Here is a 72,089-nt window from a genome sequence, read left to right as displayed (position 1 = left end):
GCACAAGCGGAGCATTTCATACCCCGAACCAAAAGGGGGAGAGTACACTAACACGGGGAGAAACCCCAAGAATTATTGCAGGTACCACAGGAGGAACGGTCATGAAACAGATGCATGCTGGGAGCTGGCTAGGGAGATTGAAAGGCTTATCGAGAGAGGAAAACTGGACAGGTTCGTCCAGAATGACAAGAAGGGAGATGGCGATAAACCTAGAGATGAGCCGAAGAAGAAGGCTAAAGGGGTCATTAATGTCATCGCTGGCGGACCAGGATACCAGCCTACAGTAAAAAAGGTAAAAACCATCGCTCTAGATAGAGCATCACTCAACCGCCCCTTTGCTGATGTTGGTCCAGCCATCCCCCACATGCAGACGCTCTCGTCATCACTATGATGGTGGAAGGGTGGGAGATGAAGAGAGTGATGATAGACACTGGCAGTTCTTGTAATGTCATTACTAGGGGAGTAACCGGTCACACAATCCAGACAAAGGGCCAAGTAACACTAGAATGCGAGTTAACAGATGAAGATCAGGTATGGATGGGAGATCTGGAGTTCTCCATCATGGACGGTCAATTGGCGTACAACATCATCTTAGGGCGGCCTTTCATCTCAGAAATGGCAGCTCTCATATTGATACGCCATTTGACGATGTACATCCCTACTGCCAGGGGAGGAGTAATGATCAAAGGGAACCAGAAGGTTGCTTAGGAGACGTACTCTGCATCCTTATCGATTCGCCCCCAGTCTAAAGATGACGAAGAAGATGAACTCATCACGACAGCCCTGGGAGATATAGAAATGTTCCTCATTGCTGATGGTAAGCAGGTACGGATCGCCAAAAGGCTAAAAGTTGAGATTAAGGAGGATGTTACGAAAGTTCTCCGTGAATCAGAAGACGTGTTCGTATGGAAAGATGAGATCTTCACAGGGGTTAGTCCAAATGTGATCACTCACAAGCTCAATATCGCCGAAGATACGGTCCTAGTGGCTCAGAAGAGAAGGAATCATGGGCCAGAAAGATAGAAAGTGATAGAATAAGAGATATCCAAACTGAAAAAGGCGGACGCCATCGAGGAAGTTATTTACACGCAATGGCTGGCGAATGTGGTCCTAGTTAAAAAGGCAGGCGGATCATACCTCATGTGTATTGATTTCACAGACTTTAATTAGGCTTGTCCCAAAGACAACTACCCTTTGCCTTGCATTGACATCCTAGTTGACGGAACCGCATGACATGTAGTATATTCCTTCACAGATGTGAAGTCGAGTTATCACCAGATCATCATGGAACCATCAGACAGGATCAAAACTTCCTTTGTAACCCACCAGGCAACTTACTGCTTCAAGGTCATGCCTTTTGGGCTAAAGAACGCTGGAGCTACTTACCAGCGGATGACGAACAAAATATTCGAAGGAAGAAAGGGTGACAACTTCTCAGTTTATGTGGATGACATGATCATTAAAAGCACCACCATGAAGAAGCATGCAAAGGACATAAGGGAAGTCTTAGGAGTCCTTCGTCATCACAACATCAAGCTAAATCCTGAGAAGTGTACTTTTGGGGCAACTTATGGAAAATTCCTGGGATAAATGATCAACCAGAAAGGAGTAGGACCCAATCCAGATAAAATCAAAGCAGTACTGGGTATGAAGGCGCCACAAAATGTCAGAGAGGTGCAACGCCTTAATGGGCGGATCATAGCACTTGGTCGATTCATCTCATGCTCCCCTCGTAGATGCCAACCTTTTTATGAAGTGATAAAAAAACAGAAAGCATTCGAGTGGAATGAGGATTGCAAGCAGGCCTTCAAATGGATCAAACGCTTCCTTTCAGAACCGCCCCTAATGAGCAGACCATTGGAAGGTGACAACCTGTACATGTATGTTTCTGTTACTGACAAGGCAGTTTGTACAGTCATGATAAGGGAAGAAGATGGCCAACAATATCCGATCTACTATGTAAGCAAAGTCCTAAAAGATGCTGAAACCCGGTATTTAAGATTGGATAAGATGGCTTTGGCTGTTGTCACCACTTCGATTCACCTAAGACCTTATTTTCAAGCACACACAGTCATCGTTCGCACCAACATACCCATGAGGAAAGTTTTACAAAAGCCAGAAACTTCAGGGAGGCTGATGGAGTGGGCGATCTGCCTGGGCGAGTTTGATGTTCGTTATGAAGGCAGATCCGCCTTGAAAAGCCAAGTCTTGGTAGACTTTGTAAGTGAATTCACCGAAGAGGGCATAAACTTTCCCAAACCAAAAGTGGAGGAATGGACGATGTACACGAATGGCGCTTCTTCAACGGAAGGCGCAAGAATAGGCATAGTAATCAAAGGACCTAACTACATCAAGTTACATTATGCTGTGAAGTTAGAGTTCCCTGCAACGAATAATGCCACAGAATATGAAGCCTTGATATTGGGGCTACGCCTACTGAAGGAGATCATGCCATAACGAGTTGTGATCTACAACGACTCTAAGCTAATGGTCAATCAGGTGATCAAAAACTTTAATGTAAAAGATGAAACTCTGGTCAAATATGTAGAGGAGGTCAAAAGCTATTAACCCATCTGGAAATCAAAGAAACCAAGTGGGAGCTAGTTCACGTATTGAGAGGATCAAACACGGAAGTGAATCACTTAGCTAAGCTGGCGTCAAGCAAAGATCAATGGGCGGACCTGAAGTGCCCATTAGAGGTAAAAGTCAGACCGGAATTTGCCCCTGAAACCATAGCTCTTCTTTCGCCTAACGTGGGAGATTGGAGATCGCCGATCCAGCAGTATCTCACAAATGAGACTTTGCCTCAAGACAAAGAAGAAACCAGACGGACGGTAAGAAAAGCGGCATACTTCTCTATAATAAATGACCAGCTGTACAGAAAATCTTTTGGGCACCTGTTGTCTCCCAAATGGACTCTAGCAAGTGCACTAGATACAAGTAATAAAGTGATAAGTCAAGTATCGTATCCACAGGGATTGAGGACCAAAGTTTACAAAAAATACGTTGCAGAACAGGGTGTTCGTAGTGTGTGACTCTTTTATATTGATAGATGTTGAAAAATGGCAAGACTTGTGACTACACAAATGAATTCACGTATAAAAATGACTACTTAATAACAATAAACAGGTGGAACAGGCTAAGCACAGCGGAATAAGTTACTGTAAGCTTCTAAACAACCTAATAAGTCATAAATGGTGGAACTGAAGTCAAGGTTTCTGCTTTAACTCTCACTTAAGTCAACTCTCGTGTGTTCTTAAGATTCTAAGACTTACTAAAACCAATAGCATCATAAAGGTTTGTTCTTTCTTGCATTAAGATTGAAGCAGCATTTCAAATGAAAACCCTTGATAAAACCACCTAACATTTCTGCTTCGGGGTTAGATGTTTGATTGGGAGTTCGGTGAAGATGAAAGCAGTGTCCTAACATTCATCTAACACAGGCATAAATGCATAATCCTAACATTCATCTAACACAGGCATAAATGCATAAGCACTGAAATATAAAACCTCATCAAACACTTCATACATAAACACCATCCATTCATTGATGGACTTAGAAAGCTTACATTACCGGCCCCGACTGGCCGCGCCTATTCAAAAGGATTACTCACTCATACTGGCGAGTGAGCAATTAGCTAGTACAAAGCTTTGAAACTCCATCTATGGAGCTTTCTTTCTTTCAGTTAAAGTCTATGCTTTTCTTTCCCAAAAGATCTGATTCCCTATCTTTCCTTACTACCTCTATTTACAGGAAAGGCCAGGGTCAAAAAGGTACCAGAAAAGTATCCGATCAAAATATATTACAAAACAAAGTCAATTGTTCAGAAATCTAAAATTGCTAAAAGTAGTGAAGATCATTTTGACCCTTGAACACTCAAGGGCCGAGCTTTCCTTTCATCATGTTGCTTTACGCCGGCACTTATCCGCCTCTCTGTCTGCAGCTACTGCCGTACCTACGTCCCGTCTAGTCGTTGTCCATCATCAGAAGTTCCGGCGTTTGACCGCTGGATCAAAGAATGGATCAATCCCCTATTTGTCACACCCGACCCTAATCGGCATAGAGTATGAACGGAATATAGGATAACGAACTTCGAACAGTCTGAAACCCGAACCGATATTCTAAAATATAAGAATTTATTCGGACTCCCTAAAATTTATTTAATTATTTGGCTTGGACTCGATAATTCTATCGAGCTTCCTACGTATCCCGAACATCTTTTAATCTTTTAAATCGGGAATCAAAGCCACGTAGTTCTACCTATTGTAGGTAGTTCTCTTAACTTATGAACTCATTTTAACTTATTGACACGTTGATTGATTCGCTAATACCTTAATTGTATATTTCACTTTATTACTATATAATTTAATATATATAAATCACTTTATCAAAACGAATCAAATCGAATAACGTTTTATCAAAACGAATCAAATCGAACAACGTTTTATCAAAACGAATCAAATGGAATAAACCGCTTTAACAAACCAACTCGTAATCAAATAAATCGCTTACAAACCAACTCGTAATCAAACAAACGTAAAACATTATAATTCAAATCATCAAACATTATCAAAACATAATACAAAATTTGCATGTGTGTGCATCCTCGAATTCCACCCGTGTAGCTTATCATAACATCAATCATATCAATAATTGAGATATCTTATTCATATCTCGCCTTGCCTAACATTAGGACTACCAGCCGTGCACTCTGGCCATACCGCCCTTAGGTATGGTCTTACAACTTACAACTCCTACCCCGGGCAATCCTAGATGGACAAAACCATTTTATCTTTCTTTCAAAGTATCACACATAAAATCATATTTGGATGTCAATCCAAAATAATAACCACAATCGTAACAACGTTCTCAATCCAAAAATAATTCGTATAAAATCATCAAATTCGTTATCTCGACCGAATTTCCAAAATACCACGATAATAAATAATTATTCTTCAAATAATCAAAATAAAAAATATATAAATATTTTAAACAAGATATCTTAAACAATTTAATAAAACGTATTCAAAACTACTTAAATCATTTAAAACTGAGACTTATTTTTATCCGGAATAGTTACATATAATACTAAACGGTATCGTTAGTTCCGACCGAAGGTTCAGTTAAACTCGTTACGGATCATAAGTCTACTTGTACTAATTTTATATTCAAACTCTCGTACTAATTTTATATTCGACTTTATACCGAATCTACTTGGCAAATATCAGTATTAGTCCTTCCATTTTTAAAGTATTTTAATTATAACTATTAAAGTTTCATAAAATATTCTATTGATAGAATTTAAAATAATCGAAATACTCTTATTGAATTATTTTCGGTCACTGAGATGGTAATTTGGAACCGACGTTGTTGATTTAGACCAGTTATACCTTTAGACTCGTGACACTGTTAAAAGATTAGAAATACCAAAATTTCACTTGAACAAATCTAAAGGACGACTAGTCTAAAATTTATATTTTTTATTAGTAATTAATAGACGCTAACTGATTAATCGTAAATCTATTAAAATTCGACGACAATAGCGGAATCAAACTTACTCACAATCATACCTTTAACATTTTAAAAATAATTTGAATCTAAAATATTGTTACCGAAATGTCGTCGTCAAAATGTCGTTTCCGGTTTCCGTTGTCAGTCGCCGAAATATCATAAGCGTCGTAAAAAATAAAACTTCATTCCATCTTTTCATAATTTTGCTTATATGAAACTCAATTTTATCAACTAGTTTTAATGAAAACATATATATATATAATTTAAAGAAATCAATTTCTTTAAAAAGAACAAAATTCATTTATGTAAGAAAACCATTTCTTTAAAAATTTATTTCTTTTATAAAACATGAAACATTATAAAATGGAAATCAACTTAAGAACAACCTTCACAAGTTACCAACACTACTAAAGAAAAATACCAATATCTATATAATGAGTAATATATATAAGTGTCTTTCCCTCTTTTCTCTTTTATTCTTAAATTAAAATTAAACTTAGGTGTCATTTATATAAACAACAAGTGGTTAATTAATCAACAAGTGTTGTACTTTCAACAAGTGGTGTTTTACATTTTGAACAAGTGTTCTTAAAAACCCCAAATAATGCCACATGTCTCCTATTTTTATGTTTATTATTATTATTTATTATTCTTATTATTTATAATAAGTTAATATAAATTAATTGTATGGCACACTTCTTTGATTTGATAATTGAAAAATATTGATTTTGGTCCTCTTAACTTATAACGTTTTATAAAATTTACCCAAAACTTTTAATTTACACCTAAAAATATTAAATTGAATCTTACAATATATTTAAATTCATAAATAATTAATGCTATCTATTTCGAAAAATAAAATTTTAGACACGGATGTTACACTATCGGTATGTGCGAACAGGCTGCTTCCAGTCTGTTCGGCTTAAACTTTCCTTATCTGCATAAAAACACCCATAAGACCTTCCTTTTTGCAATAAAACACAACAAACACCCTTAATTCATTATAATTAATACGTTAAAATGTAGTCCATTTCATGCCTAACAGCACCCCTGGTTGAAATGTGTTACGATGGAAGAAGGACAAGAGATCCTTAAGGAATTACATGAAGGTGCTTGTGGAGCCCATGAAGCATCCGCCTCCATTCTGAAAAAGTCCAGGTTATCCGGATTTTATAGGCCTACGGCGGAACTCGATGCACAGAAGCTGGTAGAGACGTGTCATAATTGCCAAATCCATGTAAACGAGTCCCACACGGCTAAGCACCTGCAAAAGCCCATTATCGAAGGACGACCTTTTGCCATCTGGGGAATCGAAATTGTCGGTCCTTTTACCAAGAGACAAAGAAAATATGTGGTAGTAGCTGTGGACCACTTTACGAAGTGGGTAAAGACCGAAGCTGTCTCCTCCATAAACGCAGAGCGGATGGTCGAGTTTGTTAGGGACAATATCGTCGGAAGATTCGGGGTCCCCCACACGATTATCACTGACAATGGGATGCAGTTTAATTATGGAGAGTTCAGAACATTCTGCGAAAGTCAAGGCATTCATAACAGGTTCGCCTCTGTTTACTACCTCTAATCCAACGGGATGACTGAAGTCACAAATCGAACGATCGTTAAAGGCATAAAAAAGAGACTAGGGGAGCATAACAAAAAGTGGGCGGATCAGCTAATGAATGTCCTATGGGCATACAGAACCACTCCTCGAATAACAACAGGTGAATCACCGTTCGCCCTCTCCTATGGCGTAGAGGTTGTGATCCCCATTGAAATTCAGGTCCCTAGCGACAGAGTCTTATTCTATTGTGAGGACAAGAATGACCAAAGGCTGAAGGAAAGTCTCGACCAACTGGAAGCAAAAAGAGAGAAAGCGTATGTACGAATGGCCGCCTACAAACAGAGGATCACGGCATATCATGACAGGTATGCCAAGCTCATGGATTTGAACCCATGAGATCTAGTGCTCCGGAAGGCAGACAAAATTCAATCCACGGAGGGCAAAGGAAAGTTGGGAATCACATGGACGGGGCCATATAAGATAGTCACGAAAATTGGACCCTCCACTTTTAAGATCCAGGATACGGAGGGGAACACATTGCCACGAACGTGGAATATTCAGAACCTCCGCAAATATTTCGCCAGAGAATAAAATGTAACCAAGGTCTTGAGTACTCTTTTTCCTTTAGTAAGGTTTTATCCCATGTGGTTTTTCTTATTAAAGGTTTTAATGAGGCTCACACATAAGACCATTTTGCTGTAATAAGGTGAATCACCATCTAAGAAAGAGAAAATTTTCATCTTGCAAATTCTATCTTAAGTATTTTCTTGCAGCAATATAAATATTCCATATTCAAAAAGGGGGAGGCAACAAACGCATTCCCATGGTAGAATAATGCCATCATGGCATAACTACCTTCTCCTCAAAGATAGGAGACCAATAATCTCAGCGGCGGATCAATTTACCTCAAAGATAGGAAATAATTGATCACCGTCAGAGATAGAGTTAAAACATTTCTCAGACGTGAGAACTTTACACTCTCAAATACTCTTACCAAAGAAGAGTCTCAAGACCTGGCGGCGGATCAATTCACCTCAAAGATAGAAAGCAAATTGATCGCCTAAGGCAGCTTAACTTCCTCAAAAGGAACAAAAGCTTCAAAGCCTTCAAAAAGGCTCACAAGGTACGGCTGGCCACCTGCCTTGAACCAACAAAATAAGTCCTAAAACCTAGAAATTTACTTGCTGAAAGATATAAAGCATAAAGTAAAGTCAATGGTTGGAAAATGATTAATCAAAAATAACAATTGTACTTAGTTACATTCACGAAAAGACTAAACATTTACATGGGCATCCTCCTTAGCGTCTTTCTCTAAAGATGCGCTCTCTAGAGGAACCTGATTCTCCGCAACGATAGTCCCCGCCTGAGGAGCTGTACAATCAACCACTGAATCATTGGCCTTGTCACTCTGCTTCACCGTGATCATCCGATTCAAGGTCGACAACAGGCTTGCTCTCCTCACCTGACCCATTCAGCTCCTTTCGAATTTGATCACGGATGAAATCCTTAACGTTCGATATCCTGTCATACCTGATGCAATCCTCAACCTCAGGGACCACGTATTCAGGATCCACAAAATCAATTTCGGGGTAGGTAAGCTTCACATAGGCCATGATCCGCTCGTCGTAGTAATAAGCGCGGTTACCCGCCATAATCTCTGAGTTTGACAGGGCAGCTTTGTGGTTCTTAGCATCCTCCTCCATCTTCTTCTTCAGATCGCGGATCTCCGCGTCCTTGCTTTCATTAAGGGCAATGGCGGAAGCAGCATTTGCACTGGCAACGACAACTTCTTTCTCCAGCCTTTTTATGGTGGCTTTATCCGCCACCCCTTGAAGTAGATCCGCCTCCATAGCACGCATGTGCGTATACGCCTGGCAAAGCAAATGACGATTTAAAAACAAAATCTCCCCAAAGGAGATCACTCTTTCATCCAAAAATGTAAAATAAGGAAAATAAAGCTTACCGAAAGGAGATCCCTTTTCCCCATCTTGGCATGGGCTGATTCGGAGAACTTGTTTTGACTCTCTCGCACTTCGCCGAGTTGACCAAGGGCTTCCTCAAGGTCATTGATAACCGACTCGTTCCCCAGAGAACCTTTATCACCATACTTGGCGAGCCAATATCCTCCCAAGTCGGGCTTAACCACCTACGCAAGGAAAAGAAAGGCCAAAATCAGGATCCATAGCAGAAGGGAGAAAAGCGGTAAAGTAAACATACCTGCTCCAGATCCATCCTAGGCCTCCCAGCTTTCATGGCATCCACCAATAATTTCTCTCCACCCGCAGCAGATGATCTCCTCTTCTTAAGAGGGGGATCCGCGACACCCTCTGCAGGGCGTTTCCCAGAACTCCTACTAGGATCCACCACCTGCGCATCTTTCTGGGCCTCCAACTCCTTCTGTTTTTTATGCTTCTCTACAAGGGCGCGACTGGCCTCAGACAAACCCCTGATAAGGGAACAAAAAATAATAATCAAGGATCAAGGAAGAAACAAAGTTACCTTCATCAAGTTGTGTAAACTTTGCGTAAGTAATCACATCCCCCACGCGGTGGACCAGAGGAATGTCATTCATCATGAATTCCAGAGCATCGGCGTACGTCCAAGCATCTGTCTTGATGCTCTTCAGGAGATCCGCCACTTTCTCATCACTATCTGTCAGTATACGTAAGTCCCCAGCCATGTGTTGAGGATTAGCATTCCAATTCAATGGGAATCCCAAAAATTCGCCCTCTTCCACCTTAACAAAGAAAAAATTTTCATCCCAGAGATGGACGTTCGACATCTTGTCGCAAAAGGGCGAATAGCTCTTGAATTTGGAAAAAGTGTAGAAAGATTCGGTTTGACGCTTCGAGGGTTTGTGAAGAGACCGGAAGACACGAGGATTACAAACTACCCCCAGATTCGAAGCTAAGTAGCAATCTAGAGCAATGTCCAACCAGCCATTTGGATGCAGCTGGCAGACAGTAATCCCAAAAAACTCCAAAACATCCGCCATCATCCGAGGAAGAGGAAGACGGAATCCTCTCTCCACGTGACTACTATACACAGATAGGTATCCTACAGGGGACATGCGGGTCGCTGATGAGTGGCCGCCAACTCGTCTCGTAATCTTTGATCCACGGATAACGATTCGCCAAATCAGCCAGATCTGCGACGCTCATACGAGATGAAGTAATCTCTGCACAAGGCTTCTTTTTCCTAATCGGAGTTGAAGGGGAAGCCTCCATTCTGGAAAAGCTCCTAGGATCTATCGTCGGAGCAATATGAATTACAGCGGCAAAAGTGTTCTGGATTTCAATTAGACAGGGGTGACGATTTCTATGCTCCCCCACCGTGTTACTTAACTCCGACCAGTCACAACTAGAGGTACTCTCGGACGAACTCGAGTTCTCGGAAGAAGACCAGCTAAATGAGGGCTCAAAGGGGGAAGTCAAATCAAAGAGTTCAATGGTAGAGCCAGAAGAAGAACTCATAAAAACCCAGATGACAATAAGAACATGACGAGAAGGTTCACTTACATGAAAATCGGAAGCTTTGAAGATTCTTGATGTCGGAAAAGCTCTGAAAAAACTCGAGCGAAATGGAAAGGAAATTAGCAAATGAGGTAGAAAGAGAAAGAGAGAGGTTGAAGAAGGTACTGTCACTTACTTCGAGTTGTGCATCCGGGACACCTGTCGCGCAGTGAATGCCCTTGAACAGAGCGGTAATTAATGCGACTCATCATGATGGCGCGCCAGGAATTGCAAAAGCCCTAAAGGACTTTAACGGAACTTTGGGGGGGTTTCTGATAACATCGAGATATTTCCTACGGGATCAAAGAGGATATTTACCAAAACGACCGCGTATTCGGACAATCCGAGAAGCAATGGCGTATCGAGCAATCCATCCAAGTGGCGAATCACCTAGATTCCGCCACACGCCATCTGTAGTCAAACCTACGGGAGACTCGCCATCATGCCTCGATCCGACCGTTGAACGGTTAAAGCCGATTCCCAATAAAGGCAACTAATAACACATTAATGAGCTAACGGTCATACTTGAATGAGATCAGTAACCGCCATTAATGAGGCATTAATGGAGACTCTCTAGTTTCTAGGAGTTACGACTATATGACTATAAATAGCTTTCATCCCAAGCTATTGAGGTACACATATTCTCGCTCTAAACCCTACTTTGTCAATACAGTTTATTCACTATACCTATACTGACTTTGGCATCGGAGCTTCCCCCCGTCGAACCCAACGACGCCCCCCGCAGGGAAGGAATCCGGTCGAAAGTTCATCATCAGTTATCAGTACTTAAGGACGTTTGAGATTGGCTCTAGTAGTACGTAGGTGAAGCCACATGTTAGTTGGATCACGAATATGGCAAAATAAGTCATCGACGGTAGATGGACCCTATCAGTAGGTGTCAGAACGATGCAGTCACACTCGTTTAGCCATGTATGTTTTCCCTTTAAATTGTCTAGCTTAGTTTGTGTTACCATTAAAGCATTGGCATCATGCCCGAGGGGTCATTTCCTTGACTTTTGAAGAGGAAATGGCAATTTCTAACTTAAGAAGAAAAAGGAGGAGGAAATATGTGCGTACTTATTGATCTTGATGGGTATAGGCTTAGGAGGAGTTGCAAAATATCATAAAATCGAGAGGTTAAAGATGAAAAAGTAAAAGTACACTTACTTGATATGTTCTTTTGAAGGGATCATGGCAACATTTCACATTTTCGAGTACTAGTCAGGCACGTTTCTCATTCTTATTAAAGGAAGAACCTTTTTAAAATTGTGCATTGTCTTGAGAATCACAAATGTCTACTATAGAGTTAAAAAGCTAGATTCGTGTTGGTTGGGGGGGGGGGGGGGGGGGGGGGGACACGGGAGACGATGACTCTAATAAGAAAGGTGAATATTTGGAGATCTGGTCTCAGACCATGCTGGATCCTCTTGCCCTTTCACGAGATGATCGATCTCAGTTTCTAGAAGTTTATTCCTTCCTTAGAGAGAACATCACATTCTATCATATTCATGATTTCTTTAACATGTTTAGATAGAGTCATTTAATGAGGAATATCAACTTTCTCCGGCTTCATTCTTTATAGGGATTCAGAGTTAGTTTTCTCTTAGGGCGTGTTTGGTTGCTCATTTTCCTGCTCCTATTTTCCTTTTCACTTCAAAAGGGAGAATTTTAGGTGTTTGGTTAGTGATCTCCTGTTTGCATTTTACATATGAAAAGCAGCATTAGGTGTTTGGTTAGTGACCTCCTATTTGCCATTTACACCCAAAAAGTAACATTTTACAAAAGCAGAGAATCTCTGCTTTTTGGAAAAGCAGCTTTTTCCAACAACAGCATAACAACAAACAACAAATAGCAACAACAAACAACAACAACAAATAACAAACCGTAACAACAAAGAAAAAATAGCAATAGTAAACATTAGGTAAAATAAATGGGTCCTTAGTTATACTAGGAGTCTCAGCTCCTATATAAAGGGACAAAACTCCCCTCACAAAGGTACAATTCCATAACATCAGTAGTGTTCACATGGACCCTAATGACCACGGTGAATTTGGTCATCCACCATTAGATGTAGGCTGATTAAAATCCTAAGGTAGAGATTCAAAGCATCATAAGGCTTAGATTTAATCAGCCTACATCTAACGGTAAATGACCAAATTCACGTGGTCTTCAGGGTCCATGTGAAAAATATTGTTCTACAATATAGTTAAACACTTTAAACTATTGTTTTTACTCACATCACTCTCAAACTAGATATAACTTCAGTGTTAGAGTATCCTTCGTTCGGAATCCGATCAAATTTTATTTTGTAGGATATACGAAGAAGACAGTAAATTCCCATAATCGATTGCTCCTCAACTACTCTAATTACCAATACAATCCTGATCTTTTTAAGTAGACTATTTGAGTTATGACGGTAGAAAAAGCATAAAATTGTAATTAGAGAAGCAAATTGAACAAAATAGGAGGAACCACATATAATATTTCAATTGAATTATAATCTATTGAATTATAATCTAATGAAATCAAAGTCGTAGTACCAAACATGAAACCTGAGATATTGCCTTGCAAGCTTATATTTTAAGCTTAATATAAGCTTAACAGGACGTTTGATATTCTATTAGAATAAGAATAAGGATAAAAGTTGGGATACAGATAAAGATAAATAGATGAGATAAGGATAAAAATATGATAGTCGAGAATTATTATTCAATGTTTGGTATGTGGAATAGAGATAAAATAATACATTTTACTATTTTAACCTTACTTAAACTACATAACTTTAATTTGAGGGATAAGATGAACTTTTCCATCCTATTAAAATCGCAGGAGCTTATCTCACCTCCTTACACCACCTCTCTTTTAGGTATAAGATTTGAGGGAGACTCATATCCTTCTTTTATCTCCATAATCTATCTCTAAAACAAATATGAAATAACTCATCTCAGTTTTTTTATTACTATTCTCGTGTCTTTATCTTGTTACAGAATGCCCCACCACCATACAATACAATATCAATATATCTCGTTTTTGTCACCCATAACTCATTTGTTTTGACCATATCTATATCTATATATATACATTTTACAATCTGCTTTTTTTTATCACTCGCATGTGACTTAATTAGGACCACTTTTTTTAGCCTTTTTCTTTGAATGTATTATCATTTTACAATATGCTTTTTAAAATATGCCCATCAACTACCCATTTAAATACATTTGTAAATTGAAAATATTAAAATAGAATAGTGTAGAACGTGAAAGACACGGTCAAAACTTAATTAATTAACATTATAATAACTTTATAAGCATTAACATGTTGACAAATTATTTAAAAAAGGAATTCAAGATGAGATGAAACTATATTTTTCACAATGAAATTGGCATAACTAAAAGAACAGTCCCGTATTATTTTTTTTATGAATAAATTACACCCCAAAATTTATTTTTTAATTGTTAAACCTCATTCTCTCCTTAATTAACTCACCGTTTACATTACAAATGGACTTTAAGTACGGGTTTGAGGCTTACTTATTTAAAGCTTTGATTAATTTTGAGCAGATAACATAATGATCTCTTTAGAACCACGAACTTGTATCAGTAGTCACTTTTTTCTCGTGTTAAAATTATTTAGGAGAAAAAACGAATACACGAACTAAGGACGAAGTCTCACAAGAGAGAAAATGGGGTGCGCTGGCCGAATTAGAGAGGGAGGAGAGGAAGTGATTTTTCTCTTAGTTAAAATAATTGTTGTCTTAGGTTTATTGACTTCGGCTCTGTTCTTTATGACTGAAAAAAACTGAACTGAACTGAATGCTATTGAATTTAACTGAATGTTACCAGTGGCGGAGCCAGGAATTTAGACTTGGGGGGGGCTAATTTTTGCCGTAGGGTTAAAGGTAAATTTTCAAAGTCCAGCCCGTAAGGGCTGGGCAAATTTTTTTTAGCCTCCAATGTGTTAAAACTGTAAAAATATTATCATTTTTTAGAAACTAGCATTGAACTAATAGAAAATTAAATATGTTTAGCGAACACACCGTCAACACGTTAAAACTGTAAAACTATTATAATTTTTTAGAAACTAGCATTGAACTAATAGAAAATTAAATATGTTTACTCTTTTCACGTTGGACACTTTTAATGTTTTAGCGAACACAACGTCGTTCTGGTGTGTTCGCTAAAACATCAAAAGTGTCTGACGGTGTGTTCGCTAAAACATTAAAAGTGTCCAACGTGAAAATAGTAAACATCTTTAATTTTCTATTAGTTCAATGCTAGTTTCTAAAAATTATAATATTTTTACAGTTTTTGTTTTTATATTTTTCATAAATTAAAATTTAATTTAAAAACTAAGTTATTTGAATCTCAAAAATAAGAAATTAATTTTTTTTAATGGTAAAGACATAATAAAAATGAATTCAAAAGTGTTATCAAAATAAAGAGTCCATTTAAATTAATTAATAATGGTGGGGGAGTTGAACTTTAGGACCTCTTGAGTAGAAACATACATCCTTAACCATCTCATCCACCTTTAAACATTGTAATAATACTACATATAATAAATTTATACTAATTTTAGGGGGGCTACAGGGGAAAAACGAAAAATTCTCAAGGGCGGAGCCGGTGGCCGAAGGGGCTCCAGCCCCCCCGAGCCCTGGGCTGGCTCTGCCCCTGAATGTTACTGAACTTAACTGAACTTAATAATAATGATGATATTAGATTTTAAAATAATTTTAATGATAATATTAGACATTAATAAGCTTAATAATAACCCTACCAAAAAAAAGCTTAATAATAATAATAATAATAAATATATTATTAAAGATTAAATTAAATTGAATATCAAATAAAACCTCGGATCGATAAAAACCTATGAATCTTGGTGGTGTTTGGGTGTCCGGGTTCGCTCTGAATCTTGGGATGAGGTCTTCATTTTCTGCTGAGCTTTGAGTGATCTTCTCTTGCCTTAGACTTGCTAAGAATCTGGGCTTGAAGAAGTTGCTTGTAGAATCGGATAACCTCGAAGCTATCAAAATGATTTCAGAGAATAACGTTATTTGCTTGAATAGCCAAAATTTGATCAAATGTATCAAAAGGATTTGTTCTTCCTTTGAGTCCATCAAGTTCAGCCATATTTTCAGAGAACAGAACCGAGTGGCGGATCGGTTAGCAGCTGAGGGTCATGAGAAGATGTTGGGGGTCACTACTTTCTCTTCTCCTTCTACTTTCCTGTCTTCTCTCCTTTTGGAGGATGTGGTGGGGGTTAGCTTCCCTAGGCTAATCCCGGGTTAGGCCTTTTTTTTTGTTTTGTTGTTTTTCCTTTCCTTTTCCTACAAAAAAAAAAGAGTCCAATTTAAACTAAAAATACAAATTACATACAAACATAATAAATTTACATACAATTTAAAACCTATGAAATTAAATACAAACATAAATCGTACAAACGTCATTTTAGCAGCGCGGAATGGTATAGCACAACAGATTTGGCAATCACGCTAGCGGAGAATGAAATGGGAGTGAAGAATAAAGATGACGATGATGATGAAGTTAATGAAGATAATTAAAAACAATTAAAATGTAGTTGGGACAGTTAATTTTTTAGAGCCGCGTAACATAAACATATTGATATAATATTTATTTACTTCTTGTAAAATTGTACATAAATATTATAAATAATAATTATAATTATAATTATAATAAATAATGATAATAATAATAATAAATTATATATATATATTATAAACAATAATAATAATAATAATAAATTATATATAAATAATTATAATTATAATGAATAATGAATAATGATAAATTACTGAATAGTGAATTAAACTGAACTGATTGATATTGAAATTAAATAATAAAAAAACAGAGTTTTCCTTAAAATTAGACAGTTAATTTCTAATTGAACATTTATTCTAATTTCCGATTAGAATTAGTATTCATAGTTAATTAATTTAAATAAAATTTCTATTTTTAAATTTTTTAATTAAATAAGTATCCGAATTCATCTAGAATTTCACCCATTTCACCTGCTAATAAGAATAAGAATGTAAAGGGTAATTAGAATTGTGGTTCAACGTTACTATCTAAATTGATTACTTGCATAATTGGTGTATTGACAGTGTACTCCTTATTATGATTTGATTTTTTATTCTTTTTTAAGAAAAATGATTATTTGATTTGATTTTGATGATTGGGAATTTGGTACTGTGCTTCAACTTCTGACTTCACTTTCTCTCTCTGCTTGTGGACTTGCGTCGATGATGCGAAACTTAACCAATTAGAATAACAATAATAATAATTGATAGTTTTGTCAAATAACTGTTACATAATAGCTGATTAATTTTTAGTTTGATGATTATTTTTTGATTAGTTGATTTGTTTAAAAGATAACTGTATATGTAAAATGACAAATAAAATATATGGTAGTACTCTTTATTCGGGATTAAATGGTAATAATTAAAAGTAAAAGTATATTTCAAAAGAGATTGAAAAATAAACTAATTGAAAAAACTTTTAAAACCATTTTTTTTTAAGAGTTAAGGTGCAAAAATACCCTTAACGTTTTGGATCAGGAGCAATTTTATCCCTAACGTCTAAAATGGTGCAATTTTACCCCTAACGTTTGTAGCCAAGAGCAATTTTGCCCATAACGTTGATAAATTGTGTCAATTTCAGAAATAATTCATCAAACTGTCTTCTCGGTCATGAATCTTATCATCTACATTTCACATGTGCGTCATTTTATCAGTAACAAATCATAAACATATGTTGGAATGTGAAAAAAAATAATAAAAATAATAAAAAATATATTGTCTTTTGTACGAATTAGACAAAAAATTCAAAAAATTCATCGAATTTATAAATATTAATCTCCAATTCTATTATTAAATTACAAAAAAATATGAAATCCTTTTTTAGAATGAATTGATATGCAATTGGTGTAAAATAATGAATAAAAATATCTGTGTTTTATAATAGTGTCTGAAATTGACCCAAATTACCAATGTTAGGGATACAATTGCTCTTAGCTATAAACGTTAGGGGCAAAATTGCACCATTTTAGACGTTAGGGGTAAAATTGCTCATGACCCAAAACGTTAGGGGTATTTTTGCACCTTATCCTTTTTTTTAAATTAGATTTTTAGATTTAATAAGTTCTTTCAAACCTCATTTTACCAAATACCATTGTTAGAGATTTGACTAGTCAAAATATCTGAAGTGGCTCAAATTTCTAATTTTACTTTAAAAAGCTCTTTACCAAACATTACCGATATCTCACGTATTAAAGAGAGGAAGTAGATATCATCTATTTATAGATTTAGGGTGCGTTTGGTTCAAGTTCCGGAAACGGAAATGGAATCGGAATCGGAATGCGATGGAATCAGTATCGGAATGACTATTTATTTATTTTGTTTGGTTTAATCTGGAATCGGAATCAAATTTCATTTGAAGTTGTTTGTTTCTCTAATATTCGAAATCGGAATTAATATAAAACTTATAATAATGAAAAAATATATTAATTCATTTTATTTATTTATTAAGTTATATATTATTTTAATTTGTGTATACTTTAATATATATTTTAAGTTATAAACTGTTATTTAGTCCTGGCCTATTTAAAATTTTAATATTTGGTCTCTGACATATTATACGATCACATTTGACATATGAACTATCACAATTGGTGAAATTTCACCCAATTTTGATTAATACTTGATAAAACCGTTATTCCCTAATATGTGGTGATATTTTGACATATGAATTTAACACGTCGCACTTCTTAAAGTTTACTTGCCACATAAATTTTCTCACGTGAAAGTAAGTAATTAGATTAAAAAAGGAAAAAGAAATAGAAAAACAAATTCGTAAACTAAATTTATCAGGTCTATGTAACAAAATATCGTCACATATCAATAGGATAATGATTTTGTCAAGTATTGGTCTAAATTGGGTGAAATTTCACCAATTGGCTTAAAGGCCAAAGAATAAAATTTTGGATAGACCGAAAGTCAAATAGTGAGTTACCCCTATATTTTATGGAAAGAGAAATTAATATCGTAAATGTTAATAATAGTAATAATAGTCTCTAGAGCAAAGTTTTTATTATTATTATTATTATTATTATTACTACGTAGAACTGGAATAGAATGTAGAATAGATGTTGAAAATATTTAGATAGGTGGTTTTTTTATAATATTTCCGTGTTTCTCTTTGATTTCATGCAGGGAATGAAAAATGATTAACAGGTAGCGGGAGGGGAATGATTAACTCCACTTCTTACGAGAATGAGATTGCCATTTTCCCATTGAATATATACAACCAAACAATTATAATGGGAATCTTTCCCATTCCATTCCAATAGGTTATTTTACTTAACCAAACACATCCTTATAGTAATATAAAAAAAATACTATCTTACCTTTGACAATGGAACCAGACATTTTCTTTGTTAGTTAGCTTTTAGAGTTGAATGAGTTTTAGAAAGCCGAATTGAATATTTGTTTGAACTTGATGAGAAAGAGATGCCCTCATCCCCTTCCCTTTGGTTGTTTTTTGAGCATTAATGTGAAAATGGGGTTAATTGTTATTTCTCGTTTGTTTTTTCGAGATTTAACCGCTATTAGTCAAGTTTATTGCGACCGTTGATATAAAAACTAATGGTTATTTTACCTGTGAAAATGCATATAGGCTTACGTTGGACTGCAAAAGCTTATTCATATTCAACGCAACACGAATATACAGCATACAAACAACACTTATGAAGAGATAAAGAACTTCACCATATTCAAGTTAACATTATCTTTATAATTCTATCTTATAGCTCTGCTTCTTTCAATCACATCATACATTGATTGTCTTTTTTTGTTTATAAAATTTATAGTTCATTTCTGTCTCCATTTCATGAGAAAAGCTCAAGTTCTCTTCTTTTTTAAATGCCTCTTGGATCTAGGATTCTGATGAAGAAGATACGAATTCCCTGTTAAGGGGTCGAATAAATTAGAAGTTACTATCCGATACATATGAAAATTTATTCCAACCATGGCTAGATATAAAAAGTCATGCAAAATCATTTTTTTTTTAATAATCATAACGCATGTAAGTTCTTTTTTCATTTTATTAATTAGGTAATGCATACGAAAGAAGGATATACTCTCACTCGTTAAATATCATTTCTAACCCATTTCAATCCCAATATCAAAAAACAAATCAAAATAGAATATCGTCCCCAAAACAAGATATATTTGGATACCGTTCTCACATCAAGGTATAACTGCACTGTTTTCCTGAATGCCCAATTTTCAAGCACAAACATCAATCACACCAACAAACAAACTAACCACCGAATATAACATATTCCTATTATCATCATAATTTTTCTAACACATATATATCAACTTTAATTTCTCAATAATTCACATCTTACCCTAACCAACATCATCCACCAAGTAACATGCCCACATTTATATACTTATTTTCAATCAAATGATCATATATCGTAATCTCAATTTCAATTTCAATCAACATGTCAATAACTAGACAAATATGTATGTCAATCATCACTTACTTGAAAGCTCAATAACTCCCATAAAACACTAAATCCTGACCGCTACCCTTCTACTCGTTCGATACCACCCGAGTATATATATATATATTTTGCTATTATGATAAACTCAAGATTGATTTTAAAAAGTTGATAGTGTTAAAATTAACTTTTTCTCCCTGTGATCAACAACAACAACAACAACAACAACAAAGCCTTAGTCCCGAAATGATTCGGGGTCGGCTAACATGAACCATCATATAAAACCGTGAAAATCAAGTCGTGTCAGCGACACAGATTCGCTCCCTCCACTCCGTCCTATCCACTACCATATTTTCTTCAATTCCCAATAAACTCATATCACTCTCGATCACCCTCCTCCAAGTTTGCTTAGGTCTTCCCCTACCCCTCACCACTACATCCCTTTGCCACTCTTCGGTTCTCCTAACCGGCGCATCAAGCGCTCTACGTCTCACATGGCCAAACCACCTTAGTCGGTTTTCTCTCATTTTATTCTCAATAGATGTAACCCCTACTTTTGTCCTAATTATTTCATTACGCACCCGGTCCTTTCTCGTGTGACCACACATCCATCTCAACATACGCATCTCCGCCACCGACATCTTATGGATGTGGCAGTGTTTCACTGCCCAACACTCCGTACCATATAACAATGCTGGTCTAATTGCCGTCCGGTAGAATTTTCCCTTCAATCTATTAGGCATGCCGGGATCACAAAGGAAACCCGTAGCACTCTTCCACTTCGACCAACCAGCTTTAATCCTATGGGCAACATCTCCATCTACTTCTCCATCCGTTTGGATAATAGATCCTAAATACCGGAAGCAATCCGAGGCCTGAACAACTCTCCCATCTAGGGTGATTGTCCCTGCCTCCCTACTCCTACGGCCGCTAAACTTACACTCCAAATATTCTGTCTTACTTCGACTCAACTTAAAGCCTCTAGATTCTAGAGTTTGCCTCCATAGTTCCAACTTCATCTCCACTCCTTCTTTCGTCTCATCAACCAACACAATATCATCTGCAAACAGCATGCACCATGGTATACCATCTTGAAGTGAACTTGTTAGTTCATCCATAACGATGGCAAAAAGAAATGGGCTTAGTGCGGAACCTTGATGCACTCCAATCGTAATAGGAAACTCTTCAGTTTTCCCAACACTAGTACGTACACTCGTGCATACTCCCTCATACATGTCCTTTATGATGTCAATATATTTCCGCGAAATGCCTTTCCTTATCAAGGCCCACCAAAGTACTTCCCTTGGTACCTTATCATATGCTTTCTCCAAGTCAATGAAAACCATATGCAAGTCTTTCTTCTTATTTCGATAGTGCTCCATTAATTGTCTCATTAGATGGATGGCTTCCATAGTTGATCTTCCCGGCATAAAGCCAAACTGGTTTTCCGAGATCAACCAATATTCATAATTTTATTTGATAATCATTTGGAATCAAATATGGCAAAAAGTAATTCCAAGGCTTCTGATCTTTCATTGTTTAGTGCATTAATCTCTCGATCTTTCATTTAGACACATTCAGTCTCTAATCTTTCATTTTTTGGTGCATTAAACCATCGATCTTTCATTTAGACACATTGAGCCCTTGATCTTTAATATATGGGTGTGTTAGGCCCTTCCGTAAATCAATTCAGATATGAGTATATTAAGGGTCTGTTTGGTTCAACTGTTAGCTAATAGATGTTAGATGTTGTTGTTAGCTGTTTGCGGTCGTAGTAAGCTATTTGTTGTTGCTGTTGACTGTTTGTTATTAGTTGTTTAATTATTAGCGTTTCACTCCAAACCGCATGAAATATAGCGTTTGGTTAGGTTTATATAACAAAAGCGTTTAATATTTTCTCTGGACACTGCAGCATTTTGGAGCTTTTCACGAAAAGCTCTTTTTAGAGTTTTTCATGGACAACTGTTTGTAGTTACATGTTATTGATAAAATTATCCTTCTTATTTCCACAAAATGTGTTTCCTTTTTAATATTATTTTTATTTCTAGAATAAAATTATCGAAAACAAGGTTTTGTTGCGTTCAATAAATTTTTTATTTTTTATATAAATTATTTTTTTTTAATCTGTATAATACATTTTTTATTTTATAATTTATTTGTTGATTAATTTAAAACATGTCCATATCTCTACTATATATAATTACGGAGCAGAGAGAAATGAGAAGAAGTGTTTTAGAGGTCTTTTTGATGAGTTGTCAATGTAGTAAAAAATCAGATTAAAAATATTTAATTAATTAAAAATAAATGTGGTGAAGCTCTTAGCCTAGTGGTTGAGAGCTTATCTATGTCTTGGGAGGTCATGGGTTTGAATCACATCCGAGTCTGGTAGGGATTTTTCTTTTTTCTTTAATGTAAGCGCATTGCACGCAATTTTTTAGAAAAAAAATTAATTAAAAATAACAAATTTATATTTATATTTAATTTCACATATTAATTATAAAACATTTTTTTTTTGTACTGAGTGGTTACAATTGCGATTTAATTCTATTTAACTAAAATTAATTTACGGACTTAATACTTCATTAAGAAAAAATAAAATGTTTAATTAATGGGCAAAAAATATTTTCACTCTCCTCTTTATACGCTTATGTCTCGACATTCTCTCTTATTTTCAAAAAAAAAAAAACCAAGAGGAAGATGGTTCTCTCCTAATTATCTTTTTCGTCCCTTCATTTTTTTTCAATTCTTTTGTTTGTTTTTCTTACTTACAAAATTCAAGAATATATAATTATTAGAAAATATTAATGAAGTCAAATAAGTGATATCTGCGAGTATGGCTGATATTCTATATAGTGAAAGAATGAAGAACAAATTGATCGAATGTCTTAATGAGATATTACGAGATGAAAATATGAGAAATCATCATCTTAAACTGATTCAATTAGATATATTGGGTTATTGTAGCAGAATGAATAATTGAATTCGAATGCTTGGTGATCATGAAATTCCATCAACCAAAATAATTATCATCAAGATGAATTTGTGACTAATTCTTACGAATTTTATTTTTTTATATGTAACATATTGAATTGATAAAGTTTCTTCATATGCAACATTAAAAAAGTATTGATTGTAATAGTTTATAGAATAATATATTGATGTTGCTTCCATTTTAACATAGATTTTAATTCTTTTGTATCGTAGATATAATATTTAATTTTAATTGTAGTTTAATTCAATTTTTGTTTAACCTATATTGTATTTATTTTGTATCGTAAATATAATATTTAATTTTAATTATAGTTTAATTCAATTTTTGGTTTTTTTATTATATTCTAATATATTTCTTAATTAATCTGCTATTTTATTATTATTGTTTCACAGAATATTTGGAATATGAAAATGTATTAAAATTTCTAAAAAGTATAAATCATTGAATTTTGTAAAAATAAATAAATCATTCATCTTTAGTTAAAATTCTATAAAAAAAAGTAGTCAATTATTTTTAAAATTAATTTAATTTGAATTATCATTAGATATATATATTAATTTCAAATATACATAATATAAAATTTTTTCATAGCATGATATAAAATTATTTAAAAGTAAATATGTCAATTTATTTATTTATCTAAATTATATAAAAGTTTCATACCCCGTGCATCGCACGGGTTTTCGACTAGTTAGAAATAATACTAACAGCAACATCTCAGTATAATTTTACCAAACACTAATAATTAAACAACTAATAACGAACAATCAACAACAACAACAAACAGCTAACAACAACAACAACATTTATTAGCTAACAGTTGAATCAAACAGACCCTTGATACACTTATATATGAATTGATTTACGGAAGGTCCTAATACACCCATATATGAAAGATCAAGAGCTCAATGTATCTAAATGAAAGATCGGGGGCTTAATACACCAAACAATGAAAGATCAGAGACTCAATGTGTGTCTAAATGAAAGATCGAAGACTTAATGCACTAAACAATATCAGGAGGCCTCAGGATACTTTTTACCATCAAATATAACCTTACATTTTTTTCTTCAACGAAGAGAGTTGGACTTCCATTCCTTCTCTGTACAAGGAGTAGCAGACATTCTAAGGATCCGTTTGTTTTACCTATTATTTACTGTTTGCTATTACGATTTGCTGTTTTTCCAAAAAGCAGATATTCTCTGCTTTTGTAAAAAAGTATTTTTCAAGAGTAAAAGGCAAACGGAAGATCACTAATCAAACACCTAAAACTCTTTATTTTGAAGTGAAAATGCAACCATGAGTATGGAAATGAGCTACCAAACACCCCCTAAGAAAAAAGATAGATTTTTTTTCTCCGTTAACTAAAAAAAATGTTCGCCGCCATTTACAACATTAAGAATTTTTAAGTTGACACTATCAATTTGAACATTAATGACTTTAAAATAGAAAATTTTAAAAAATTCATGATACTAAGTAACTTTAATTCTATAATTTTTTTTTAGTTTTGAGGTTATTTGGAAGTTGTTTGATGATAAGAGAAAATTAATATTTAGAGAGAGAAAGATAAAAAAATGATGACTTTGGAAAATAAAAGATGTGGTTCCATAATAAGGTAGTGTTTGATAAAAACTTAAAATTAAGTTCTAAAAAATTAAATACTGAATTTTAAGTACTAAATATTATAAATGGTTAAAGTATTAAAAAAAAAGATATAACTGTTTGTTAAATACTAAAAATAAGTACTGAATTTAAAAATATTAGTTGATAATGTTCAACTTAAAATTTTAAATTAAATTTTTTTGACTTATCAGAATAAGTGATTCTGTGACTTAACTGAAATGTTTAAATTGTGTTATCAAACAAGTTTAAAACCAATAAGCACTTAATGTCTTTAAGTGTTGAAATTCGTTGTCAAATATAGTCTAAATGTTTGGTTCATATGTTCGGTCAGAAACCGAGCCATTTTTTATTCGGACCTCCCTTCAATCCAAAACCTCAAGAACAGGCTTCAATTCCTAATCCGTGAGGGGCGTGATGCTGCTGTGTGTCCCCCTCCCAAGCCTGACCTCGTTACGGTTAGCTGGTTAGCTCCTCCTTCTTGTTGGATCAAAGTAAACACGGACGGGGCTGTGAGTTCTGATGGCAACGCAGGAGTGGGAGGAATTTTTAGAAATTCGAGAGGCTTCGTTGTTGGATGTTTTGCAGCACCTGCTTTTGTCTCTTCAGCCCATATAGCTGAACTAAAGGCGATATCCCTTGCTGTTACTCACGCTTGGGAAAGAAACTGGAGACACCTATGGATTGAATCTGATTCAGTGTATGCAGTGCAGGCTCTCAATGAAAACAGATCAGATGTGCCATGGAGGATTCGACGGGAGTGGCAGGTTTGCCTATCTTATCTGTCTGCAATGAATTGGAAAGCAACGCATATATACAGAGAAGGGAACCAAGCAGCGGATAGGTTAGCTAATCATGGTAAATCTGCCTCTTCTCCTTGCTGGTGGAGTTCTGCGCCGCACTTCTGTCAATCCTTTGTGTTTGACGATATTTGCAATGTAGCTCACATTCGTGTTCTGTGACTTTTGTTTTTTTTTTCTTTCTTTTTTCCTTTTCCCCTCCCCCTCTGTATTTTTTCATTTTTTCTAATAATATTCGGGTTGTTGGTTGTGCTGGGGGTGCCAGCCTAGCTGGGATGTCCGGCCTTCCTTCGCGTCCCAACTTTTATTCAAAAAAAACATAGTCTAAATATAATATTAAGCAACTTTAATTCTAATTTTTTTATTTTGAAATCGTTAACGATCAAATTAACAATACCAATGAAACAACAAATACGGTCCTCATTTTAATAATAAAAAAACCACATTCTATCAGTATAACACAAGATTTTTTTTGAAATAATCCTAATTTAAACTATTAAATTTTATCTATTTTGTTTTCTTAAATCACTCTTTAATTTTGATTTTCTTTTTCAACCTATCAATTAATATGTGTATTTTAGGATGTTACATATCTCTTATCCTCTCGTTCACATGCTCAAGGGAAAGGGGAAAATGTTTTGTTTTTTTCTTTGATTCTTTAGGTCTAATTGTAGTTGAGTTTCCACCACTTGGACTTGCGTTTTTGTACTTTTGCAATATAGTTAGCAATTTCACATTAAGATATGTCGTGAAGTTCTGAGTCGTATCAGACTTCTCTATTGTATCGTCTTTGAAAATCATAGTTATCGAGGTCTTGTTTGTCTTTATTTGGGACTCTATTTCCTCCTTGAAATATGGAGTTATCTATATCTTTCGAACCCCCTAATTAAAGTGCAATTTTTATTTGACCAGAGTCTTCGGATAATTGTCCTTCCGTTTTGTAAAGAAATATTTCAAACTGAAAAAAAAAGTGATATTTGAAGATCGAAGAGTAGGTTCCATGCTCAATACATCAATTGTTGGGTATGATCCAATTTCTAATTTGACATCTCCACCTCAGTTTTGTGGACCCTTTTAGTACATTCTAATCGGGTAAATTTCATCAATGGTGTACAACTTTTACCCTATTTCAAACTTTTGTGTATAACCTTCATTTTGCCTCATTAATATATACGACCTTATAGGTGACCTCCCACTTTGGTGTATAGCAGGTAAAAATGACCGGTCAACGCTTGGTCAACGCGTCACCTCATCATTTTTCAAATCCTAAAAAATCAATTGTCTCTTTTACCTCGCTTCTTCTTCCTTGCCCATTTCTCAATTTCTCTCTCTAACTCCTCTCTCTCTCTCTTCATCTTCTTCTCTTCTATTTGGATTTGAATTTCTTTCTTTCTCTCTTCAAATTTCTTTCTCTCTCTAACTTTTCTCTCTTTAAATATTTTTAACCTTTCACTAACCTCTCTATTTAGGCTACGGTTTGGATTGTACACTCATAGATCAAGAAGATATTTCCATTTAAGAAGGCAAGCACACCTGAGAGTTTTAGTCACAAGGCAGACATGATTCGAAAGAGCCTTCCCCAAATTTCTCGGCCTCCAATGGATCGGAAATTCTTGAAAAAGCTGTCAAAGGAAGCAAGCTTATCATCATCTAACCAAAAAATGAGAACAATATCTTCAATTACTAGTCAACACCCCACACCTATGTAATTAGGTTTGTCCATTTTTTTTATCAACATGTTGTGTAGTGTATCATTTAATAATTAATGAAGTTTTATTTTTCAATAGTGGAGTTATAAATCTGTAATTATTTTTTATTTTATGTAGAAGAGTTATAAATCTGTAATGCCAATTATATCCACAATAAAGAAACACATATGTATGTGATGCTAATGTATATCCCCAATGAAAATCTAGTAATTATCTCTTACACACATATATAGCTGAGTTTATTTTTGATGTTCAAGTTGACTGCATACACTTATAATTTTTGTCGCATTAGTTATCAATTAACCGGTTTTTGTTGGAATTGTTAAATTTAATTCATTTGAATGTATTATTACTGTGAGTATCCAGTCCAAACCATGGATTAGAGAGAGGTTAGAGAAAGAGGTTACGAATCCTTTTTAGAGAGAAAGAGAGGGGATAGAGAGAGAAAGAGAGAAATAATTTGAAGAGAGAAAAAAAGGAATTTGAATCCAAATAGAAGAGAAGAAGATGAAGAGAGAGAGAGAGGAGTTAGAGAGAGAAATTGAGAAATGGGCAAGGAAGAAGAAGAGGGGTAAAAGAGACAATTGATTTTTTAGGATTTGAAAAATGATGAGGTGGCGCGTTGACCGGTCATTTTTACCTGCTGTACACCAAAGTGAGAGGTCATCTATAAGGTCGTATATATTAATGAGACAAAATGAAGGTTGTACACCAAAGTGTAAAATAGGTCAAAAGTTGTACACCATTGATGAAATTTACCCCATTCTAATTTGATGATACTAAAGTTAGTGACCAATTATGAAAAAAAAAAAAAAAAAAAAAAAAAAAAAAACCACAAAATAAAGAGAAAATAAATATTACTCATTTATAAGATTCTAGTAATATAAAAGTATCATCTTAGCGGGATAATTTTTGGTGGTTCTTGCTATCGGTTTCTCTTTCAATAACGTGCCTTTCAAAATGGAATGAATTTTGGAAAGCTGAAATAAATCTTTGATTTGATTTGAAACAGGTGGCAATAATTAATAAAAGGCCTCTATAATTTAACTAGTAACAGTCGGTTAATTTTTATTTGTTATTAGTAACTGTTGCAATTACTTATTGTTAATAGATATTACTAGTATTTAGTTTATTGATAAATAGTGTTTAATTTGACTATAATAATATAATAAATGGTTGTGACTTAAAGACAAAATGATATATATTTTTTCAATAAATGATACAGGAGAAATTCTATTATGGTCCCGGTCCATTGGACCTTACCAATAGAAACGTGATAATTATGCACTTTCTTTTCTTACACCAATCATCTTCCAATGAGGTAGCATGATTCTCTTTTTTCATTGATTAGGTCCATTGCACCCGGTCCACTATAGAAGTTCTTATGATACCGTCAAAAAGTCCTGCTATGATCCGAATACCTCAAATGGACTTAAGTCAATTCAGACCTATGATAATAGTTGGTCTTGGTCCAAGTTGACCAAAGTCAGGACTTCAGATATTTTCATTAGCCGAAGGCTGTCTTCAGAGAAGTATTTGAAAACACGTGGACTAATAAGCACATTGAATTTTAAATACACACTTCTCGTTTTCACAAATATCTTTATTCTTTTTAATTATTTGATTCATTTTAGAAGACGAAATTGCTTGCTTACAATTATTATTTTTTTTTTATCAAACATGGGTAGAGGAAATTGCGAAATCAGAAAAGCATTTTGTTTTATGTTTCTAGTAAAATCATCCTTGAAAACTATTACCTACAATGACTTGTTTAATTACGGTTTTGTTTCTTCTAATTTTAATATATGCATGCTTCAAAGTTAAAAGATAAATAACATGAAAAAGATTATTTTGTTTGTTTTGTAGTTGGTTTGCAGCTGAAGTTAAACTAAAATGATTATATTTTAATTGAATACTACTTCTTATCTAAAAAAATGGAGAAATAATTTACTTTTTAGAAAAGACAAAAAAGAAATGTCTTTACTTTAGATCCGTACAAAAATAATAATGAGAAACATAAGTTGTGACTATATATACGGTAGTGCTGATCCCAATTAATTATTGCTTCCACCACTACGGGAGATAGAATACAACCTTATCTCATCTTGATTGCTTCCACTTTCACAATTTCCAACTTTTATTTTACTCTCTTCAAAAAATTGACAGGTATACGCATGGACGAATCTACAGTGGGGGTAATAGGGATATTTGCCCCCACTAAATTTTAGAATTTTTTAAAATCCCAAATAGTATGGTTTGGAATTTTGGAGTTTGCCTCTATTGTTGGCATTGAAATGCTTCTGTTTTTGAGTGTCTAGTTTGCTTCCAAAGGTTAAAAAAAGCTGATTTAGGTTTCACTTTTAATTTCTTTTTGAAAACGGTGCCGTTCCACTTAATAGGCACGACATCGTTTTGTTTAAGTAAACGTAAGAAAAAATAGAAAAATAATAACTCTAAATCATCAACTTTTTATTAAATGGCGTGCCTGTTAAGTGGATGATTTAATGGTGGTCATCTTCAACCAACTCTCAAATTCTCTGTCAAAATCCTAAATTTGAATATTCTAGAACCAATCACCACTAATTTGCTAATTGCCAAGTGAACTGGATAAAACCTTGAACTAGGAAATATTGATTTGAATTAAGTATCTGAACTAGTTTTACAAGGCTTTCTATTCTTCAATTGTGTCAATTAAGTATTTGAACTAGTGCTATATACAATTTGTTACTTAATTTTTAAAATAGGCCAGAGCAATTGTATTTCTGCAAGTTACATCAGATAGTACTATAAAACATAAATATTTTGTTCCTTATTCTGTATCAAAATTGCACTTAATTAAGTTGATTCTAAAAAAATAATATTTTTATGATTTAATAATAAAATTGGAGATTAATATTTTTAAATTCGATGAAATATTTGAATTTTTTCGTCCAAATCGTACAAAATATAGTATATTTTTAAAAAAAAATTTATTAAAACTTTTTCACGTTTAATCATATATTTGTGATCTTTTAGTAATGAGTAATAAAATAACGCACATGTAAAGTGTACATGACAAGATTCATGACAGAGAAGACAAATTGATGAATAATTTCTCCAATTGACCCAATTTGTCAATATTGAGAGTAAAATTGCTCTTAGCTACCAGTGTTAAGGGTAAATTTGTGCTATTTTAAACGCTATGGGTAAAATCCTACATGTAAACATTAGGGATATTTTGCACCTTATCTCTATTTTGCATACATGATTTGCCCCCACTAATTAAAAATCTTGGATCCGTCCCTGGGTATACGTGATGTATAACATTTGCCGTAAATTACATACGTGGTGTATAATCTTTACCCCAAATCACAATTTGGTGTATAACCAAAATTTTATCACACTAAATTGTACAAAACTTCAGATGACCTCTCACTAAAGTGTACAATCGATTTTTATAACCGGTCAACGCTGATCAACTATAACACATCAACAATTTAACTACTTTAGAAAGTAAAAAATTAACCATCTATTATAAAATTATTAAAATATCCATATCTCCTTCTTGGAACACCTTTCTCTCACTCTTTTCCTTTCTCTCTCTAAATCCTTTCTCTCTTTTCCTTTCTAAAAAAATCGGATCACTCCACCGCTGACCTTCATCTTCTCCCTGTTTCCACCGCCGGCTTCATCTTCTGCAACCAGTCTCCACTGCCGACCTTGCTTCCTCATCGTGGAAGAAACATAGTAGGCTCCACTGCCGAGTACGATTCACTTAAGGGCAATTACGACTCTCTCCGACATGACAATGAAGCTCTACTCAAAGAGTCAAGTGTGTTTTTATTCAATTCACTCGAATTTCGAGAGATCTATAATTTTCAACATAGATTTTTAACATTCCTTCATTTGTGTTACAGATAAGAGAGCTAAAGATGAAGCTGAATGAAGATCACAACATGACGGAGAGTATTGTTTCAGTTAAAGAAGAGATCATTACGACGGAATCTGATGACAAAGACGACGAGCCACCGTTGATTCTAGGTTCTTTGGCGGGTTTAGGAAAGACGACGAGTGACCTCAATTACGAGACCTTAACCAAGAGAAACACTAGCAATGGATCGGGAATAGCAACTCTTTTCCCGGACTTGAAAGATGGGTCATCGGATAGCGATTCCAGCGCTATTCTGAACGAAGATAACAGTCCTAATCCGGCAATTTCATCATCTGGAGAGATCTAAGACAATCAACAGTTAGTAAAGTCTCCGCCACCACCGTTTACATCATCATTCAACTTTTTCCAGTTCACAAAACGACGGCTTGTAATTTCTCTCCGAACAGCAACCTCCTAGTCTTCAGTGGTACTGCAACGATCAATGGAATTAGGGAAAAAATGAAATAATAATAATAATAAGGAAGTAAATATAGGGTGGAATCTTGGAAGTAAAAAAAGAGAGATAGCTCTGAAGATTTTGTAAAATGGGAAGTGGAGTATCTATCTATTAGAAAACTTGTAATTTTGATGATTGTCATTGTTGAAAAAAAGTGAAAATTTGGAGAGATGTGTCCAAAGTGCAAATAAGTAAGAATATGAGAGAAGATGGACAGAAATGGAGGTGGTAGAGAAGAAGATGTAGAGAGAAATGGGAGTGAGGAGTTGAAGGAAGAAAATGAGGATGTTTTAGTAATTTTATAAGGAATGAGGCTATATTAGTCATTCCATAAAGAGTGAGTTCCATTTTTTTAATTCTACAATGAAAAATGCTGACGTGGCATAGTTGACCATCGTTGATCGGTCACAAAAACCGGTTGTACACTTTAGTGGGAGGTCACCTGAAGTTCGTACGGTTTAGTACGACAAAATTTTGGTTGTACACCAAAGTGTGATTTGGGATAAAGGTTATACACCATGTATGTATTTTACCCAAAAATTGACATATGTGTCTTAGGCATTTGTATTATATTGTTAGGAAAATATGATTGTGGTTCAATGGTTCTTATATATGTTGGATTACATAGGCATTAGTCATCGACAAACTGTTTCAATCTATTTTATTTTATTAAATTTTTATTCTCATAAAACAAAAATAAAAAATGGAGACTAGTAGTGGCAACATCTTCTCCGACTGGTCGGAGTAAGAAAAAAAAAAGCTAAGGGTAATAATGGGTCTCGAAGACGAATCACAAAAACCCTAAAACCACAGTTGAATCACTAGCCATAAAGAAGATTTCATATAAACATTCCTTAATTGGGCAGACTGTTGATGATGAAACCATGGAATTGATGTCGGGATGAAGAGGCTAAGATCTACGCATTTGAGCCTCAATCAGATGTGGAAGCTGAGGATGATGAAGATCCCAAATGTCCAACAATTAGACTATTGGAAGAAGATACGAGGCTTTTATGAGTCGTTGGAAATGGTCTTTGATTGTTAATATCATGGGAAAGCGAGTGGGTTTCCATTATCTCTCTAAGAAATTAAAACAATTATGGGTTCATGTAGGCACTACTGATATCTTTGATCTTGAGAACGATTACTACGCAATTAAATTCCACAATTACACTTATTATCAGAATGATATTACAAGAGGTCCATACATTATTCCTAACCATTGCTTAGCCATTCGGCCATGGATTCCCAATTTCAACCCGACAGAGGATTATGTCAAAAAATTATTACATGGGTTCGTTTTCCTGGCCTCCCCAGCAAATACTATAATGAACACTTTATCTCCCAACTTGGTAATATGGTAGGCAAAATTCATCATATGGATAAGAAGATTGTGGAAACTGAACGAGGTAAATTTGCAAGAGACAGCGTTGAGATTGACTTGTCTCAACCTCTTCTTCCAAAATATAAAATTACACGTACCATTTTTCCCATTGAGTATGAAGGATTGCATAATATTTGTTTTGATTGTGGTATGTATGGTCATAATATGGATTGTTGCCCTTCCAAAGTGATTGAGAATGGAGTTGAGAATGTCCCCCATAGACCTGAATAACAAGATGATTATTAAATAGGAGGTAGTTAACGTTATGGATCCTGGATGGTGGCCAAGAAGCCAGCACAAAGATGATGCAACAATAAGTCACAAACGACTGGCCCTATTGATGTCTTGAGTGCTCACGCTGGTGGGGGTCTACAAGCTGGATGGAAGCTGGGGGGTCTGCAACACTCTTGCAGGATAAAATTATCAATAATTCTCGTTTTGGGGCTCTTACTGAGGAAGAGGCTATTATTGTACCATAACAAACAAATAAGAAATAGAATGATCAAGCCAAGGACTCATCTACAAGAATCAAGTTGGGATATCCCGATACTCTGTTTGATGATAGGAACGAAGCTATTGAAGTGGATAATCGTGTTTACCAAGAAGTGCATTCTACTCCTCTTACTGGCGGCCCTAATCTTGGCCATGGTCAACTGAATAAGGTGTTGGACAAAAAAGGCTTATCTAAGAAGATCTCTATGAAAATTGGGAAGAATTCGAGTAAAATTCAAAAGAAAGTGGCTAGTGGTAAGGCTGACAATGTTATTTTTGGGGGCTTATCTGGTGTATCAGGTGCTGCTCAGAAATATTTGATCTAATTCTGGTTTTTTTAATTCCTAACAGCTTTTTGTTATGGATTTGCTCTGTTGGAATGTTCGTGGAGCGGCAATTTAGTCTTCCCTTATCGATCTTAAAGATTTAATTAAACAATTTAATCCTTGTTGTGTCTCTATTATATATGCAGCCTCAAGTGAGTGGTAGTCGTGCAGATGGCATTTTGTCTAAGTTTCGGGGCTATAGTTACATCCATTCTGAAGCGTAAGGTAGGGCTGGAGGTATTTGGATTCTCTAGCAACCTAGTATTATTGTAGTGACTCATATCTCTATGTATAATCAATGTATTCATTGTTCCTTGAAAAAAAATGGTTTAGAGTATTGTCTGTTAACTATTGTTTACGATTGCCGTCAACTTCTTTGGGAGGATCTGTTTCACATTAGTCAAACTAGTACTGGACCATGGTTTATTATGGGGGATTCCAATGGCATTTATTCAATTTCTCACCATTGAGGAGGGAGGAAAAACTACATTAATTGATGTATTCATCGTCGACATCTGATGGATGATTGTTGAGTTTTTGACTTAGATGGCTCTGGTCACTGGTATACTTGGCATAGGAATACTGTGTTTGCTCATCCTAATAAAATGTATGCAAATGAGAATGACATGATTGCCTTTCCTAAGGCTTCAGTTATTAATCTCCCCTTTTGTAGCTCAGATCATTGTTCGATTCTCTTCCGGCTTTTAGGCAGTGATCGTATCCGCTCCTAAAGGCCCTTTCGGTACATGTTACCTTGGGAAATTCACCTGGATTTTAGGAATTTTGTTCGTGATAATTGGAACCCAATCCATGATCCTATTAGTAGAGCTTCCAATTTTAAAATTGTTGTTGGCATTTGGAATAAAGAGGTCTTTGGACATATTCTTGGTAAGAAAAAACATATTTTACACCAAATTGACAGGGTTCAAATGCTTATGGAAAGAAGGATGGTTACTCCTCCTCGAATGGATCAAGTGCAAAACTCTTCCCTTTCATCTTAACTGAACCATTGCCTAGTGCATCCTTAATCAAACTTTGATTTTGATCAAAGATAACTTTGAGACCTTTCTGAATCAATTGCCCAACACTTAAGAATTTTTTATTAATACTAGGTACAAATAACACATCTTTGATAAGCTTTGTACCTAAAATACTTTCAATTGCTACTGTGCCTTTTCCCTTGATTGCAATATACTATCCATTTCTAATCTTCAATGTGGAAACAACTGAAGTAGTGTCCAATTCCTTGAAGAGATCACAATAAAAGGTCATATGATTTATACAACCACTATCAATGAGCTATTTTTCACTTGAATTTCATGTTGAAAAACAAAAAGCTACAAAGAGTTGCTCATCGTCTTCTTCATTAGCTACATGAGGTGTAAATTTCATACGTGGTGTACAAAGTTTGCCTATTTCACATTTTTGTGTACAACCTTCATTTTGTCAAATTAAAATATACGACATTATATGTGACCTCTCATTATGTTGTATAGTAGGTAAAAATGACCGGTCAACGCGCAACCTCAGCAGTTTTCATTTCCCTCGTTAATAAAAATGGGTCCACCATATATGCAATTACCAAAATACTCTATTATGGATTTACTTCCTAAATAGAAAAGATATACTCTCTCTCTTTCATTTATTTTATTTATGCAAATACTTTCTCTCTCACACTCCTCTCTTTCTAGGCTTCTAGTTCACCGTGGAACTCTTCCCTACCTCCCATCAATACCCAAGTATAATACAATAATCCCATTCTCTCGTTGACATCATTACTCTTGAATTTCCTTTTTTCCTACACTTCCCTGCCCTTGTGATGCAAGGTCTACGAGGTTGCCCAAACGATGTCATCCTTACCCATTCCCTTCCTCCAATTTTTTCCATCGATGCCGGTGAATCCGCCAAGGCTCGTATCCAACACCTCATTTTCAAGCATCCGATCATCATTTTCTCCAAATCCTGCTGCTCCGTATGCCAAAATCAAAACAAAAAATGGAAAATGAACAAGAATGGAAGCTAAAATTTGAGAAAATGAAAATGAATGTAACCCAGAAAGGACATATGAAAAGTTGGTAGTATTATTTAAATAAACTAATAATTAAGAAATGTTAAAATGAGACCACTTGTTCCAAATCTAAGTAGGTATGTAGAAATTTCCATATTCAGTAGAACTCAATTCGCCCACTATTTTATTTACAGAAACTAGCCCCACTCTTAGATTAGAATGGTCAATCCATTTGAAATTAATTAATAACTCGACGAGTGCTAATCCATATTATCTTACTTATATATATTCTTCATTACGTTCACCAAGTCATATTAATTAATGGAGGAAAGAGTGCGACGTTGATCCGGTACTCGGAGACTTTGTGATGGATTTTAGTAGGCAGATCCTACCATAGCCTTATCATTATCTTCTATTGGAACGGTGACAGCGCGTATATCACCGCCTTCATCCTCAACTTCTGCTTCCCCATTTTCAATTCATCGCACTTTCTTATTCTTCTCTTTCAAGTTCAGTTTTCCATCACCATATATACTCCACGCCGAGGCTTTTCTAGAAACAAGGACAATGTCCTAGAGAAGAAATCATATCAAATGATGAATTTTGAGCCTTGGCAAATCTTATTAATTGGCCAATTCTGTGGTGAAATTCTCTACATGCTCTCAAATGGTGGAAGACAAAAAAGAAAAATTCCTGTAAAAAAACAGACTATCATAACTAGTAAAAAAATAAAAAAAATAAAAGGCAGGTAACAAATTCGATTGATTACTCCCAAAATCAAAATTACAACACAATAAACTGAAGCAGACCTTAATCTAAAAACGAAAATTCAACAAACCCACATCTTAATTCACAAAAAAAAAACGAGTACCCAAACAAGCGAAAGAAATAAAAACGAATTTGGAGAAGTTGAATTTGTTTAGGAGAAAGACGCTACCTTTTGAGATCGGAAGGAAGCTTTTTTGTAGAACATCGAACTGGAGAAGAGAGAAAGGGAAAAATCTAATATTGGGTGGGTCAATTTGACTTTTTAACAGGTTAAACATGTCATTTCTACCTGTTGTGCACCAAAGTGGGAGGTCACATATAGGTTCGTACATATTAGTGAGACAAATTAAAGGTTGTATACCAAAGTGTGAAATGGGGCAAATGTTGTACACCATTTATGAAATTTACCCGCTACCTGAGCAACATCCTTTTGCTACAAATTCACTTATTGTTATTGTTGAGTGTTGATCATGCAAATTCTTTTATGATGCCCGATTTTCTGGCACTTCACACATTGCTGATTTGTTCGTCTCCATCATTTGAAAGATGGATGACCCTTCCTTCCACAGTGTTTACAACGAGGAAAAACATAGTTTTTTTCTTTACTGGTTGTAGGAGAGTCAAAATCTAAGTTTCCTTTCTTGTTTTTCTCATTCTTCTTCCATTTTCTTCCTTGACTGAACTGAGATCTTGCAACTAATGCACCTTCAGCAGACCCTTCAGACCTTATAAACCTTCTTTGTTCTTGTGCCTGCAAAGAATGCAACAATTCTGCCAAGCTGATTTTTGACAGATCTTTAGTATTTTCCACAGAGGAAATTGTTGCTTCAAACCTCCCAAGAACAGTTACAAGAATTTTTTGAACTAATCTGGAATCAGAAAATTCAGAACCAAGTAGCCTTACTTTGTTTGCAATGGAAATCAATCTATCAGAATACTCCTTCATCGTCTCAGAATCCTTCATCTTCTCGAGCTCAAAATCTCTTATCAAGCTGAGAATTTGCATTCTCTTAATTCTTTCATCTCCTTTATACTCATTTTTCATGAAATCCCAAACTTTTAAGGTTGATTTAAATGTCATGATTTTAACAAAGATTTCAAGGGGGACTGCAACAAACAACGTAGCTCTTGCCTTCGATTTTCCTAATTGCTTCTCCTTCTGATACTTTATCTGCGCCATAGTTGGATTTGGAGGTAATGGAGGAACTTCGTAGTCCTCCTCAACGCCTTCCCGGAGATCACTTGACTCTAGATGTGCCTCCATCTTGGCTTCCCAGATCTGAAAACCGTTACCATAAAAGACTGATTGTACTAGAGCAGTGTATTGCATTAAAGTCATCACCGACTTTATTAGAATAATCTAGCTATAACCATGTATTTCTAGATTAATCTATAGTATCTAGATATTTCAATAATTAAAGAATTTATATAATATGTGGTCAATAATTGTAAGATAACCGATATAAAATTGTGGCTAAAATTAAAGTGGTAACCCACTAGAAAATAATATAAATAGAGGATGGGTATGTTTGTAGTATGTAGAAAGAAAAATAAAAAAAGATGAAAGTCTAGGTGAGTATGTGTACGATATAGTGGTGAGATAAATCTTGTAAAATTTAAGTTTTAATTTAATAAAATAAGTTAGGTTCAATTAAGTCCTCAATTTATTTAACAAGTGGTATCAGAGCGGACGGTCAGGGACCGGTACGTGGTCGAGTGCAAGCAGGCGGTCAGGGACCGGGAGTCGAGTGCTTCGAAAGTTCACAATCTGGGATCGTGGTGGTACGAGGTATTTTTTAGCACGCAGTCCGGGACTGTGGAAATTATTTGTCGGTGACCAAATCTACTTGGTTGATTAAAGGAGATAACCAAGTCGTCATGGCAGACATGTCTACCTCGGTAAGCACTCTGAAAAAACTCAATAATAATAATAATTATAGTACTTGGAGTACTCGTATGCAATTTTATCTGCTCGGCCAAGATTTGTGGGAGATTGTTGGAGGAAACGAAACAGCGCCTCCGACGGAACAAAATGACTTAAGAAATGGAAGGTCAAGTGTGGTAAAGCTATGTATGCTTTATCAATTTCGGTGGAGGACGATTTGCCGCAACGCATCAAGGATGTCAAAACCCCAAAGGACGCATGGGACACTCTAGCAGAATTATTTGCAAAGAAAAATGATGCCAATCTCCAACAACTCGAGAACGAGTTACTATCAGTCTCGCAACAAGATATGACAGTGAGTGAATATTTTACTAAAGTTAAAACTTTATGTAAAGAAATTTCAAAATTGGATCGTGAAAATAAAATCACCGAAACTAGGATTAGAAGAATTATAGTTCATGGGTTGCGTCCAGAATTTAACGCACTTGTCACATCAACCCGTGGATGGGCTAAAGAGCCAAATTTAAATGAATTGGAAAATATTTTGGCTAATCAAGAGGAACTGGACAAACAAATGTCTAAGGTCTCAATTAATGATAAAGATAAAGCTCTTTTTAGTAATAAAGAGAGAAAAGATCCAACAACCGCGAGACCGAGATTCAGAGAAAGATCTAAAGAAGACAGATGGCAGAAAAGTCCATAAAGAAGGAGTTGGCAACAAGGGGGAGCTCACCACACTCGCAACTATAATGAAGAGGACGAGAAGGCGTATCGACAAAAGAACAATCAGTGCTATGTTTGTGGAAAATGAGGCCACTATACACGAGATTGTTGGTACAAGAAAGTAGAAAGCAACGTCGTTACATCCACACACACTCAAGAAGGAAGCGAAGAAGAATGGGACTTTCAGGCTTCAAGTGCCATGGTAGAGCCGATGATATGTGATCCAGTTAGATCATCCATAGCAGATGGAAAGAAAGAGCAAGCGTTTGCTGCTGGGCAGCAAAATGAGGAGGAACTAATGAGGCAGCCAGGTTGCCTTCAGCTCCTCAACTCTAAACAAATGGTTGAATATCATAGTGGTGATGAGGAACAACTCGAGGAGCCTTCCAATGAAGAAAGGAACAAAAGAGATGCTCAACAGGAGTCACCAGCTTTATGCGAAGCGCCACTAGTCAAAGGAGAGGTGAAGCGTCAACAACAAGCAATGACAAAGACAATGTCACGAAAGGGAAGATGGTGAAGACTAAGACAACCGGTTCACCAAAATGGTTGTCACCCAAGGAGAGGGTGAAGTCTACGCTAATGCAGATGCCTAAGGTTCAGAAGCCAAAGCAGATAGTGGAGCACAAAGCGAATATAGCTAAAGATGGAAATGTTATGTTGAGGAAATGTAAGCAAGGCGCTTACAATCAACAAAGGTTCATTAAGAAGACAATCATCAACGAGATAGTATTGTTGGAAGCTCTAGTTAAGAGTTTGAGTGAATTAGCTAGCTAGGAAAGGCTTGGCAATATTGGACAGAAGGTCGACGACAACAACCGAATAAAAATTACACGTATGCGTTGTGGCGATGTAGGTCGAGGGAGACCAACAAAGAAGAGTGCGGCAATTCTAACGGAGTGGAAAAATCCAATCGTGTCATAAATAAAGAGGAGCGTGAACAAATCGTATTTGGTAAAGGAATACAAGTGATTGAAGAAGTTACAATAAAAGAGCCTACAACACTCACAGAAGCATCTTTAAGCAAGAAATGGAAAAATGCAAAGAAAATTTCAGAAAAGCAGTTTGGAATGGTTAGCACATATGAGCTATAAGTCGGTGCTGAGGGGGAGTATTGAATTAAAGTCATCATCGACTTTATTAGAATAATCTAGCTATAACCATGTATTTCTAGATTAATATATAGTATCTAGATATTTCAATAATTAAAGAATTTATATAATATGTGGTCAATATATAATTGTAAGATAACCGACATAAAATTGTGTCTAAAATTAAAGTGGTAACCCACTAGAAAATAATATAAATAGAGGATGGATATGTTTGTAGTATGTAGAAAGAAAAATAAAAAAAGATGAAAGTCTAGGTGAGTATGTGTACGAGATAGTGGTGAGATAAATCTTGTAAAATTTAAGTTTTAATTCAATAAAATAAGTTAGGTTCAATTAAGTCCTCAATTTATTTAACATAGTGAAAGGAGTTTCTGAATCCATGAAAGAAGAAGGTGAGGGGAAAAAAGAGAAGAAATTATTTCAATCACGGGCCTCTTAAGAATATTTACTATGATACCAATTTGTTGAAAGATAATATTTCATTTCGACTGATTAAATTTCTTAAATATAGCAAAAAAAAAAAAAAAAAACTGAGTAACTAACAGAAACAACTACATGAAAGACGTTCTCATGATTCCATGATGAACTAAAACACCTAAAAATTAGCAACTACTTACCACAACAATTAAACCACTCAAGGGAGGAGACAACCCGGGGCCCGGAGAGGCCAGAGCCCTCTCCCGGTTCCCAGCACCAACCCTAAGAAATAGTGCTCCAGCCTCGGATAGTCCTCCTAAGAGATTTATATTTATCCTTGTAATATAAGACGTAATTGTATAACAGAAAATTAAGTTGGAAGAGGTAATAACTCTTCTTTAACCCAAGTAGTACTTGGTTTGCTCATCATTTTATATCTTATTATAATTTTTTTCTTTTTCCCTTTGACTCCTTTAAATGCCCATTTTTCACGATTTTATATCCATTATAATTTTTTATTTTCCCCTATAACTCCCTTAAATGCCTCTTAAATCAAAATGTAAATATTAAATTTTATTACTTTTTTTATCATTGTTTTTATCTAATTTGAATTTTTTTCCTTAAATTATAATGTGAATATTCTTTAAGGGTTTTAATTTAGGGGTTTTATTATTATTAAGGGGTTTTGATATGTTTAAATTTAGAGATTTTAATTTAAAGGTTTTGATTTGAGGATTTAATTTAGAGATTTTGGGTTTGGAATTGAATTTACAGGTTTTAATTTAAAAAATTAGCGTTGAACTTGTAGAAAATTAAATATGTCTACGATTTTCACGTTAGACACTTTTAACTTTTTAGTCAACAAATTTATCATGCTGGAGGCCAAAAAAAATTTGCTCAGCCCTAATGGGCTAGACTTTGGAAAATTACCCCGAACCGCAAAATGAAATTCTAGCTCCGCCACTGAAACCACGAAAAATAATAAAATAAACAAAGAGCCACGTTGAACAATCTATCAAACCAGAAAATGGGCTATATATAACATTATTATTGAAATTAACAATGGCCCATAAGCAATACATCCAAGTTTTCTCTCTCAAATTTCCTCTCTGCAAATTGTGAATCTAAGGAACAACTCCTTTGAAGGGCCTATTCCAGGAAATCTCTCAAATCTTACTCTTATTCAAATTCTAGACCCCTCTCACAACAAGTTAAGTGGAAATATACAAGCTACTATAGGCAAACTTGGCGGAATGATCGGCTATCATCAGGACTTATCATATAATGCGATTTCTTATCTTGGAAGGTCTACTTCTGAAGTCCAAGTAAACTATCCTGACTTGGAATTGATTTGGAAAGCATTTGAAGCAAAATCATCCTAACCAACACCTCCGTATGTATACCCTTCTAGATTTATCAATCAATCAATCAACTTTTAGGAGAAATTCCTGATACTTTAGGCACTCTGAAAAATCTGAAGTTGCTAAAATATCTCATACAACAAGTTATCAGGCATAATACCATCAAGTTTGGGAGGTTTGGAGAATTTAGAGTTTGGATTTCCAACCGGATTTATATAGACAGTGTTGGTTCTCTCTCAATCAAGAAGTACTGAACTTCACTTGATTCAATGTTGAAGCTTTAGAACCTATGGATTTCCTTTCTGTAAGGCCGAAAGCTTTAGAACCTATGGATTTCATTTCATAGAAAATTGAGTACATGTGCATTAGCTCAAAAATATTAATGAATTTATAAGACTAAGAAAATTGAGTACATGTGCATTAGCTCAAAAAACTATTCCGATTTCGATATCAAGATCACCTTGTTGGCAAGAAACTTCACCTATTACATGCTTGCTGCAATTCTTCATCTCCCATAGTGAAATTTCATGAGGAGGCTTGCAAGTTATTGATCTTCTACCTGATAGAAACTGATGAGACACCCATATCATCGTTGGTCTAGACTTGGGCTTATCATTCAAGCAGGCCAATCCAATTAAAAAAACAACTGTTATATCTTGAATGTCACTTTTACTTCTCGGAGGCGGTAGACGTTCATCAAGTACTTCACTTAGCATAACACTGGTCATAGAAGATGATGAAATGAGATCTCTTGGATGTTTTCCCATTAATATTTCCAATGCTACAACTCCGAAACTATACACATCGCACTTTTCTGTCATTGCCCTGGTGTAGGCGATCTCTGAGGATGAGAAAAGAAACTTTAGCAAAAGATTAGAATCAATTACAAAGAACAAAAGATTAATGATATATGTAAAGAAGTTGACCTGGAGCAATATAACCGTAGGTACCAGCAATAATAGTTTGATTGGAAGAATCAGGGTGAAGTAGCCTAGCTGTCCCAAAATCAGATACAAAGCCCTTCATTTCAGAGTTCAACAGGATGTTGTTGGTTGACAGGTCGCGATGAACAATTGGTGGGTTACAATCGTGATGCATATATGCTAAAGCATGTGCTATTGCTTTCACAATCTCAACTCTTGTATTCCAATCCAATTCCACAGCTTCATCATCGTTCCTCAACACACAAAATAAGCTACCTCTTTCCATGTACTGTATATCAAAAACATGCATCTTTTATGCAAACAGAATCCATAAAGCTTGACAATGTTCCTATGGCGTATTTGTGTTAGCATTTCGATCTCATTGTTGAAACATCTGTCGAAGATTGGATCCTCAGCTTCCAATAGATGGAGTTTCTTCAAGGCAACAACTTTGCCTGTAGGAAGTTGAGCTCTGTAAACACTGCCATAGCCACCAGTGCCAATGCAATATCTGATGTCAAAGTCTTGAGTAGCTTCAATTATGTCTTTAAAAGCGATGTTTCCATCAAAGTTCCATATAGAGAACAAGTCTCCATCCTTCCTTAACATGGTCGCCTCGTCTTGGATAAACCTTTTAGCATTGTGCTTTCGTAGATAAAGGAATACAAATCCAAGAATGAACATGGCAATGGGAATACATAGTTTGATGTACAAAATCTTATTAGATGAACAACAATTGTTTTGATTATAGGATTCTGAGGATTTCTCAGATCTTAAACATTTAGGAAAATGCTCCGTGAAATGATTATCTTCAAGATCCACATGTGTCCCATATTGGTCGGCTAAGCAAGCAAGTGAACTTGGAATTTTACCTGACAGATTATTGTGGCTGATATTCATGTAATATAATTGTTTTAAATTTCCAATTGAAGAAGGTATAGAACCAGTGAAGCGGTTATTACCAAGGTAAAGAGTTTCCAAATATGTTAAATTACCAATTGAAGTAGGTATCGAACCTGTGAGATTATTACCTGATAAAACTAAATCGCGAAGAAGGTTCAAATTTCCAATTTGCGGAAGGATAAAACCAGTGATGTGGTTATGATTAAGGTTAATGATTTCCAAACTTCTCAAATTACCAATTGAAAAAGGTATTGAACCGGTGAGATTATTATGTGACATAATTAAACCACGGAGCGGATTCAAATTTCCAATTTGAGAAGGGATAAAATCAGTGATGTGGTTATGAAGAAGGTAAAGGGTTTCCAAATTTGTCAAATTACCAATTGAAAAAGGGATTGAACCGGTGAGATTATTAAAAGAGATAACTAAATCACGAAGAAGGTTCAAATTTCCAATTTGGGAAGGAATAAAACCAGTGATGTGGTTATTAGTAAGATAAAGGGTTTCCAAATTTGTCAAATTACCAATTGAAGAAGGTATTGAACCTATGAGATTATTATGAGACATAACTAAATGACGGAGACTGTTCAAATTTCCAATTTGGGAAGGGATAAAACCATTGATCTGGTTATCATTAAGGTAAAGAGTTTCTAAATTGATCAAATTACCAAACGAAGAAGGTAATTGATCAGTGAAGTTATTGGTAGTAAGAATAAAAGATTGAAGATGAGTTAGATTCCCTAGAGCTGGAGGGATGGAACCAGTTAGTTGATTATATGAAACATCAAGCTCCAAAAGTTGAGTAAGTTTACCAATTTCAAAGGGTAAATCCCCAGTTAGACGATTATTATTTAAGCGTAAGTAAATGAGGTTTGAAAGCATACCTATTTCAGATGGAATGCTCCCACGAAGTTCATTAAAACTCAGATCCAGCAGGATTAGGGATGGAATGAAGGAAGAGAAGTTGAGGCTGGAAATGTTGAATCCAAATGAATTGCATTCATCCCACACATCTAGCTTGATTCCAGTGATGAAGCCATCAGCAGCATCGCAGGTAATGCCAGTCCATTGGCAGTGGTCCAAAGTGGAGTTGTTCATAGAAGAGCACCACCATCCACTTCGGAACAGAGCCTGATGTTGTAAATCATGAAGGGTTTTTGATGCTAATGCTGATGAAGTTGTTGGGTTAATCAAAATAAAAAGAAACAAGAAAAGAGCTGACATTTTCCACTTCTTTCTTTTCTTTTCTTTTGATTTGGTGTTTCCACATTTTACTTATTTATACACTAACCTAACAGAGACTAAAGGCTCCAAATTTGCTGGATCGGTTTGTGTTTTCTGGTGATTTACTTTACAAATTCTGGGTACGATTGTTACTAAATTAAAGTTTTGTGTCTTTTCTATTATATTGGTTAAAGTTTTAGGACCTTCAGCATTACTAACCCATCGGTGTTTGACGATTGTTGTGACAAGATGGTCAGCAGCGCCTTGATTACAAGCTTATAATAAGGCCCACGTTATCTTAAACAGCTTCCGTAGAAAATTTGCTTAAACCACTGTTTCGCTCTCCACCTATCCAAATATTTGATCATTAATCTATTGTTTGGTCACATTTAGACTATGTTCTTTATTACTAAAAATAACTGAATTGAAATGAATGCTATTAAATACTGAAATAAACTGAACTGAACTGAATTTAACCGAATGCTACTTAACTTAATTGAATGCTACCGAATTTAATAATAACAATAATAATGGTTCCAATAATAATAATAATAAATAAATATATTATTGAAGATAAAACTAAATTGAATATCAAATAAAAGCTCGGCTCAATAAAAGTCTATGAAATTAAATAAAAATGAGTCTAATTTAAATTAAAAATACAAATTACATACAAACACAGATTTACATATAATTTAAAGCATGTGAAATTAAATACAAATTTTCATATGAATACAAACTCTTAACTACAATTACGGAGTAAGGTGCAAAAAATACTCCTAACGTTTTGGGTCAGGGGTAATTTTACCCCTAACGTCTAAAATGGTGCAATTTTATCCCTAACATTGATAAATTGGATAAATTTGAGAAATAATTCATCAAACTGTTTTCTCAGTCATGAATCTTATCATCTACACATCACATGTGCGTCCATTTATATTAAACGATGTATACTTTAATAAACTACCATTTTCTGAATTTTATCTAATTTATAGATAATGACAAATTATAGATAAATAATAATAATAATAAATTATAAATAAATAATTATAATAAATTATATATAAATAATTACAATTATAATAAGGGAAAATTACACAGAAATTCATGTTTTAAAAACTATTTACAACTATGTCAAGTCATAATTTTAGATTATGTCAAACTAGTAAAATCAGTACTTTTAATATATTTTAAGAATTGGAATTTATCAATTAGAAGTCTAGAATATATTTTTTTAGTGCTTATGATTTATGAATTGGAGTCTAGAATTTTTAAATTATAGTGTAAAATCATAATATATAAAGAATAATGACATATTAAGAATTAAATTTGGTGATATGACTTAGTTGTAATTTTGTACTTAATTATGATATTCATGTAATTGACCCTTATAATAAATAATGATAAATTACTGAATGCTGAAATTAAACTCAACTGAACTGCTTGTTATTGAAATTAAGTAATAAAGAACATGACCTTAGCCCATGACCAGTGATCTATCCCAATTGGTGTAATTTTATCCAATTTAAATGGAGATTTGATATAATTATTATTCTATTAGCCGTGACAATATTTTGACACCTAAATTTAATAAATTTTAGTTTAGATATTTATTTTTATTTTTTAAGCTAATTAATTATTTTGATGTAAGAGAGTTCATGTGATAAATAAAGGCATAATATCCATTTGGCTCCCTAAACTAAGGCTTCAAAGTTAATTAGGATCCTAAACTACCAAAATCATCAATCAGATTCCTGAACTAAGCAAAAATCACCAATTAAGTCCTCATTCTAAACAAAAATCATCCATTGAGGTCTCATCGAAAATCATTCGGTTGAACAATTTCAGATCATTTTTTTCAAACTCATTTTGAACCAACACATAGATGATTACAGTCTATATCAAATAGTCACATTTGCTGATTTTAGAATAGGATAGGGATTCAATTGATGATTTTTGCTTAATTCAGAGACCTGATTGATGATTTTTGATAGTTTAAGATCCTAATTGAATTTGAAGTTTTAGTTTGTGGATCCAAATGGATGTAATGCCATAAATAAACTTCAAGACGTGTGGCATGTCAAGCTCATATGTCAAAATATCATTACATACGAGAGGGATAACGATTTTGTTAAGTCTCCATCTAAATTGGGTGAAATTTCACCAATTGGGATAGTTAAGTGACCAAATGTAACCGAATAATAAATCAAGGGCCAAATAATAAAATTTTGAATAGGTCAGGTCTCAATAACACCTTAAGCCTTGAAAATATAACTAGAAGATAGCAAAAAGAAGTGAATTGCTATTTACCGTCCCCATTATACTAGTTATCGCCCTTGATATTGACAATTTTGCCCTTTTGATATAAATTTGTCAAAACTTCTCATTTTGTCATTCATAATCTCTGAACTCTCTAATTTTTCTCAAAATCATATTTCGAGACGAAAAATCATGTCGGGAATGAGACAGGGCAAATGAAAAGGACCAATTCATGACACAATACGTTTTTTTCCTTTTTTTGGTTTGAAAACACGAGTTCCGTCTCCCGAATGGGAGAGGAAACTCGTTTTACGTCTGCCTTCGAGTTTCCGCCTACCTTTTGGAAGCGGTAAATAGCAAGACCCAATAAGTGACACATGAAAGTAACCTAATTATCATATTAAACATTTTACATATATTAAGAGCAACCATTTATTACCATTTTATCCAAACACGAAAAGGGACTTTTATTTACTTAACTTTGAAATAATTTTACAAAAATAAGCTTTTCGAAATTTCTTAAACCAAACCAAGTACTACTCAAAGATGAAAGACTAGGTTTCTTTTCTTGTCTCATTTGATTCTTTCAACAATTGAGAAACAATAAAGTAATTTCCAGATTCGATATTTTTGGGAGTTGGAAAATTTCCATAAAATTGTTGCCATTTTTTCAGAGTAACTAGAACTTATTGGCGAAGACATCATTTGGACGTATGAAACCTTAATTATTTATTTTTGTTTTAATAATTTTCCATGTTCATCAATTTTTTTTTTGAATCAAAATAGAAAACCTTTCAATAAAACGAACCGGACAATTTGTCCTGTTCAAGAACCGAAGTTAGTCAAAGAGGCGTTACAAAAGCACAAGATGAATTAGCATTGAAACGGGAGTGCCTAGCAACTAAGTGAGCAACCCCATTCGCTAATCTTTTGACATATGATACCGAGAAATCCCGGTTTTCTGAAAGTAAAACCTTGCAATCCTGAATAATAGAACCAAAATCTGAAAAATCTATCTGTAATTTAACAATCGCGTTAACCACGTTCAATGCGTCTGATTCAAACTCCACTTTTACCCATTGGTTTGTGATCACCCAAAGAATGTCGTCTCTCAAAGTTAGAGCTTCAATCATTAAAGGTGAAAACAGACCCTCCCGAGCTACGCTATTATAGCCCAAAAAGGTACCTGTGTCATCCCGTACTAAGACTTCGGTGCCCCCTATCTCAGGCTCTCGAAAGAGAGCGCCATCAACGTTACATTTCAAATAACTTGTGCGTGGACACCGCCACTTTATTTCCTGCTGTGGATGCGCTGAAGAAGACGGACCTGCTGTTGTGCGATTATTTGGCGTCGGAACAGGAGGTTGAAATCCCCGCCGCTGCTCGATGTCCTGTGCAGCTTCCGCGGTCGTCGTGGTCTGCCCCTGGCCTTCGATCATCAATTCCTCGCCTACTGATATGGCTGAACTGCTAGCGTCGAACCTTATGTGTAGCTTCTGTTGATTCCGCAACGTTGATATCCTTGCCGGACTGCTGTGCTCCACCCTGTCTGCTACTGTGTGACTATCACCCACGGAGATTGGAGCCGTTGGTTCGTTGATCATCTGTTTCTTTGCCTTCCATTCCTGTACTGCACGTAACCTCGTCTCACGCATTCGGCTGCTGTAGTTTCTACCTCATTCCATAGTTTGTTATTGCACTGCCTCCATATCACGAGCAGAACCATGACTCTTTTTGACAAGAGCTCTTTGTTTACGTTTGAAATGCCTTCCGCCAGCCATTGTATTGTTGTATTAAAATTGCCTGATGGGTTCAGTAAGCCCGCTTCCCTCCAACATTCACCTGCAAAACAACAAAGTGAGAATAAATGTCGACAAGTCTCCTCCTCCTCTCCACAAGTAACACAAATCGATGGCACAAGAATATGTCGCCGATTGAGATTGGCTCTGGTTGGTAAACAACCCGAACACAACTTCCAAACGAAAGATTTCCATTTAGGAGGAATGTTTAGCTCCCACAACATCTTCCACCCTTCAACCGACGTTCTGTTATGTGTTTCATTCTCAATTGCTCTATACCCCGACTTAGACGAGTATCTCCCATCCCTCGTATGGTGCCAGATCTGAACATCACCCACTTCCCTAATAGGTAACTGAATCGCACACACCTTCTGAACTTCCTCATCACAGAAGCATCCTTGCACTTTCTCCTTATCCCACACCTTAGTACCTTCCATAAACAATTCATTAACCCTCAATTCCTCCATTCCTTCAACTCCAATAGAATTTATGGTGAATTTTTCTACATTTGGTACCCAAGGGTCCTTCCACACATTTATTGACCTACCATCTCCTACTCTCCACCTGATTCCCAATTTTAAGAGCTCTATGGATCCCCATATACTTCTCTAAACAAAACTAGGATTATTGCCTAATTTGGAGGATAAAAAAGGGATAGTAGCGAAATATTTAGCTTTGAACAAGCGACTAACCATAGAATTCGGATTATGAAGCAGCTTCCATCCCTGCTTTCCCATGAGTGATAAATTGAACAAATGGAGATCCCTAAACCCCAGACCTCCCTGATCCTTCCCTTGACATATGGTCTACCAATTGAACCAGTGCACAGTTCGGTCCAAGTCGGGGATTCATGAATCTCCAGTATTGGATTGAAATTCGGAGATTAATAAAATGAAATCTCCAGAATTGGATTGAAAGAATAAATCTCCAGAATTGAATTGCCCCAAAATTTCAGTCCAGTCCAGTTCGGGGATTCGGAGATTCGGTTCCGGTCCAATCCAATATAATTTTTCGGTGATTCGGATAAATATCTAATAGTTTAAGTCCTAAAAAATAAATTAAAAATTTAATTTACAAAATAATAAAATATAAAATTTTATTATCTTACATAACTTGAAATAAATGATATTTTTTTAGGAAGTAAACAACATTCATTAAAAGTTACAGTAGACAACAAGGCTAAAAAAACCCGATAAAATCAAAGTATTAAAAGTTACGGTAGACAACAAGGCAAAAAAAATCCACAAAATCAAAGTTACAAAATAACAAATCCATAAAAACAAACAACCTTTAATTCAAAAAAGACAACACTTCATTAGCAAAATCTCCCTAATCATCATCCCAATTTGTAATTGAATCTTCTTAACGCAACAAATTCCTTGTTTTCCAAAGCAAAGGCAGTAAAAGCCAAACATCAATCTAAACATATAAAATTTACCATATTAGTGAATCAACAAATGTTAAATTAATTAGCTTTCACTTCAATAAAATTAATCAACACACTAGCAAAAAGTAAAAGGAAAAAAATATGCTTACCAAAGTGCATTTGATTCGGTCAAAAAAACCTTAGATATCCAATTGAAATATGGATAAAAGAGATTATGCAATTTCAGGATCAGAACTAATTTCTACAAATTAAATAACATTTATATAGTTAGTATTCATAAACATTTAATTAAAATAAAACTATGAAATATAATTGCTAAGTAAATATTACCTTCTTCAATAGCTTCAAGATCTTCAACTTCTTCTTCATGCTTGAAAGCTTGAGTTGAAGTTTTCAACCAATCTTGACAACAAATTAAAACCGCAGTTGTAGCAGGAGTTAAAAAAACTCATAAATTGATCCAAAGTTTTACCATTTGTGCTAAACATAGATTCAGAAGCCACAGTTGAGCATTGAATTGCAAAAACATCTTTTACAACTTTGGATAAAGCATGATATCGCATAACATTAACCTTCCACCACAATAGATATGATAAAATAGAAGCATAAGACGACAAGATTCACTTAAAGAATCATATACAAAATAAACACAAAATTAATTCGGCAAACACAAAATTACAATGCGATTCAAGGTCAATCATGAATCACCAAACAATTAACATGATTTGAGACCATAATATGCAAATTTTTTCCAAGAGAATAAACAGGCGTTCCAAATTAAGACAGTTCATACTGCGAAATGGACTAAAAAAAGTAAATAACACAAAACATGTTCAATTGTTCATATGAATTTCCACTATAAATTATTGGAGATTTGTGAAGAAATAGTCCGAAGAGTGATTCTGTATTCACGAGCCAAACATTCTTCAAGTGACTGATATCTCCCTTCTCTTATATGCATAATTTCACGAAGATTTTCTCCATTTTTTGTAGCTTTATAGGTCCCTTATATTGATGTTTATATTAGAAAGTGTAGGTGATGTTTGAAGTTTATTGCTTAGCTATAAGACCCCATAATACCCGATTGAACAAGAGGTGATGAGATGGGAAAGGTGGGAGTGGCTGTCTAGAAAATTTTCCATGGCTAAAAAACCAGGTGAAGAAAATTTTCCTAATTGATTTTCCATGAGAGGAAGCTTCTGTGAATTAATTAAGAACTATATCTAATACCCTAGCATATAAAACTTCAAATATAACACAGAACATATAAAACTTCAAATCTACACAATGTACGCAACACAGAGTTTAGAAATTGAAATATAAAAGTTCAGAGTTTAGAAAACTTACCAGACTTTAGATCGGTAAAAGGTGGAGGTGGCGGTGTGCAAAGTGGAGGTGGCGGCGTGTGAGGTGGTAGCAGCGATGGAGTGCAATGGAGGAGATAGAACCGTAGAAAAAAATCGAAGCAGAGAGAATGGGGTAAAGAGGCACGAGATTCTATTTTATAAAATGTTTAAAAATTTTAATATTTAAAACTTCTAATATTTGTTACTTAATTAAATGGTTAATAAGAAGTAGAATTGGTTTAGATGGTTAAGGCGATTAACAATAATAATGTTATACCTTATTAATAAATTATAAATTTATATTATTGTAATTAGTTTACCAAACCTTACAAAATATATAACTATATATTATATAATATTTCTCTTTATATAAAGTTAATGTATGAAATATAAATTTATTATTGCTAAACTTTCGGTTATTTCAGTTCGGTCCAATCCAATCCAATCCAATTCGGTTATCGGTCCGGTCCTGGATAAATTTCGGTCCAGTTCTTTGACGAAAAGTCAACGGTCCAATCCAGTTCGGTTCTTCAAAAAAAGTCAACGGTCCGGTCCAATTCCGGAGTTTTTTCCTCGGATATTCGGTCCGGTCCAGTATCTCCGAGATCCGCGCCCAGCCCTAAGAAAGAGTCCATCATACGCTACAGCTCAGCGCAGATTGAATTAGGTATCAGAAATGTGCTCATACAAAAAGTTGGCAGAGCCTGGGCTACAGACTTTAGCAACACCTCTTTTCCAGCACTGGACAGGAATCTAAATCCCCAACTTCCAAACCTCTTTCTCAACCTATCAATCAGAAACAAGAAAATATTTCTTTTTGATCTACCTATCAAGGATGGTAGACCCAAATACCGACCCGTATCAAGGGCCTGTGTCACATTTAAGACCGTACTGATTTCTGTTCTCAAACTGTCCTGCACATTTCTACTAAAGAAGATACCTGACTTGTTTAAATTGATGGCCTGACCTGAAGCCACCTCATACTCCTGCAAAATTGTCACCACTGTCTTAGCCTGCTCCACTTCCGCTCCAAAGAAGAGGAAACTATCATCTGCAAAGAATAGGTGCGAAATTGACGGAGCCCCTCTATAGATTCGACTGCCTTGCAACCTGTTCTCACTTTCTGCTTTAACAATCATCTTTGATAAGACTTCTGCACACAAAATAAATAGGTAGGGAGAGAGTGGGTCTCCATGTCTTAGTCCCCTACCCGGCTTAATTGGTCCCTCAAGAACTTGATTAACCATGACATTATAACTGACCGTTGTGATGCAAAGCATTATCCACTTAACCCATTTCTCACTGAACCCCATGTTGAAACACCTTTCCACAGGATTTTGATTTGACAAAATTAATTAAGTGAAATTAAATATTCTATAACACATTAAGTTTAAATGCTTTGATTTATTGTTACTAATGTGTTTGTTCAATGTTGAGTTTATAATTGTTATAAGACATAAAGATCATAAGGCCCAAGCCCTATATGGAAGTCAAGGCCCAAGTCAAACAAGCCCAAGATCACTCAGCCCGCGTATCTCCAAAATACTGCCGTTGAAGTAATGAAACGCATGCTGAGCAAAGAAGGATCGAGAAGATCCACGTAGACAACTTCGGTATGAAGCTGCTGAGCTGTCTCGACAAAACGTACAAGACAGCCGCTGACCACAAGACAGCTTCCAGACAAAGTATTTCCTCTTCGAGTAAAGTTCAGAAGACACAGCAAGCTGTCTGGTTGACGTTACCCAAAATGGAGGAACATACTGTCACACTGACCGAAGAACAGAAGATGCTGGAATCTGATTGGCTAAGAGAACTGCTGACAGACTGAGTGAAAATGACCTGTAGCCGTTTCCCTCCAACGGTTATTTCGAAATTCGAAATAACCAGAAGCTCTCATAGCTCTCTATAAATAGAGCATTCAGAATCCACATTCCAACATAGAGAACTTTGAGCAAAAGTCATTACGCTGACCAAACGTGTACAAAAGTTCTCCATCAAAAGCAAAGCAAATTCTTACACTACAAGCTTATTCATTTGTGTAAAAGTCTAGAGTGATTGATCCTCAATCATCTAAGGTGTTCTAGCAATTTTTGTTTAGGACAAATCTTTATCATTTCTAGGAATAGAAAGGAGAGGCTGAGTACTCGGTTTTAAGTACTCAGCGGAGAGATTAGGATTGAGTAGAAGTATAGAGGAAGGTACTCTTGTCATACTCAATTGCTGATATTGTAAAAGGTTTGAGGCTCTACCTTTAAAGAGCTCAGTAGAGGATTTGAAATCTCGGAAGTGTTCCGGGGACAGGACGTAGGCTTAGAAGAAGCCGAACCTGGATAAATCTGCTGACTGAAGTATTTCTAAACCTTAACTCCTTATTTATATTGCTTGCTTAAAACAAACTAAAACTGACCAAGTAAAAGAGGTCAAGCTGAGTTGTGCGCTGCCAACGAATTAAGTCAGGAATAGACTCTAAGTGCTATTTCCTGATCTAAGCAACGAAACTGACCTAGTCACTAGTTGACTAAGCCAGTGTCTTGTCGATTGATCAGCGCCGCTGTCATATAATCTTTTCTAAAAGAAAAGAAATCTGCCCTAATCGTCTTAAAAGGTAAAATAGTTCCTAACCCCCCCCCCCCCCCCTTGGAACTATACTTGCAACCTTACAAGGGACCAACAAGTGGTATCAGAGCCTACTAGCTCATTACTAAAGGTCTAACAACCTTGAGTTGGTCCATACCATGGGCGAAAACATCACTCGGTTTCTCCCTGGAAACCAGACAACTCAGATATTACCTGAGGGGCTGTCCATTACCAGGCCTCCCCTATTCTTCGGGTCAAACTATACCTTTTGGAAGAATAGGATGAAGAACTTCATTCAAGCTACAAACATGAGTGCCTGGCTATCTATAGTCCAAGGCCTGTTTGTACCTGTGAAAGTTGTTGCTGGCCAGTCAGTTGTTAAAGCTGAGGTTGAATGGACAGAGGATGATCTTAAGAAGCTTCAAAACCATGCTTCGGCTATCAATATGCTTCACTGTGCGCTCGATGCTGCAGAATATAACAAAATCTCAGGTTGTGAGTCGGCACAAGAGATCTGGAAAAAGCTGGAAGTCACCTACGAGGGAACAAACAAAGTAAAAGAATCCAAGGTGAATCAGCAGATGAGACTGTACGAGCTGTTCGAGATGAACAATGAAGAGGGCATTTCAGACATGAACGCAAGGTTCACCAACATCATTAATGAGCTCAAGAGACTTGGGAAAATCTTCACTGAGGAAGAACAAGTCAAAAAGATACTCAGGAGTCTTCCAAAAGACTGGCAAGCAAAGAAGACAGCAGTTGAGGAAGCTCAGGATTTAACCACCTACAAATATGACGAACTCATCGGTTCATTGCTGACCCATGAGATATCCATGAAAAACTTTGAGGTGAAGGAAAAATCTGATGACAAGAAGCAGAAGTCACTTGTCATGAAGGCTGACTCCACTGACGGGAGTTCAACTGATGATGAGGAGATGGCTATGTTCACAAGAAAGATGAAGAGGATGTTCAGGAAGAACGACAAATATTCTAAAAAGCCTTACAAAAAGTTTGATAAGTATAAGGCTGACTCAAGCGACAGCAAATACAGAAAGGACAGCCCAAAGCCCATTACATGCTTTGAGTGCCACCAAGATGGCCATATTAAGTCAAACTGCCCCACGCTGAGGAAAGACAAGAAAAGTGGGAAGAAGGCAATGGTGGCTACTTGGAGTGATAGTGATGAATCTTCATCAACAGAAACTGAAGCCACCGAGTCAGCGAAGATATGCTTTATGGCTGACGAACTTGCTGAGCCATGCATTTCTGACCATGCTGACCAATCTGATGAGTCAGATAATAAAGAGCAATCTAATGAGGTAATCTCACTCTCTCAACTTAGAAATGAAATGGGTAACGCCCTGGGTGATCTCTATACACTTGTTAAAAAGTGTAACAGGAAGATTAAAGCACTCAGCCGGCGCTGTGATGAAGTAGAAGAGGTCAAACTGAGTGACCTCAGATACCTTCTTCAAGACAACTCAGTTTTGCATTAAAATATGAAAATCATTCATGAGTCTGTCTCTGAAGTCCAGTCAGTTTCAAAGAAACTGAGGAAGGATGTCACAACCATTCAGAACCAATTAAAGGTTCCAAATAAAAACAATTTTCCGCTGAGAACTCAGTATCAAGGTACACAGTACCAAGGTACTCAGCAGAGACGAAATCCCCAGCGAAAAGTCCAATGTGACTTTTGTGGGAAGTTAGGACACACTACTAAAGTGTGCTGGCACGCTCAGCACTGGGGTGCTGACAAGTCAGTAAAAAATCCTAAACAGAAGATCAGTTGTGACTTCTGTGGAAAGAATGGCCATACTATCAATGTATGTCGCCATAAAATAAAATATGATGCTATACCTGTTGCACCTAACAAGTCAGGACCCAAAAAGAATTGGGTACCTAAAAGTAACTAGTTACAATGCAGGTAAGCCTGAGATGTGCCGAGAAGTCAAAGATGTGGTATATTAACAGCGCATGCTCAAGGCATATGACGGGTGATGAAACTCAGTTCATCATGTTTGAACGTAAACAAGGAGGGAGTGTAAGTTTTGGAGACAACAAGAAGGGTAAGATAGTAGGCTCAGGAATCATCGGAGGTAACCCTACTATTGAATCTGTCTCCCTAGTCAGCAGACTCAAATATAACTTACTCAGCGTAGCTCAGCTATGTGACAATGGGAGAAAAGTTATATTTGATACTACTGGATGTAAAATATACGAGGGTAAAACTAATGAGTTAATTTTAACTGCCCCTCGGATAGATAATGTCTTTATGCTAGACTTAGAGAAAAAGTTTTCAAAAACTGTGTGCTTAGTAACAAAGGAAGAAAATTCCTGGCTATGGCACAGGAGACTTGGTCATGTAAGCATGGACCTCCTGGCCAAATTAGCAAGAAAGCAATTGGTTGAGGGACTGCCTGAACTTAAATTTCAAAAAGATCAATTATGCCATGCTTGCCAAGCTGGAAAACAAACCAAGCAATCTTTTCACAGCAAAAACATTGTCTCAACTAAGCGTCCGTTAGAAATGCTACACTTGGATCTCTTTGGTCCAGTCCAGCCGCTGAGTCTGGGTGGAAGAAGGTTTTCCTTGGTTATTGTAGATGATTTCTCTCGGTACACATGGGTTATCCTGCTGACCAGTAAGGACGAGACCTTTGAGACATTTTCAAACTTGGTTAAAAAAAATTGAAAATGAGAAAGACCTAAAATTAGCTCATATCCGTAGTGATAACGGTGGAGAATTCAAAAACCAAAAGTTTGTTGAATTCTGTGAAGCCAGCGGCATTGACCATAATTTCTCTGCTCCTAGAACGCCTCAGCAAAATGGGGTTGTGGAAAGGAAGAACAGAACTCTGGTTGAGATTGCCAGGACAATGCTGGATGAGCATAGGCTTCCAAAGTATTTTTGGGGAGAAGCTGTTAACACAGCATGCTATATTCTGAATAGGGCTCTAGTTAGACCTATTCTTAAGAAAACCCCTTATGAACTTTGGAAAGGACGAAAGCCCAACATTGGATACTTTCGTGCCTTTGGCTGTATATGCTTTATTTTAAATACCAAAGATAGCTTAGCCAAATTTGATTCAAAAGCTAATGAGGCTATCTTTCTAGGCTACTCAACAAACAGCAAAGCATACAGAGTTTTTAATAAGAGAACTCAAGTATTAGAAGAATCTATACATGTGCAATTCGATGAAACTGACCCTGCAGGAAGATACCAACCGCTGATGGAAGATGAACCAAACTCAGCACCTGCTGATCAAGAACCAGCTACTGAGTCCTTCACAAAACGGCTGACCAAGAGTAAGAGTGAACCTAAGATTACTTTCACTGACCAATCTACTTCTGCAGAGAATGTTGAAACACAGATAGAACAAGACATAAATCTACCCAAGGAGATAAGAGTCCCAAGAGGGCATTCAGAAAATGCAATTCTTGACTCAGCTGGAAATACGCTGATGACAAGAAATCAACTAAGGAAGTATCTCGGCAATGTAGCTTTTGTCTCAGTACAGGAGCCGAAGAACTTTGCCGAAGCTGAGGATGACGAATTCTGGATGAATGCCATGCAAGAGGAACTCAATCAGTTCAGGAGGAATAATGTGTGGGAACTAGTGCCACATCCTAGGAGCCAAAAGACCATCGGAACGAGATGGGTCTTCAGGAACAAGCTGGATGAACAAGGAAACGTAGTCAGAAACAAGGCAAGACTTGTAGCTCAGGGCTACAGTCAGCAAGAAGGTATTGACTACGGTGAGACCTTTGCCCCAGTGGCAAGGCTAGAAGCAATTAGGATTTTATGTGCATATGCATCGTATATGAATTTTAAACTGTTTCAAATGGATGTTAAAAGTGCATTTCTTAATGGAGTAATAAACGAGGAGGTCTATGTCAATCGGCCTCCAGGGTTTGAGGATTTTAAGTTCCCAAACCACGTTTACAAACTCAAAAAGGCTCTGTATGGCCTCAAGCAAGCACCACGTGCTTGGTATGAGAGGCTGACCAATTTCTTACTGACTAGAGATTATGTCAGGGGTCAAGCTGATACAACCTTATTCATTAAGAGAAAGGGTAAAGATACCCTGCTGGCACAAATATATGTAGATGACATTATATTTGGTGCTACTAATGAATCTATGTGCAAGGAATTTAGCAAACAAATGCAGACTGAATTCGAAATGTCAATGATGGGAGAACTCAACTTCTTCCTCGGACTTCAAATTAAACAAGGAAAGAATGGCATATTCATCAGTCAGGCTAAATATGCCAAGGAGATATTGAAGAAATATGAACTAGAACATTGTAAGCCAATATCCACTCCTATGGGCACTGACACTGTCCTATGTGCTGATGAAAATGGTAAGTCAGTAGACAGCAAGTTATACCGAGGTATGATTGGCTCTTTACTTTACTTAACAGCAAGTAGGCCAGACATTCAGTTCTCAGTATGTTATTGTGCTAGATATCAAGCTAACCCTAAGGAATCCCATTATATAGCTGTAAAAAGGATCCTTAGATATTTGCAAAGCTCAGTAAATGCAGGTTTGTGGTATCCAAATACTCATGACTTTACACTCATTGGATACACTGACGCTGACTATGGACGAGACAAGCTGGAAAGAAAAAGCACCTCTGGAGGATGCCATTTCCTAGGAAGCTGTCTTGTATCTTGGTTCAGCAAGAAGCAGGCGTCAGTAGCCCTGTCCACAACTGAAGCTGAGTACATTGCTGCTGGAAACTGTGTTGCTCAAGTCATATGGATTAAGCAACAGCTTGAAGATTATGGTGTTCAAACAAAGACAATTGAAGTCAAATGCGACAACAAGAGTGCAATTGACCTCTCAAAGAACCCAATCCATCACAGCAGGATGAAGCATGTCAGCATAAGGCATCACTTCATCAGAGATCATGTACTCAAGAAAGAAATTAAGCTGACTTATGTGCCAACAGATGAGCAGCTTGCTGATATCTTTACAAAGCCTCTAGCACGAGAGCAATTTAGCATACTGAGAGAAGCCATTGGTATGTTTAATCCACTGTCTTAAATTCCTAAGTAAAAATGTGATATGATGCACTATGAATGAGTGATACCATGCTGTGTGTCTAAAGATTGTATTCAAAATCACATGCCTAGAAATAAATGCACACTGAGTGAGTTATCTCATGCCGAGTAACTAAAACCTCTACAACTATCCGTTGAACAAAACTGACTACTCAGAATACGAAACGTTTATACCAACAAACGCTGAGTAAAGGTAATCATTTGCATTTAATGCAACCGCACACGTAATGACACCTGTACTGCGCATGCGCCGAATACGTCTTAAAAGTGTCATAAATGTCAGGGTTTCTGCCGATTGGACAACCCAAGGGCAAAACCGACTTAAACTCAAACGGAACCCTAGATTAAAAAATCTATAAATAGTAGGTATTTCTCACTACCTTCTCTTTACGCATACTGAACTTTAGAAAGCTTCAGATTTTCCTTAAGCACTTAAGAGCCTCAGAACTTCAAAAATGTCCTTCAACAGAAGTACCTTCTCTCCAAAACTAAAATCCACTGATCAGGCTGGTCCTTCAACTAGCATGGTAAGAAGGATGATCAAAGTACACTCTTGGGCCAAGAGTCAAGAAGTACTAAGGAGCCGATACTTTTCTTCTGGCTTCGTCTCTTCTGAGAAACCATTCTGTGAATGGATAGAAAAGAACAAATGGAAAGGTCTCTTCTCTCTTTCCGGACAAAACTATCCCACGATAGTGAGAGAATTCTACTCCAACCTGCACGTTGATGCAGATGACTCCGACTACTTAGAGACCACAGTTAAAGGTCAAAAGATAGTGATCACTCCTGATTATCTAGCAACACTGCTGGAAATACCAAACACAGGAATACAGTTCAGGACAACAAAGGAGCCCATACCAAAAGCCATCGCAGAAAAGATGAAGGGGTTCTGTAAACCCAGAGACTACAAAGGAGAAGTACCCAGCACCTGCATGGGCAAAAATCAGAAGATGGTCCATTTCATGCTGACCAACTTCATCTTTCCTAAACTCAGCTCACCCTCATCCGCCTCCAACTTTGAACAATGTTTCATCTGGCACATGCTGACAGGCACTCCATTCAATCTTCCTGTCTTTTTGGTCGGAGCTTTTCAACGAAGTGGAAGGAAGCTTCGTTTGGGTTATCTCATCACAAAGATAATTCAGGACAAGAATATAGAGACTATAGGTGAAATAAGTTCCTCAGGAAATGTTATCACTGCAGGAGTGCTGAATGGCCTATCACATAGTCAACCCTTGAAAGGATATGACGGAAATGGAAGCACTGAGAAGGAGGATATTATGGCTGACACTGAGCAACCCATTGGAGAAATGGAAAATCTAACAGATCTGGATGATGCTATAGCTCATGTTATGGCTGAAACTGCTCAAACTGAGTATACTTCTACTGTGCCATATGAGATTGCTCCAGATGAGAAGAAGAAGAAAAAGGGAGCCTGCTCGAAGGATATTCGTACTGTCCCCAGAAAGGTACGACTAATGGAAAGTAACAAAAAGAAAGCTGATCAGGACATAGCCGAGTCAGCTCAGAAGAAAATGAGAACAGAAGAAGAAACTGTCCCTGAGCCAAACATTACTCAAAAGGGTTCTCCACAAAAACAAGCATCTGTTCCTCAAAGTGAGAAACAAGCCAAAACCCCTGCTAGTCCAAAAGAAGCTCAACTCCCACCTCAAAGCAACTCAGCACCTGAAGTCAACACACCCCGTAGTCCTACTGCTACTCAAGGCACTCAGTGCGAGCCCACTCCTGCCAAATTTGCACACCTAGGTGCTACTGAATCAGGACGGCGTGTCATTGCCTCAGCTAACAATCTACTTCAAGAACAAGCTCATCCTCCACCAAACCATCACCAGTCCTCTCATCCACCTGTAACTCACCAAATTCTGCGTGAAATCCATGACTTGATCAACCACTTCTCTTCGGTTCAGACGCAGCAACCAACACAAGCTCAGATGACCAAGATGACCGCACTCATGTTGACTATGGTCAATCACATGAATTCGTTGGAGGGTCAAATTCGTCTGCTGCAAGAACAAGCCAAGTCTTCTGCCCCTACCGTCAATTTGCCTACTGCTGATGCTGGCAAAACGGGGGAGAAAAGTGGCAACTAAGGAGAAGGAACTCTAAGATTAGAAACTAGAGAGTTAGAAGAAGAATTTTAATTTTATGCCTTGTCCTTATTCTCTTCTGTTTTAAAAATTCAATATGCCTAACTTCTGTTACTTTTGGAATACTTGCATTACTATTTAACTATTAGTTATCCGTCCTTCAAATGCTAAGTATTGTATGAAATGCATGCTGCGTTTAAAAATTAATGTTTGGACTTGTCTAAAATAAACCATTGAACAAATAAATTACTCAGCGCTATGCTCTGTCACTATACATTACTTCCGCTGAATACTGAGTAAAATAGAATATGTCCCATAAGCTGACCTATACCTGAAAACTGATCTTAGACTTATTCAATTAAACCTTAGAATGTTTAGAATAAAACTAAGTCAGTAGCTCAGCACTTACGGGGGAGTTCACTCAATTAAAAAGGTCAACTATCATGGGGGAGCTCAAAGCTGAGTTCCTTGCTGATTAGTTTTGCCAACATCAAAATGGGGGAGTTTGTTGAAACACATTTCCACAGGATTTTGATTTGACAAAATTAATTAAGTGAAATTAAATATTCTATAACACATTAAGTTTAAATGCTTTGATTTATTGTTACTAATGTGTTTGTTCAATGTTGAGTTTATAATTGTTATAAGACATAAAGATCATAAGGCCTAAGCCCTATATGGAAGTCAAGGCCCAAGTCAAATAAGCCCAAGATCACTCAGCCCGCGTATCTCCAAAACGCTGCCGTTGAAGTAATGAAACGCATGCTGAGCAAAGAAGGATCGAGAAGATCCACGTAGACAACTTCGGTATGAAGCTGCTGAGCTGTCTCGACAAAACGTACAAGACAGCCGCTGACCACAAGACAGCTTCCAGACAAAGTATTTCCTCTTCGAGTAAAGTTCAGAAGACACAGCAAGCTGTCTGGTTGACGTTACCCAAAATGGAGGAACATACTGTCACACTGACCGAAGAACAGAAGATGCTGGAATCTGATTGGCTAAGAGAACTGCTGACAGACTGAGTGAAAACGACCTGTAGCCGTTTCCCTCCAACGGTTATTTCGAATAGCTCTCTATAAATAGAGCATTCAGAATCCACATTCCAACATAGAGAACTTTGAGCAAAAGCTGTTACGCTGACCAAACGTGTACAAAAGTTCTCCATCAAAAGCAAAGCAAATTCTTACACTACAAGCTTATTCATTTGTGTAAAAGTCTAGAGTGATTGATCCTCAATCATCTAAGGTGTTCTAGCAATTGTTGTTTAGGACAAATCTTTATCATTTCTAGGAATAGAAAGGAGAGGCTGAGTACTCGGTTTTAAGTACTCAGCGGAGAGATTAGGATTGAGTAGAAGTATAGAGGAAGGTACTCTTGTCATACTCAATTGCTGATATTGTAAAAGGTTTGAGGCTCTACCTTTAAAGAGCTCAGTAGAGGATTTGAAATCTCGGAAGTGTTCCGGGGACAGGACGTAGGCTTAGAAGAAGCCGAACCTGGATAAATCTGCTGACTGAAGTATTTCTAAACCTTAACTCCTTATTTATATTGCTTGCTTAAAACAAACTAAAACTGACCAAGTAAAAGAGGTCAAGCTGAGTTGTGCGCTGCCAACGAATTAAGTCAGGAATAGACTCTAAGTGCTATTTCCTGATCTAAGCAACGAAACTGACCTAGTCACTAGTTGACTAAGCCAGTGTCTTGTCGATTGATCAGCGCCGCTGTCATATAATCTTTTCTAAAAGAAAAGAAATCTGCCCTAATCGTCTTAAAAGGTAAAATAGTTCCTAACCCCCCCCCCCCCCTTGGAACTATACTTGCAACCTTACAAGGGACCAACACCCCATTCGATTTAGCACTGCTTCCAAGAAGTTCCAATCAACTCTGTCATAGGCTTTGCTAATATCAATCTTTAAGGCCACTCCCCCTCCTGCCCCTCTATTATTTCTATTCATATAGTGAATAGTTTCGAAAGCAATCTGCACATTGTCAATTATAGACCTTCCAGGGACAAAAGCAGATTGGCTCTCATTGACAATGTTTGGTAAACACCCTTTAAGCCTATTAGCTAAGACCTTTGCAATAATTTTGTACAGGACATTACACAAGGAAATAGGCCTGTAATCCTTAATTGATAAAGGTATTTCAATTTTAGGGATAAGAGCAATAGAGGTATCATTCAGATTTGCAGGGAACTCTGACCTCTCCAACCAGCCTACACAGGCCCTAAATATATCCTCCCCAATCAAATCCCAAAAATGCTGATAAAATCCTGGACTTAACCCATCTGGTCCAGGGGATTTGTCAACATGCATAGAAAACACAACACTTTTAAACTCTTCAATTTTAAAAGGAGCAGTCAGCTCATCATTCATTTCATTTGACACAACACTATCAAGGATATTTACTGTATCATTCTGAGTAAATAAAGAGGGGAAGAAGAGTTGTTTGAAATACTCACTAATATGCGAACCGAGTGACCCCGGATCGTCTAGCAGGTTGCCATTTTCGTCTTGTAGCCCTGATATCGCCATTTGCCTTCTCCTTGCCTTGACACAAGAATGGAAATACCGGGTATTCTGATCCCCATTCTTAAGCCAAAAGACCTTTACCTTCTGCTTCCAGTACTGCTCCTCCTGCTCCAGCACCAAATTGAGTTTACCTTTTGTCTCTAGATACTGCAATTCAAATTGTCTACCCACCTTATCTTGCAGGAATTGCAATTTTTTAACCAGCCCTTCTTTCTTTGCCTTAAACTTTCGCATAAACTCGGTTCCCCATTGATTCATTGTTTCTGCACATCTCTCCAGTTTGTATGAAATGTCAAATCTTCTCTGCTTAGCCCAACTCTCCTCTACAACCTCCCTGAACCCTGGCTCCTTAACCCATGCATACTCAAATCGGAAACCGCCCCCCATGTGCCCCTCCTCCTTAGTCTCAAGTTTTAGACCCAGCGGAGTATGATCAGAATAGGGAGATATCAAACTCCGAAGCTTATAGTCCGAAAAGAGCTGAAATCAATCCCCACTAGCCAAGCCCCTGTCTAATTTCTCCCGCACCCAACCTGTCGTGCCTCTACCTCTCTCCCACGTAAATTGGCTTCCTTCCCCTACTAACTCCATCAAGCCACACTCCTCTATTACCTTAGCAAACTCTCTGCTCAGAGCCGACGGGTAGAGACTGCCTCCCATCTTCTCCTCAGGGCACAGGATGCAGTTAAAGTCCCCCATTACTACCCAGGGTAATGTGGATAGTCCTGCAACCATTCGGATAAGATCCCATGACTCCTTCTGCCTCCCTCTGTCTGCATACCCATAAAAACCCACAAACCTCCAGGCCCCTTTCGACTCGTGTTTGATAGTCAGATCAATATGATGATCCGAGTATCCCTGCATGTTCATCAAGTTTTTATTGTTTTTTCATATTTTTACAATTTTTCATGTTTCTACGTCTTTTTCATTTTACCGTTTTGCACCAATTTTTCGTTCTTTTATGTGTGTTTTTTTTGAACTGGTAATTTGACAAATTTGAAAACCCTTTACCTTCATGATAATCAGATCACTCGTTTTATACCTTCCTCAATTGGATACCTTTTCCAGCTACAGACTTTAAAACTGAGTGCCAATTTTATAGGTGGGGAATTACCTTCTAGAATTGGGAAGTTACTTAATTTAATGGAATTGGATCTGAGTCGCAATTTACTTACCGGTGAGATACCTTCCTCAATTAGTTATTTAGTACAACTACGCGAATTGGATATAAGCCACAATAATCTGTCAGGCCAAATACCAAATTCAATTGTTTGCTTAGCCTATCGATATTCGATACAAGTGAATTTTGAAAATAATTCTTTCACGGATCAATTTCCAAAGTGTTTAAGCACTTACCAATCCTCAGAATGTTACTACCAAGACAATTGTTTTTCATCTAATAAGGTTTTATACGTCAAACTATGTCTTCCCATTGCCATGTTCATTGCCTTGTTCATTCTTGGATTTGTATTCCTTTATCTACGAAAGCACAAAGCCAACAAAAGTATCCAAGACGAGGCGACCATGTTAAGGAAAGATGGAGACTTGTTCTCCATATGGAACTTTGATGGAAACATCGCTTTTCAAGACATCATTGAAGCTACTCAAGACTTTGACATCAGATATTGCATTGACACTGGTGGCTATGGCAGTGTTTACAGAGCTCAACTTCCTACTGGCAAAGTTGTTGCCTTGAAGAAACTCCATCGATTGGAAGCTGAAGACCCAATCTTCGACAGATGTTTCAATAATGAGATCAGGATACTAACACAAATATGCCATAAGAACATTGTCAAGCTTTATGGATTCTGTTTGCACAAACGATGCATGTTTTTGATATATGAGTACATGGAAAGAGGTAACTTATTTTGTAAGTTGAGGAACGATGATGAAGCTGCAGAATTGGATTGGAATACAAGAGTTGAGATTGTGAAAGCAATAGCACATGCTTTAGCATATATGCATCACGATTGTAACCCACCCATTGTTCATCGCGACTTGTCAACCAACAACATCCTGTTGAACTCTGAATTGAAAGGCTTTCTATCTGATTTTGGAACGGCTAGGCTACTTCACCCTGATTCTTCCAATCAAACTATTATTGCCGGTACCTACGGTTACATTGCTCCAGGTCAACTTCTTTACATATATCATTAATCTTTTGTTCTTAATTGATTATAATGTTATATAGTTTTGATAAAGTTTCTTTTCTCATGCTCACTGCTCAGAGCTCGCCTACACCATGGTAGTGACAGAAAAGTGCGATGTATATAGTTTTGGAGTTGTAGCATTGGAAATATTAATGGGAAAACATCCAGGAGATCTCATTTCATCATCTTCTATGACCAATGTTATGCTAAGTGAAGTACTTGATGAACGTCTACCGCCTCCGAGAAGTAAAAGTGACATTCAAGATATAACAATTGTTTTTTTAATTGGATTGGCATGCTTGAATGGTAAGCCCAAGTCTAGACCGACGATGAAATGGGTGTCTCAGCAATTTCTATTAGGTAGAAGATCAATACCTTGCAAGCCTCCTCATGAAATTTCACTATGGGAGATGAAGAATTACAGCAAGCATGTAATAGGTGAAGTTTCACGGCAAGAAGGTGACCTTGATATCGAAATGTCTACATTTTCATCAAATTAATTCAATTATGTTATAGCTTTTTGTGGTGGTGGGGATGTTACATCAACATATTTAAATTTTGCCCTGCTTTGTTTTCCATTTCCAACTCAAAGTAGTAATGAAATAAACAACATCATCTATTTATTCTTCGAATGTTAAAGTTTACATTCAACAAGATCTTTTAGAAAATCACCAGAAATTTATTAAGGTTGATTCACCAAAATGGATATAAACTTTCCAAGTCAGTTGAACATACATTATAAGCAAGAAGGATGCAACAGAAGAAACAATATCATACAGAGAGTCAACTGTGTGAAAACATGAAGAAACAAGTGCTTTGTGACATTCACAAGATATCCCTTAAACAAGATGTTTCTTTATAAGAGTAACAATGATTTCTCTCTAATCTGTGTGAATTGACCATGTCTTTCTGTAGATTGCTTGCTTCTTTCTTTCTTTCTTTTTTTTTTATATTTGCAAGGAAAGTAAATCTATTAGGTAATATATTTCTCATGTCTATACATTGAGAATCTCACTTATATAATCTTTTTTGGGATCTCCTACGGAAGACTTGACTTGTCAATTGCAGATGTAGGGAGAGAAGATGACAAGAAGAGCTGATGTTCATGTACGCAATTTTCTTAGTCTTATAAGTTCATTAGTATTTTTGAGTAATTTCTATGAAATGCCCCGGACAGTTACTCTGATATTCAATGAATCTTAAGAAACTGGAGCCTTTCATTAGTGTATAAATATAAAATATATGGAAGAGTAATTAAGCATCAATAGACTAATTGTCGCCTCTTTTCATGTTTATGTTTGTGGGTGTGCATTTTATTAACCCAACAGCAATAGCTCCAAAGTGGATGGTGTTGTTCTTAGTATAACCACACCTTAACTACATCAGTTTTCTCTGTTGCTTTTCCATAGCGAAGATATTCAGGAGTCAAGTATCCCATTGTTCCAGCAGTAAGTGTCGATAACGGACTCTTTATCACGATCCATAAGCCTTGCCAATCCAAAATCACCAAGCATTACATTACTAGTCTTAATGTCTCTATGTATGACTTGCTGCTCACATTCCTGATGCAAATATGTCAATGCAGAGGCTAAACTGACAGCAATCGTTTTCCTATGAGACCAAGTTAAAAACATCCCAAACTCACGTTCTTGATATAGCATCTTATCAAGGCTTCCATAAGGCATAAACTCATACGCAAGCAACAGTTCATCCTTCTCAACACACCAACCATGTAATTGGACCAAATTTGTGTGCCTTAAACAAGCAATAATAGACCAATTCAGCTACAAAATCTTCTTTACCTTCATGTGAATGTTTTGATCTCTTTACTGCGGCAACAACACCTGAAAATCCCTATACACATTCCCAAATGAAGCTCTGCCTATAATTCTGCTGGAATGAAACCCTTTGGTGGCTGAACTCAGTTCTTTGTAATTGTGTTGTATGACATATCCAAACGTTTGAGGTATTTCTCCTGAAAGTGTGTTGTCTGACATATCCAAACTCTCTAAATTCTCCAAACCTCCCAAACTTGATGGCATTATGCCTGAGACTTGTTGTATGAGATATTTAGCAACTTGAGATTTCTCAGAGTGCCTATAGTATCAGGAATTTCTTCTGAAAGTTGATTGTTTAATAAATCTAGAAGCGTACACATACCAAGGTGCTGGTTAGGAAGATCTCGCTTCAATGCTTTCCAAATCACTTCCAAGTCAGGATAATTTACTTGGACTTCAGAAGTAGACCTTCCAAGATAAGAAATCACATTATATCATAAGTCCTGATGATAGCCAATCATTCCGTGAAGTTTGCCTATGGTAGCTGGTATATTTCCACTTAACTTGTTGTGAGAGAGGTCTAGAATTTGAATAAGAGTAAGATTTGAAGATTTCTGGAATATGCCCTTCAAAGGAGTTGTTCCTTAGATCCAGAATTTGCAGAGAGGAAATTTGAGAGAGAAAACTTGGAATTTCTCCTGTGAGATTATTGTCATGGAGGTCAAGGCATTTGAGATTCACTAAACTTGCTAGTTTTTGAGGCAGATTTCCAAAAAACTGATTTTGGCTAAGGACAAGCACGATGATCTGATCATAGAAATTTCCAGGAATCTCACCCGCAAAGTTATGGAAGGAAAGATGGAGGGTGTAAAGAGACTCAAAATCTGGGAATTGACTGCCCGAAAACCTGTTTTTTGACAAGTCAAGTGTCAACAATGATGTAAATGAGAGGGATTTGGGAATTGGTCAAGTGTCAACAATGATGCTTGACAACATAAGAGTACGCAAGCATCCAAATTCACCCATATCTAGTAAGTACCCTGAGAAATTATTCCTGGAGAGGCCAGGATTTTATAAGCAACAAGAATTGAACAAGAGAGGTGGAATTGGGCCTGAAAGCTTATTATCTGATAGATAAGAACAAAGATGTGAAAGAAAGGTTAAGTTTGATCAGCCATTCAGGGAAGGTCCCAATGAAGCCATTGTTCTTAAATCCAACTCATAAAGTTGAGAAACAAGGAATACAAATTGCTTAGAAGGAAGAAATTGGTACCTAATTTCCCTTCAATTCAATTGTACCATTGAACTTGTTTTCCGACATATCAAGGGTAACAAGGTTTGTTAGATTGGAGATCCCAGTTGCTGGAAATTCGCCTTGAATTCCATTTTGAAGAAATGTCAAAAAGGGCGAGGGTTTGTATATGAAACAGAGGGGTTTAAAACATCAGAAGTGACAACAATATCCCAATTGCAAACAACAATATCCCAATTGCAAGATACCTGTTGGAAGTGGAACTAGTATTCCCCAGCAATAACAACTTGAATCGGAGGAGGGCTTCCTTTTGACACTCCAAGGTTATTGTAACCTTGGAAAGGGGTTCATTTCAGCCATTGTTGCTTCATCTTTCCACAGCTCCATTTTTGTTTGTAGAGAAAAAGGTCAAAGTTTGTTTGTGTCTTATTATTATTTTTTTAAAGAAAGGAGAAAAGGTCAATTATCTTGTGATTTCCCAAGTGGGAAGTGGGAAATAACAAGGTAGTTGCAGGTTGTGGAATTGGATGCCTGCCTGCATATATGTTCACCTAGTACAGTAATGTTGACCGACCAAACTCCATTGAGTCCTTTACTGACCAAACTTTGAAGTTCAAAGTTTCATGTTACTTTATTTAGACTTTTCTTCAGCAGTTAATGTAGTCTTTGGGGGTTCCCTATAGAAGACTTGTTGACTTGTCTATTGCAGATGAGAAGAAGAGGTGCTGCTTATTATAAACTCATAAAGATTTTGAGCAAGTCGTGTGAAATACCCCAAGAAAACAAAAGAAATTAAGAAGATATGCCACCTCTTTTCTTGTATCTGCTTATGGCTGTGCATTTCATTAATCCAACAACAACAACTGCATCATCCAACCTTTACAATTTACAACACGAAGCTCTGCTCCAAACTGGATGGTGGTGTCCTCACATAACCAACGCTACTGACCACTGCCAATGGCCAACCATAATCTGTGATGATGATGGCATCGTCACCGATATCTATCTATATATGTGGGATGAATGCAACTCATTAGGATTGAACATTACCAAGCTCAACTTGTCTTCCTTAATTCCATCCCTCATCAGGCTCGATCTGAGTGGTACTGGACTTGGTGGGAGAATCCCATCTGAAATAGGTACGCTATCAAACCTCCAAGATCTATACTTGCAGAATAATCAACTGTAAGTCGTTGTTTTCTATCACTTGCTGATGATGATGCTGAGTCAACAAGTCAGCATTGTAAGTCGTTGTTGTTTTCTATTACAAGAATGATGCTGGGTAATCAAGTCAGCATAATTGTAAGTCAACCCGTCAGCAAGAGTAAAATCAAGAAGTCGGAATGTTGAGTTATCAAGTCAGCATGGCTGTGATCAGCATGGTACTGAGGTGATAATACAGGTCAACATGGTCTTGCTGTGTTACCACTGGTCAGTAGGTCTTACTGAGTTTGTACATTTTTTAGTAAGGATATTTTGGGTATTTTCACAACTTTGTAAAGGCTATAAAAGGTCTGGGTTGGGAAGTAGTTTCATAAGAGAGAACGAGAGATTCTTAGACTAAGTCATAAGTGTACACTGTGATAATCTGAATTGGGGATTGGGAAAACACGAGAGTTTCTGGAAAAGGAGAAACTGTTTCAATCTTGTTGTAATCTCCATTGATTAGTGAAGTTGCTGGATGTAGGCAGTTAAGCCGAACCAGAGTAAATTCTGTGTGTATTCTTTTGATTGTTGTTTCAAGATCCAATCTGTGATCTTTGTGTACTTTGTTTCTCTGTGTGGTTGATTGATCGTTCGAAGCGTAGTTCAACAATTGGTATCAGAGCTAATCAAGAACAGAGCAATGGGTTTTACAAAGATCGAGATCGAGCGTTTCAATGGTAAGGGAGATTTTGCTCTATGGAGACAGAGGATGAAGGCAATCTTGGTTCAAATGAAGGTTGCGAAGGCTCTGAAGGGCGAGAAGGAATTTCCGGCGACAATGACGAAGGAGGAGAAAGAAGATCTTCTTGAATTGGCTTACAGTACGATCGTCCTGTATCTTGGCGATAAAGTGCTAAGAGAAGTTTCGAAGGAAACCTCAGCTGCTGGGGTTTGGCTCAAGCTTGAACAGTTGTACATGACGAAGACACTCACCAATCGGGTTTATCTTAAGGGAAAGCTTTTCGGCTTCAAGATGAACGAGGACAAGCCAGTAGAAGAATATCTTGATGATTTCTCAAAGATCATAATTGACCTAGAGAACATAGAGGTAAAGATTGAAGATGAAGATCAGGCCATAATGATCTTGAATTCTTTACCCCAGTCTTTCAGTCATTTTGTTGAAACCATGAAGTACGCTAGAGAAACACTAAGTCTGGAAGAAGTTCTGATGGCGCTAAAGTCAAAACAGATTGAGGCCAACACCAACACTGAAGCTGCAGAAGGATTATTTGTTCGTGGAAGGTCTGAGAAAAAGGACTCTCACAAGCCAAAGAACAAGAACGGGAAAAAGTCCAAAACTACATCCTCAAGCAATAAAGAAGGCAAGGTCTACAAGTGTTTCCAATGCCATAAGGAAGGACACTTCAGGAAAAACTGTCCTGAGAGGAAGAAGACTCAAGGTCAGCCTAAAGATCAAGGCGAAGCCGCTGTGGTAGAAGAAGGTTATGAGAGCGCTGAGGTCCTTGCTGTCACTGATAAAGATCCAAACACTGACTGGATCTTGGACAG

General features: G+C 36.3%; 1 protein-coding gene, 1 long non-coding RNA gene and 1 pseudogene across 2 annotated transcripts; 2 read left to right on the top strand and 1 right to left on the bottom strand.

Moving 5' to 3' along the window:
• The first annotated feature begins 30,591 nt into the window (after positions 1–30,591).
• Positions 30,592–31,724, top strand: LOC136219291 (uncharacterized). Its single transcript, XR_010684119.1, has 2 exons — positions 30,592–31,040; positions 31,126–31,724. It is a non-coding gene; the product is annotated as an uncharacterized lncRNA (long non-coding RNA).
• Positions 31,725–41,790: 10,066 nt separating this feature from the next.
• LOC136219285 (probable leucine-rich repeat receptor-like protein kinase At1g35710) lies at positions 41,791–45,259 on the bottom strand (annotated as a pseudogene).
• A 19,896-nt stretch (positions 45,260–65,155) lies between these two features.
• On the top strand, positions 65,156–66,844 carry LOC136217332 (MDIS1-interacting receptor like kinase 2-like). The gene is made up of 3 exons (XM_066003931.1): positions 65,156–65,176; positions 65,221–66,325; positions 66,423–66,844. The coding sequence occupies exons 1-3, from the start codon at positions 65,156–65,158 to the stop codon at positions 66,842–66,844; spliced, it is 1,548 nt and encodes a 515-aa protein (XP_065860003.1).
• Positions 66,845–72,089: the final 5,245 nt, after the last annotated feature.

Source organism: Euphorbia lathyris, chromosome 2, assembly GCF_963576675.1.
Source record: "Euphorbia lathyris chromosome 2, ddEupLath1.1, whole genome shotgun sequence".
Lineage (NCBI taxonomy): Eukaryota > Viridiplantae > Streptophyta > Magnoliopsida > Malpighiales > Euphorbiaceae > Euphorbia > Euphorbia lathyris.
Note: the sequence above shows the minus strand (reverse complement) of the source record. Positions and strands in the feature narration are given on the sequence as shown.

Excerpts from the sequence above, each read along its gene's own strand:
- LOC136217332 (XM_066003931.1), top strand. The coding sequence starts at position 65,156 with ATGTGTGTTTTTTTTGAACTG. Across the intron at positions 65,177-65,220 it reads TGTGTGTTTTTTTTGAACTG|ATCACTCGTTTTATACCTTC; the intron begins GTAATTTGACAA and ends CATGATAATCAG. Across the intron at positions 66,326-66,422 it reads CTACGGTTACATTGCTCCAG|AGCTCGCCTACACCATGGTA; the intron begins GTCAACTTCTTT and ends CTCACTGCTCAG.